Source organism: Tachyglossus aculeatus, chromosome 21 (genome assembly GCF_015852505.1).
Source record: "Tachyglossus aculeatus isolate mTacAcu1 chromosome 21, mTacAcu1.pri, whole genome shotgun sequence".
NCBI lineage: Eukaryota > Metazoa > Chordata > Mammalia > Monotremata > Tachyglossidae > Tachyglossus > Tachyglossus aculeatus.
Genome location: NC_052086.1, coordinates 74,604,205 through 74,676,293, shown reverse-complemented (window position 1 = coordinate 74,676,293; position 72,089 = coordinate 74,604,205). Strand labels below are relative to the sequence as shown.

General features: G+C 44.2%; 1 protein-coding gene across 1 annotated transcript; it reads right to left on the bottom strand.

Moving 5' to 3' along the window:
• Window positions 1-34,432: 34,432 nt before the first annotated feature.
• On the bottom strand, window positions 34,433-59,459 carry C21H16orf72 (chromosome 21 C16orf72 homolog). Its single transcript, XM_038762507.1, has 4 exons — window positions 59,135-59,459; window positions 58,342-58,422; window positions 49,913-50,188; window positions 34,433-37,598 (listed from the first exon to the last, which is right to left on the bottom strand). The coding sequence occupies exons 1-4, from the start codon at window positions 59,355-59,357 to the stop codon at window positions 37,354-37,356; spliced, it is 825 nt and encodes a 274-aa protein (XP_038618435.1). The 5' UTR covers window positions 59,358-59,459; the 3' UTR covers window positions 34,433-37,353.
• Between the last annotated feature and the right edge of the window lie 12,630 nt (window positions 59,460-72,089).

Below are 72,089 nucleotides of genomic sequence, written 5' to 3'. Positions count from 1 at the left end.
TCTGCTGTGTGACCTTGGACAAGTCACTTCACATCTCTGTAACTCCATTGCTTCATCTGTACAAGGGGGATTAAGACTGTGAGCCCCGAGTGGGACAGGGACTGTGTCCAACCCACTTATCTTGTATTTACCCTGGTGCTTAGTAAGATGCGTGGCACATAGTAAATGGGTAATAATACCTTGGTTTATACAGCACTTTCATTTTCAAAATCACTTTCGCATTTATTATCGCATTCTTGTCCTCAAAACATCCCTGCAAAGTAGAGTTCTGTGTTATGATCACCATTTTACAATGAGGAAACAGGCACAGAGAGGTTAAGTGGCTTAACCCAGGTCCCACAGCAAGCTAGTGGCAAAGCTGGGGAGGACCCTGTCCTCTGACTCCTGGAGTCTTGTTCTTTCCAATACTACTAATAATAATAACAATAATAATCATTGTGAAGTGCTTACTTTGTGCCAAGCACTGTACTAAACATGGGGTAGATAGAAGATAATCAGGCCAGACACAGTCCCTTTCCAACACAGAACATACAATCTAAGTAGGAGGGAGAACAAGCACTGAATCACTATTCCACAGATGAGGACACAGAACAGATAAGTTAAAGAACCTGCCCAAAGCCACACAGCAGGCAAGTGGCAGAGCAGGGATTTGAACCCAGGTCCTCTCACTCATTATTGGGCTGGGAACGTGTCAGCTAATTCTGTTGTATCATACTCTCCCAAGCACTTAGTATAGTGCTCTGCACATAGTAAGCACTCAATAAATACCATTGATTGATTGATTGAGTCCATTAAGATATAGGGGTTCTTGGAAAGCTTGGGTTCTTGAGGTTCCAAAGGCTTGGTGCTAAGATAAAGGGAAGCAGCATGGTCTAATAGATAGAGAATGAGACTAGGAATCAGGAGGACCTGGGTTCTAATCCCCAGCTTTGCCACTAGCTTGCTGTGGGACCTGGCCTAAACCACTTAACCTCTCTGTGCCTGTTTCCTAATTGTAAAATGGTGATCATAACACAGAACTCTACCTTGCTGTGTGACCTCAGACAAGTCACTTAAGTTCTCTGGGCCTCAATTCCCTCAACTGTAAAATGGAGATTGAGATTTGGAGCCCCATGTGGGACATGGACTGTGTCCAACCTGATTTACTTGTATCTACACCAGTGCTTAGAACAGTGCCTGGCACATAGTAGCACTTAACAAATACCATTTAAAGAAAACAAAGATGACCCAAACCAAGCTCAGGCCAGCAGAGCCTCCCCCCAAAGTCAAACCAGCTACCTCTCTGGAAACCGAGTTTCCACAGGATTGAGCCCACTTGGTACTCCACAGCCAGCCTTGAGGCTAACATTCACCCTTGCAGTTGAACATACATCTGTTATTCGCCCCATTCTCGCTCAGCTCCACAGCACTTATATCCATATCCATTATTTTTTTATGTCTGCTGATGTCTATCTCCCCCTCTAGACCGTAAGCTTGTTGTGGTCAGGGAACATGTCAATCAACTCTGTTATAGTGTACTCTCCCGCATGCCCTGCCCATAGTAAGCACTCAATAAATATAATTGATTGATTGATTGATTCCATGGCCATGGTGCTTCTTGGAAGGGTTGGGTTCTTGAGGATCTGAGGGCTTGGTGCTGAGAAGACCCAAACCCAGTTCAGCCCAGCAGAGTTGCTCAGAACCCCCAGGAAGAGCATCACTGTACAAATGCTGACTCTCTCAGAACAGACAGAGGCAACCAGAGTTCTTCAACTAGCAGCAATTAGGCATCCAATTGTCTTCAGACGCCATCCTCTCAAGTTAAACCAGCTACTTGTTCTGAAAGCTCTACCCCAGCAGAAGCCTCTAGAATGTAAACTCATTATGGGACAGGAACATGTCTGCTAATTCTGTTGTATCATACTCTCCCAAGGGCTTAGTACAGTGCTTTGCACATAGTAAGTGCTCAATAAGTATGATTGCTTGATTGATTCACAGGATTGAGTCCACTTCACACTCCACAGTTCACCCTTGCACTTAGATTTGTTCCTTTTATTCACCCCTCCCTCTGTCCCACAACACTTCTGTTCGTATACATCATTTATTTATTTCTATTAACTGTCTGTCTCCCTCTCTAAACTGTAAACTCATTGTGGGCAGGGAACATATCTACCAACTCTACTCTATTGCACTCTCCCAGGAGCTCAATAAATATGATTGATTGATTGACAGATTGACCCAATCTGACACCTCAAAACAGCAACTCAATTGGTTGGGGTGGGGTGGGGTGGGAGGGATATGACGTGAACCTATTCTGGGCAGGAATTATCTCTATTGCTGTACTGTACTTTCCAAGCACTTAGTACAGTGCTCTGCACACATTAATCGCTCAATAAATATGATTGAATGAATGAGTGAATTTCAGCTGAGCTTCAGGAGTGAAGTAGTTCTGTAACAAACATTCTCTTGGTTGCCTCGGCAGTTTCACTTTGAACTTTGAAAACTAAATTTCATCAAAGCCGTCAATGCTTTTGGCCTTTTAATACTATTAGTCTGCAAGCTTTTTAAAGTGTCTTTTGGTGTGGTCATTCCCCACAGACATACAGAAACAAACCAGAAAGATCTGCACTGTTAGCTGAACAAGCGAGGCTATGGGGAGAGGGGCCCAAGAGAAAGCCATAACCCCAGGAATCATTTCCAAATATTTAGTCCGGAAGCACACAAAGAGGTTAATTCCAAAGTGCAGGAAAAGAAAATGGGTGGGGGGAGAGGGAAAGAGTAGCAGCCAAATCCAAATTACACGGCCAATGACCCAAACACTCAAATCTCTAGCTTCCGGAAAATGAGTTTCCACTAAAGGACAACCAAAGGGATTTAGACCTACAAGGTTCTGTAAAAAGTATCAGACCTGTGTCTACCCGCACCAGGGACTAGAGATAAAAACATTTTCTAAAGCTCTCAGAGGTGCATGATGTCATCATGACCACAGCACTTATGTACACATCTTTAAACTATAAATTAGATGTTATAAATTATTTTTCAGAAGCAGTGTGCCTAGTGGATAGAGCATGGCCTGGGAGTCAGAAGGACCTGGAACTCCTTCAGGACAAAGAACACGTTTTGTGCTTCTGGTGTACCTTCCAAGTGTTCAGTACAGTATACTGTACTCCCTATTCTCTCTCTGACTTTGGCAGAATGCTTTGGAGAAAGTGGGAGATGGTTAATGTCCTGGACACTCATCCTTATGGTTCGGAATGTTAGATGGCACATACCTCCATCCATCTCCTTCACTAAGGAGCTTAATTCTCATTTTCCAGTTAATTAGGTAAGGGTCACCTGTAATCATAGCGAAGCCACATGACTAATGGAGAGAACATGAGCCTGAGAGTCAGAAGGACCTGAATTCTAAACCTGGCTCCGCTGCTTGTCTGCTGTGTGACCTTGGGCAAGTCACTTCACTTCTTTGGGTCTCATTTATCTCACCTGTGAAGTGGGAATTAACACTATGAGCCCCATGTGGGACTTGGACTGGGTCCAACCTGATTAGCTTGTATTTGGAATGTACTCTCCCAAGCACTTTGTACAGTCCTCTGTACATAGTAAGCACTCAGTAAGTACTATTGATTGACTGACTGACTAGTTTGCCTAGTTTGCCTCCCTGGGTTTGCTAGAGCATTGGACCAGGTTTTGGGAGCTGAACACAAGTCATCTAGACTGCAAGCTCATTGTGGGCAGGAATGTGTCTGTTTCTTGTTATATTGTACTCTCCCAAGTGCTTAGTACAGCGTTTTGCACACAGTAAGTGCTCAGTACATACGATTGAATGAATGAATGAGGGACACATTAGGAAGACAATAAGGCCTTTTTTATGGTATTTGTTAAGCACTTGCTATATGTCAAGCGCCGTTCTAAGCACTGGGGTACATACATATTAATCAAGTTGGATCCAGTTCCTGTCCCTCGTGGCGCTCGCAGTATAAGTATGAGGGAGAACAGGTATTTAATCCCTATCTTACAGTTGAGGAAACAGACAAAGAGAAGTCAAGTGACTTGCCCAAGGTCCCACAGCAAGCAATTGACAGAGCGGGATTAGATCTCAGGTGCTCTGCTTCTCAGGCCTGTGTTCTTTCCCCTAGGCCACCATGCAATAGACTTCTGGAGAACTTACCCTTGGGCCTAGACATTTAGATTCTCTAGCACTGGGCTAGTCACCCATGATCCATTAAATTCCTTGAGTTCTCAACATCCAAGGGGGCATTTCTTCCTCAAAAAGGGCCTAGGTGGGCAGAGGAGAGGCCCACTGCGAGAAGGCAGGCCATAGTGAAGCCACTGGCCAAGAGAAGCATTGGTCTGTCCTAGGACATGTTTTAAAAAAAATAAAATAGGACATAAAAATTGGACGTCATAAAAGGACATGTCATAAAATAGGACATGTTTAAACAATGTTTAAACAACATTTTTTGACAATGTTTAAACAATCCACATCAGTCAGTCAATCGTATTTATCGAGCGCCTATCAGGTGTAGAATACTGTACTAAGCGATTGGGAGAATGCAACACAATAGAATATAACAGACACATTCCCTGCCCACAACGAGCTTACAGTCTAGAGGGTGGTCTGGGCACCTTATTACAGAGCCAGTGCCTGTCTTCTGGGAGCTGATTCTCTAGAAGAGAGAGCAAGGTCATCACACAATGCCTCAGTCAAAGGGAGGTATGTGTAAGGAGGGGAGGAGTGTGATTCGACTATACCTGCATCATTGCTTAGTGGAAAGAGCATGGGCTTGGGAGTACGAGGTCATGGGTCCTGCCTCTGCCACTTATCAACTGTGTGGCTTTGGGCAAGCAACTTAACTTCTCTGTGCCTCAGTTACCTCATCTGTAAAAGGGGGATTAAGACTGTGCTTAATTACCCCCAGTGCTTAGAACAGTGCAAATAATAAGCACTTAACAAATCCCATCATTATTATTAATGGCAAGGGCAAGGCCCAAGTTTGGATTATTCTTCCCAGTTGGCTTCTTAGGAACATTCGTAATAACAACAATAATAATAATAATAATGGTATTTGTTAAGCAGTTACTATGTGCCAGGCACTGTATTAAGCGCTGAGGGAAAGGAACATGATATGTGAGTCATCGCTACTGTCTGCAATAAGATTTGACATTTTTCAAGTCAGTTTTTCATTTTGCCTTTGGACTATTGGTGATGTGCTCACTGGACCAACTTTTAATTAAGGGAATCACCGGGAGTTTTTAATTGAGCCCTGCCTAAGTAAATACTTGTACAACACATCTACAGGGAGAAATTGAAATATTGAAATTCCAAAACGGATGGGTTTCTGACAATCTGTCCTACCTTATGTCACTGATCTCATACTATAGCACAGACTGCACGCTTCCCTCCTCTAGCATCAGTTTGCTCATTGTGCCCCAATCTCAACCAGCTCACCACCAACCCTTTCACACAACCACAGCACTTAGAACAGTGCCTGGCATATAGTAAGTGCTTAACAAATACAAATATAGTTATTACAGTGGTGTGTCTAAATAACACCTAGTGACCTGATCCAATCCAGGCACAAGAGGAAGAACATTTCCACCTTGCCCGTCAGCTGCTTGGGCTATGTATGGTCTGACCCAGGAAGTGATTCAGCTTTCCCCTTAGCCATGATGGGTGGGGCCTATCTGATGCACAGTTGGGGAGTGAATAATGCATGTCAGACTTTGGCTTGGAATGGTGTATGAATGAAAAAGCACTTGTTATTTGTTAAGCACTTAACAAATACCATTAAAAAACAAAAAAACCTCTGCCTCCAGCCTGGAACTCCCTCTCTCTCCATATACACCAGACCACCACTCTCTCCACCTTCAAAGACTTACTTGGCTCACATCTCCTCCAAGAGGCCTTCCCCAATTAAGCCCTCTTTTCCACCACTCCCTCTCCCTTCTGGTCATTTATACGCTGGATCCGTACCCTTTGCGCATTTGCTAGTCACTTCACCCTCAGCCCCATTGCCCTTATACACGTATCTATAAATTATTTATTCCTATTAATGTCCATCTCCCCCTCGAGACTGTAAGTTCATTGATGGCAGGGAACGTCTACCAACTCTAGTAGTCTCCCAAGCACTTAGTACAGTGCTTTGCAAATGGTAAAATAATAAATACCACTGATTGAACTCCAGGTGACACCTCCAGAGTTTCACACTTCATGACCAACTCTAGAGTTCCTTGAAGTTGTTCTTCAGCAAATTTAATCCTTCCACCCGACTCTAAGCCAGTTTTTGTATGCCAGGGGGAGTCAAAAATGCCTCATCTCCATTTGGCATCGATCCAGATAAAAAGCCCTTCTGGAAACAACGAAGAATCAGAGACTTGGGAGGGAGTTCAAGGGTCATTTCCTCCATTGTCCTGTCTCCAGATAGAACAGCTCATACTGTAGTCCTAGCATGCATTTACAGATCCATAAGGAGAAGCAATGAGGCCTAGTGGATAGAACATGGGCCTGGGAGTCAGAAGGAGCTGGGTTCTAATCTCCACTCTGCCACTTGTCTGCTGTGTGACCTTGGGCAAATCACAGCACTGTTCTATGCCTCAGTTTCCTAGACTGTAAAATAAGGAGTAAGACTGTGAGCCCCATGTGGGACATGGATTGCGTCCAACCTGATTTGTTGGTATCCACCCCAGCGCTTAGTACAGTGCCTGGCATATAGTAAGTGCTTAACAAATACAAGTATAATTATTACGTGGTGTGTCTAAATAACACCTAGTGACCTGATCCAATCCAGACACAAGAGGAAGAACATTTCCACCTTGCCCGTCAGCTGCTTGTGCTATGTATGGTCTGACCCAGGAAGTGATTCAGCTCTCCCCTTAGCCATGATGGGTGGGGCCTATCTGATGCACAGTTGGGGAGTGAATAATGTATATCAGACTTTGGCTTGGAATGGTGTATGAATGAAAAAGCTCAGACACTTCATTCTCAGGAACAGTGAGTTCAAAAATTTTGCAATCCATTATCCTCTAGACTATCAGCTCATTCTGGGCAGGCAATGTGTCTACTAATCCTGTTGTATTGTACTGTCCCAAGTGCTTAATATAGTGCTCTGCACCTAGTAAATGCCATTGATTGATTGATTGATAAGGAAAAGAATACCTTTTTTAATGGTATTTCTTAAGCGCTTTCTATGTGCTAGGCACTTTGCTAAATGCTGGGATAGATACAAAGTAATCAGGTTGGACACAGTCCATGTCCCTCGTGGGGTTCACAGTTTTCATCCCCATTTTACAGTTGAGGTAACTGAGGCACAGAGAAGTGAAGTGACTTACCGAAGGTCACAGGGCAGACAAGTGGAGGCGCCGGGATGAGAAGCTGGGTCCTTCTGATTCCCAGGCCCGTGCTTTATCCACTAAACCACAGTGCTTCTCAGAAGCTTCAGACTTGACTCCTATAGAACTTGGCAGTAACTGCAGTTCCTACCGAAAATTTTGTTCCTCAAAACTTGCTTCCCTTTTATAACCGCAGCACATTCTAGTGTCTAATGACCTAAGAAAAAGCTAAAATAAATGAAAAAATCACTTTGTCTGGCACTATGGGAATGGGGAAGAGACTTCAGACATGCCTACGCAAGGTGAATTTCACAAAAAGGTGAAAATAAGTAAGAAAGTGAATAGGTCCCACCGACTTCTTCTTGGCACAAGCACTGCATTTTCCAGGGAACGTAAGGAGGCTTGGTAACAATTTTTGGGGGTGGGCAAACCTGCAGTTTCCCTGGCTGAGGTTCAACTGAGCTCACATGGACAAGGTAGCACGTCCTTGGAATTGAGTCCTCCTGATTGTCCCGGGAGTGTTCATGATTGACAGCTGCTACTCAGAAGTGGCAGCCCTGTGTCTCCTGCTCCCTCCAGCCCTCCCACATCCTGTCCATCTGCTTGGAGTCTGCCACGGGTGGCAGTGGCATAAAACAACAACCTGCTATAGAGTGGATCGGTGCCCTGAAATGAGGGTTCCAGGAGCAGGCTTGGCATTGGACCTAGAGTTTCCAACTTCTTTCTTGTTTCTCTGATCCATTGGTCAGGCTCAGGTCCTGCTGAGCTTAGTTTGGCCCTAGGTTTTACCCCAGGAAAAGACATGGTAGAAACAACCATTTCTCCTGAAAAATCTCTCCCCTAAAAGTCCGCTAGCTTCATGCACACCTGACATGTGTCCCCAGGTCCTCACCCAGGGACAGAGACATAGGGAGAGCAAAGTCCATCGGCAGGGCAAATAAACTAAACTTAGGCCTCACCCAACCTGAGGGTTTCAGGAGAAGAGCCAGGAAGGAGACTAAGGATTTCGGTTCAACTTCCATCACCATCATTCGATGTCAAAAGCGGGATCCAATTGCCACTTACTGAGCACCCCTCTCAATCAATCAATCAATCAATAGTATTCATTATTAATCATAATACTAATAATAATTATCATGTCTGTTAAGCACTTACTGTGTGCCAGGCACTATACTAAGCTTTGGGTTGGATACAAGCAAATCGGGTTAGACACAGTCCCTGTCCCACAGGAGGCTCACAGTCTCAATCCCCATTTTACAGATGAGGTAACTGAAGTACCGAGGAAGTAAAGTGACTCACCCAAGATCACACAGCAGACAAGTGGTAGAGCCAGGATTATTACCCACTACCTTCTGACTCCCGGGCCTGGGCTTTATCCTCCATGCCATCTGGTGCTTACTGTGTGCAGAACACTGAACTAAGTGTACATTACTAAGGGTAAAATAGATAGACGCGATCCCTCTTCTCAATTCATTCATTCATTTAATCGTATTTATTGAGTGCTTTCTGTGTGGAGAGCACTGTACTAAGCACTTGGGAAGTACAAATCAGCAACAAGTAGAGACTGTCCCTACCCAACAATGGGCTCACAGTCTAGAAGGGGGAGACAGACAGCAAAACAAGTAACGAAACATTTCTCATCTCCCCACCGCAACCCCATGAGCACATCCCGGCTGCTCTCCTCCGGAAGGCTGTGCTGTACCGGTGGAATTTACCTTGAAGATTTTAATAAAGAGGGATCTTAAAAGAACCATCTATTAATATCCCTCAAAGCAGGTTTTTTTCAGTATGCTGGATAGAAAAATATCAAAAAGTTTAAAAGCCGAAAGTCCGATATTATCGCTCTCTCTCCAAATGGAATTTCAGTGAAAACACAATAATTTATGTTCCTTGGACCCAACCATGCTATTATAAGCTCTGTAATCTCTGAGCCATAAATTATTAGTGTCTGAGCATCACCTTGGGAACACAGTCCATTATGTGCCATGTCCTCATTGATCTGACCTCAGCACGGATCACGGCATCACTTAGGTGAAAAAAGAATTGGATCACCAGCCAGTGGATTTTTGAGTCCTCCTCTAGCCCCTGGGTGTGTCCAGCTAAAATGATAATAATTGTCGCATTTGTTAAGTGCTTACTATGTTCCAGGCACTGCTTAACAAATAAGAACATTATTATTATTATTACTAAGCATTGGGATGGATAGAAGCAAATTGGGTTGGCCAGAGTTCCTGTCCCACATGGGGCTCATAGTCTTAATTTTCGTTTTACAGATAAAGTGACTGAGGCACAGAGAAGTTAAGTGACCTGCCCCAGAGTCAAGCAGCAGACAAGTGGTGGAGCCAGGATTAGAACCCTGGTCCTGTTGACTTCCAGGCCTATGCACTATCCACTAGACCTCGCTACTTATCGATCGGATCAAATTGTCTAGTCACTGACCTGATCACTCCCTCTGGACTCACCCAGCAGGTACTCTGCACTTCTCCTAACCCGGTCTGTTGTCCAGTCCCTGCCCCTGACCCTCCCCAGAGTTCTGTCATTCAACTCTCAATCAATCCATCAGTGGTATTTATTGAGTGTGGACACTGCGCAGAGCACCAAACTAAGGTCTTGGGGGAGTAATAATAGCATTTTTAAGTGCTTACTATATGCCAACCACTGTACTAAGCGCTGGAGTAGATACAAGATAATCGGGTTAGGCACAATGCCTGTCCCACTTGGGGCTCACAGTCTTAATCCCCATTTTACAGATGGGGTAAATGAGGCACAGGGGAATGAAGCGACTTGCCCAAAGTCACACGGCAGACAAGTGGCAGAGCCAGGATTAAAATCCAGGTCCTTCTGACTCCCAGGCTCTTTCCACTACACCACACTGTGTTCCAAAGTCCCTGCTCTCAACGAGTTTACAATCTAGCAGATAATAAGGTATGCAACTTGGAACTCCCCACCCTCTCCCAATAAAGTTTACTTCTAGCACTACGGGAAATGTGGATTAGGGGCTCTCTGCAATCTTTTTGTTAGCACTCTGAATCACAAGATTAATAAAAGATTAAAACCTTAAAATCCCCAGCCTGGGGCACTGAGATGGGAACAAAAACTAATGTACTCAGACCCAGAAAATGTAAGTACAGAAGGAAGAGCTGAGAGTCACCAGAATAGCAGGATTGATCTGGGCAGTGTAGTTGTACAGAGAAGCAGCTAAGACAGTTTTCCCTCCATCCTAGCTCAAGAGTGCCTCCTCCAGGAAGTTTTCCTTGACTTTTCCAATTACTGTCCAGCCTATCAAGACGATTTATATACATTTCCCCTTAATTTTGGTATTTGTTAAGTGCTTACTATGTGCCAGGCACCGTTCTAAATGCTAATAAGGTTGGACACAGTCCATGTCCCACGTGGGGCTCCCAGCCTTAATTCCCATTTTACAGATGAGGAAACAGAAGCACAGAGAAGTTCACTCATTCATTCATTCAATCGTATTTATTGAGCACTTACTGTGTGCAGAGCACTGTACTAAGCGCTTGGGAAGTACAAGTCGGCAACATATAGAGACGGTCCCTACCCAACAACAGGCGACTTGCCTGAGGTCACAGAGCAGATGAGTGGCAGAGCTGGGTTAGGACCCAGGTCCTTCTGACTTCCAGGACAGTGCTCTAGCCACTAGGGCCACACTGCTTCTACTTATACTAAAAATTAGAGTATTGACCCATAATTTCCAGATTTGGCCCTTACATTCTTGCATGCCTGTCTATTAAATTGTAAGCATCCTGTTGGCAGACACCTTTGTTTATAGCTCTCCCTATCTTCAGATGTATCTATCTTTACACATGGCTGCTTCCTCTTATCTGTATTGCATGTTAGTGTCCATTTCCTGCTAGATTGTAAACTCCTTGGTTGCCGGGATTTTGCTTAGGAACTCTACTGTACTCTCCCAAGAATTTACAGCAGTATTCTGCACAGACTAAGCACTCAATAAATACTATCAATTGATTGCCAAGAGAATGGTCAGAGCTGCTGAGATGCTGGTAATTAATAAAAATATCACTGGCTGATAACAAAAAAATTAAGAAGCCATATGAGTCAGAGGACCTGGATCCTAATCCCGGCTCTGCCGTTTGTCTGCTGTGTGACCTTGGGCAAGTCACTTCTCTGTGACTCAGTTTCCTCATCTGTAGAATGGGGATTAAGGCTGTGAGCCCCATTTGGAATAGGGACTGCGTCCAACCCGATCAACTTGTATCTACTCCAGCTCTTAGAATAACGCCTGGTGCATAGTGAGCCCTTAACAAATACCACAATTGTTGTTGTTATTATTAATATTATTATATCCAAATGGGCCCAACTGCAAAAAAGTGAGGCAAAGATAGCACTTTTCTCCCACTAACATGTTCTCTCTCCCCTGCATGCTTTCGTCAACTTTACAACTTTCTCCATCCTTAAAGTCTTTACATCTTGCACGTCTCCAAGCAAATAGGGCCCTCTTATGGCGAACAGCAATACTACCTTCTCAAAATCTCCCAGAAATCAGTGATATCTTCCGAGCACTTAGTGTACACGAAGCACTGTGCTATCCTTTGGGGAGAGGACCCAATCCCTACCCTCAATTTTCCCTGTAAGGTTCCCTTCCACTTAGAATGTGAGCCCCATGAGGGACAGAGACTGGGTTTAATTCCCACCTCTGTATTTTCTCTCAGTGGTTAGGGCAGTGCTAGGCACACAGTAAGAGTTTAACAAATACTATTACTACTACTATTACTGAATTCGCTAAATAATACCGCCCACTCTTGAGTAGAGGGGCAGGATGCCATTTCTTTGGGGTTTGTGTAGATAAAGTTCACTATTCTGAACAGTTTAAAAACGCCCCAGCAGAAAATATACAACTGGGAAGAAGTCTGGATGTGATCTGACATCAGCTGTCTCCTCCCCCACCAATCAATCAATTAATCATTTCTTTTTATGGTATTTGTTAAGTGCTTACTAAGCACTTAGTACAGTGCTCTGCACACAGTAAGTGCTCAATAAATACGATTGAATGAATGTGCCAGGCACTGTTCTAAGCACTGGGGTAGATGCAGGCTAATCAGGTTGGACACAGTCCCTGTCCCACATGGAGTTCCCAGTCTTCATCTTCATTTTATAGATGATGAAGCTGAGGTCCAGAAAAGTTAAGTGGTATGCCCAGGGTCATACAGCAGGTTGTGGAAGAGCCGGAATTAGAACCCAGGTCCTTCTGTATATATATATATGTGCATATCTGTATATATATCTGTATATATAATAATAATAATAATAATAATAATGGCATTTGTTTAGCACTTACTATGTGCAAAGCACTGTTCTAAGCGCTGGGGGGATACAAGGTGATCAGACTGTCCCACACAGGACTCACAGTCTTAATCCCCATTTTACAGATGAGGGAACTGAGGCCCAGAGAAGTTAAGTGACTTGCCCAAAAATGTATCTATATAGATATCTATTATTTATTTATTTACGTATGTATATTAATGTTTGTCTCCCCCTCTAGACTGTGAGCTCACTGTGGGCAGGGCTTGTGTCTGTTTGTTGTTATATTGTACTCTCCCAAGTGCTTAGTACAGTGCTTTGCACACTGTAAGTGCTCAGTAAATACAACTGAGTGAATGAATGAATGATTGATTGAATGAATGAACCCAGGTCCTTCTGACTCCCAGGGCCGTGCTCTATCCAGCAGGCCAAGTTGCTTTTCTCAGTAGCACTTACTGTGTGCAGAGCACTTCACTAAGCATTTGGGGGAGTACAGTATAACAATATAACAGAGTTGGCAAATACATTCCATACCCACAAAGAGCATACAGTCTAGTGGGGGAGATGGTCATTAATAAATAAATCAATAAATCAATCAATTTTGGATATGTACATAAATGATGTGGGGCTTAGAGTGGGGGGGGGAATAAAGGAACTAAATCACAGCCTCTGCCTTTTCTCTGGAATTCTCTGGAACTCTGAGGGATGCATCTGTTCCCCAGGTCTTATGGTGCATTTTGGAAAGGAGAAAGACTCTGAAATGGATGTCCTTTCTTGTGGGGATGTTGTTAAAGGGCATTCAGTCAGGACCTTGTTGGTGACTCCGACCCCTACCCCAGTGTCCTCTCAACTCCAGGGAGAGGAGAATCTCACCCTCCACTGCCAACAGCAGGTCTGATGGTGAGATTCGGCACCTGGTATCCATTCCCCTGACATACAACCTGGCCTAGAGGAAAAAGTGTGGGCCTGGAAGCAGGAAGAAGCTGCTCGAGAAGCAATGTGGCCTAGTAGAAAGAGCACGGGCCTAGGAGTCACAGAACCTATGTTCTAATCCCATCTGCTGTGTGACTTGGAGCGAGTCACTTTGCTTCTCTGCACCTCAGATCCCACATCTGCAAAATGGGGATTAATATTGTAAGTCCCATTTGGGACTGTATCCAACCTGATTAACTTGATTCACCTAGTACAGTGCCTGTCACATAGTGAGCACTTAAAAAACACATAAACAAGAGAGGGCTGGTTTCCAATCCCAGCTCCATTTGTTGCCTGTTCTGTGACCTTGGGAAGACAATTCACTTCCCTGGGCCTCAGTCTCCTCATCTGCAAAAGGGAGACTAAATATCCATTGTCCCTCCTAACTTGGACTTTGAGCCCCATGTGGGACAGGGATTGTGTTCAGTTAGAATCCATCTACCCCAGGGCTTAGTATAGTGCTTGGCACATGGTAAGCACTTAACCAATGCCACTGTCATTCTTATTATTATTATTATTATCATCATTAGACTATTATTATGCTGCCCTCCCTCTAGTCATTGCAGGACTTGACTTTGGGAGGAGTCTATGCCTTGTGCCTTGTGCCTTGTGCAGAGTCGAGGTTCCCCCTTAGTGACAAGGCTCAAGTAACAAGGAAGCTACTTCACCCTGCCCCTGCTCCTTCAGAGACTACCAGAGACAACAGCTGTCCCAGCCTCGGGGGATAGGGAAGAGGCCCGGCTGTCCAGCTAACCCCTTCATCCCCCAGGCCACCCTGAGCTTAAGAGGGTCTTTGGCTGCAGCTGTGGGGGTCTCTGTTGTTCCTCTCCCACCTCCAGTTCTGAAGTAACAGCAGGCAGCTTTCCCCGAGGCCCAGCTGACACCTACAGGTTGACTGGGCCTTCACGGAAGGCTCTTCCTCAGTCTCCTGAGCCTCCTGAATCCCTTCTGCTGGCTTTGGAGAGGGGGAAGGACAAGGTGGGGACTGCAGCCAGAGGGGCAGAGACAGGACTAGCTTGGGGCAAAGTAGCGTGGCCTACTGGAGAGAGCAAGGTCCTAGGAGTCAGAAGGATCTGTGTCCGAATCCTGGCTCCAACATTTGCCTGTTTGGTCAAGTGGTTTCACTTCTCTGTGCTTCAGAACCCTCATCTGTAAAATGGGGAGTAAGCCCATGAGCCCCATGTGGGACAGAGACTATGTCCAACCCAATTAGCTTGTATCTACTCCAGTAGTGCTTGACACATAATAAGTGCTTAACAAATACCATAATTAGAGAAGCAGTGTGGCATAGTGGAAAGAACCTGGGCTTGGGAGTCAGAGGCAGTGGGTTCTAATCTGGGCCCTGCCATTGATCAGCTGTGTGACTTTGGGCAAGTCATTTCACTTCTCTGGGCCTCAGTTACCTCATCTGTAAAAGGGGGATTAAGACTGTGAGCCCCACGTGGGACAACCTGTTTACCTTGAATCTATCGCAGTGCTTAGAACAGTGCTTGGCACATATTAAGCATTTAACAAATGCCATTATTTTTATTATTATTATTTCAGGGGTCCCGATCCCCAGACCTCACCCTACACTAAAACTAGGCAGCAGGGGTCCGTTCAGCTGCCCAGAGAGGGAATCTGCCCCGAGGAATCCTAGGTTGAGGATTGCCCCAGTCACAGTTAACGCCCGGCCCAGCCCTGGCAGGGTTGGGTGGGAAGGAGTGCCAGGTTGCAGAGCCTTGAATGGGGCACAGCCTGGCAGGAGCCCGCCGTGCCAAGCAGTAGATGGAATTCCACTGCCCTCTGCTGCCCAAGAAGAGGAGAAATAGGACCCATCTCCAAGGCCCTTCCTGCTGCAGAGATATCCCCACTCCTGCTGCAGAGAGCTCCCCCCTCCTACCCTTCCTCCCCTACCCCAGCTCAGAGCTGGTTTCTGGCAGGAGTATTATTCTCCGCCATCCTCATCTACAGGACGGTTACTATCGGGGAAGACAGAGGGCCTGGAAGACCCCTGGTCTGAAGCTTCCTCTCCCCCTCAAGGGTCTTAGGGGTTAGAACAGTGCTCTGCACATAGTAAGGCCTCAAAAAAATGCTACCAATTGATTGATTGACTAATTGATAGAGACACAGCCCCTAAACATACACACCCACTGGTAGCCTCCTGCTGGACTGGCATGGCCCCTTGCTCTCTCTTTTTTTTAAGGTATTTGTTAAGTGCTTACTACGTGCCAAGCACTGTCCTAAACACTGAGGTAAGTAAAGCTAATCGGTTTGGACACAGTCCACTTCCCACACGGGGCTAATGTTTTTTTCCCCCATTTTAGAGATGAGATAACTGAGACCCAGAGAAGTGAAGTGACATTCATTCATTCATTCAATCATATTTATTGAGTGCTTACTGTGTGCAGGGCACAGTATTAAGTGCTTGGGAAATACAAGTTGGCAACATATAGACACGGTCCTTACCCAACAATGGGTTCACAGTCTAGAAGGGGGAAACAGACAACAAAACAAAACATATAGACAGGTGTCAAAACCATCAGAATAAATAGAATTATAGCTATATGCACATCATTAACAAAATAGAGTAGTAAATATGTACAAGTAAAATAAAAAGAGTAATAAATCTATACAAATATATGCAAGTGCTGTGGTGAGGAGAAGGAGGTAGGGCTGGGGGGATGGGGAGGAGGAGAGGAAAAAGGGGGCTCAGTATGGGAAGGCCTCCTGGAGGAGGTGAGCTCTCAGTAGGGCTTTGAAGGGAGGAAGAGAGCTAGTTTGGCGGATGTGTGGAGGGAGGGCATTCCAGGCCAGGGGAAGGACGTGGGCTGGGGGTCGCCAGCGGGACAGGCAATAACGAGGCACAGTGAGGAGGCTAGCGGCAGAGGAGTGGAGGGTGCGGGCTGGGCTCGAGGAGAGAAGGGAAGTGAGGTAGGAGGGGGAGATGGAGACTCTTGAAGCTGAGAGTGAGGAGTTTTTGCTTGATTCGTAGGTTGACAGGCAACCACTGGAGATTTTTGAGGAAGTGAATGACATGCCCAGAGTGTTTCTGTACAAAAATAATCCAGGCAGCAGAGTGAAGTATAGACTGAAGTGGGGAGAGAAAGGAGGATGGGAGATCAGAGAGGAGGCTGATGCAGTAATCCAGTCAGGATAGGATGAGAGATTGAACCAGCAAGGTAGCGGTTTGGATGGAGAGGAAAGGGCGGATCTTGGCGATGTTGTGGAGGTGAGACCGGCAGGTTTTGGTGATGGATTGGCTGTGTGGGGTGAATGAGAGAGTGGAGTCAAGGATGACCCCAAGTTTGCGGGCTTGTGAGATGGGAAGGATGGTAGTGCCATCTACAGTGACAGGCTTGTTGTGGGCAGGGAATGTCTATTGTTACATTGTACTCTCCTAAGCGCTTAGTACAATACTCTACACACAGTAAGCGCTCAATAAATATAATTGAATGAATGAGTGAACATGGATTGTGTCCAACCTGATTAGCTTGCATATTTGTATCGACCCCAGAATTTAGTACAGTGCCTGGCACTTAGCTCACACAGCCTCTTGGCAGCCGAGGCGAAATTAAGTACCGAAAGTACCTGTGAAAATAGACTGTGAGCCCACTGTTGGGTAGGGACTGTCTCTATATGTTGCCAACTAGTACTTCCCAAGTGCTTAGGACAGTGCTCTGCACACAGTAAGTGCTCAATAAATACGATTGATTGATTGAAACACATAAATCCTTCCCCAAAGGACATGGCCATCTGGGAAGGAACTTGAAAAAGGATCCCCAGGAGAGAGAGCTCCAGCCAAAGCAGATCACATCTTCTACTTATGGTATTTGTCAAGCACTATGTGTCAAGCACTGTTCTAAGCACTGGGGTAGACAGCATAATCAGGTTTTTGGAGACAATTCCTGTCCCACATGGGGCTTGCGGTCTTAATCCCCATTTGAAAGATAAGGTAACTGAAGCAGAGAAGTGAAATGACTTGCCCAAGCTCACAGAGCAGAGAAGTAGCAGAGCCGGGATTAGAACACATGACCTTCTGACTTCCAGCCCCACATACCACCCATTAGACCATGCTGCTCTACGTGCCTAGGAATGTAGTGTAATTCATCAATCAATGGTCTTTATTGAGTGTTCACTATATGCAGAGCACTGTACTAAGCCCTAAGGAGATTACAATACAACAGAGTTAGGAAAACTCACAGTATTCCTCAAGCACCCACTTGCTGCAATGTCCTGAACTAGGCACATAGGAAGTACAAAATAAAGTCGAGCAACTGATAAACAAAAATATTTTCAGCGAGTGGACAGTCTATGCAATGGGCACTTTAATGTTGATGATGAATAGAATAAAGGCGTGTGTGTGTGTGTGTGTATATATATACACACCCAGGGTTGGGGGACTGGAGAAGAGTGCAGAGTGGAGGGAGTGGCCTCCATTGAAGAGCAGGAATCGACTTAGACTGTGCCGTGTCCTAACAGTTCCCATACTCTGTGTTCCTTCTCACAGAACTCAGCTTGCCTTCCACCTCAGGGCTCACTTCTATTTCCCAGGAATTTGAATTAGGAGATTAAAACTAATTGCACCAAAACCCAGCCCCAAAGTCATAGAATCGGTTGCAAAGCTGCCAAAAGAGCAGGAGACAGAAAACCAGACAGCCAGAAATGACCCACTTGTAAACTCCTCTAGAGGCCATGTGCTCTCCCTGCCTCCAGGCTGAACTACTGTCCTGCTGACCCAGCTCAGAAAAATAGAGTGGCAGCAATGGGTCTCTGTCCCAAGAGATCTTGAGGACCCAGGATTTCCAACCAGGTTCCCTTGCCCCACTATCTCACCAATCTCAGCCTCAGGACAAGCTCAGCCTGCTGGCCAACTTGAATTTCCCCCAGCAGAATTAAGGTGGATTCCTCTATGGAGTTGAAGAGTGAACTGGTCAGCCGAGAGGACAAAGGAATTGGAGCTGGGAAGGGTCATCTGGTCCATCTCCCTGCTGACAGGCATGTGAAAGACTAACCCCTCCAGGACAGACTTTTGTTCCTTAAAAAAGGTCTCCAGATAAGGAGAAGAGAAGAGAAGGAGACTCCACAAACTCTATTGGTGGCCATTGAAGTGTTTTATCATCCTGACAAGGAAGCAGCGTGGCCTAGTGGATAGAGCACTGGCCTGGGAAACTGAAGGACCTGGATTCTAATTCTGCCTTTGCCACTTCTCTGTTGAGTGACCATGGGAAAGTCACTTCACTTTTCTGTGCCTCAGTTACCTCATTTGTAAAATGGAGGTTAAGACTGTAAGCCCTACGTGAAACATGCACTGTGTCTAAACTGACTAACTTGTATCTACCCCAGCACTTAATACAGTGCCTGTAACATAGTAAGTGCTTAATACTATATATGTATGTATATGTGTGTGTGTGTAGTTGAGCACTTACTGTATATATATATATATAGTTGAGCACTTTCTCTCTACGTATACATATACATATATATAGTTGTGCACTCACTCTCAATATGGAGTTGAGCACTTACTCTATATGTAGTGAGCACTTACTCTATAGAGTTAATCATTTACTCTCTATAGAGTTGAGTATTTATTCTCGGTAGAGTTGAGCACTACCGCTATAGTTGAGCACTTTCTATATATATATATATATAGTTATAGATATATATAGCTGAGAATTTTCTCTCTTTATAAAGTTGAGCACTTTCTATGTATTTATATAATTATAGACATATATAGTTGAATATTTTCTCTCTGTAGGGAGATATCTATTTATAGATATCTATAGAGAGATAGATATATCTATATAGAGAGAAAATGCTCAAATATATATAATCTATAACTATATATATATATATATAAAGTGCTCAACCCACATGTATATGAGAAATAAAGAGAGAGAGAAAGAAAGTGCTCAACAAATACTACAATTATTAGTATTGTCCAACCAAATTCGCCTTGGCTTCAAAGGGAAAGAGAGTGAGCAGGCTCATTGTAGCCCGATGTGTACAACCCTAGGCTCTCCCACCTGGGAAGGAATGATGTGGCACAGCCTCTCTATGAGCATTCAAGGTCATACTAGGCCTGAGGATGCAGGAGGCTAGGGTTAAGATGATGTCTTTGTCTGCTCTCCCTGCTGAGGGCTCAGACTTCTTGGGGACAGACCAGCAAGGTCACTGAGGAGACAAATCCTTGGCTGAAACAACTTAGAGAAAATGAACCAGTGGTGGCCCACTAGGGCATTAAGTGGTATTCACTGAGCACTTACTGCATGCAGAGCACTGTACCTGAGCAAATCCACTACAATAGAGTAAGTATACCCAATCTCTGCCTTCAAGGAGAAGCAGTGTGGCCTAATGGATAGAGCACCGGGCTGCGAATCAAAAGGACCTGGGTTCAAATCCCCACTCCACTTATCTGAAGTGTTACTGTGATGAGCCCACAACAAGCTGCCTTGCTAGTGACTGTTTGTGATCCCATAAACAGCAAGGGAGAGATTTTGAGAAGGCATGGATGGCTTTACTTGAGGTCAGATGATTGCAGACCTGTGGGGGCAGAGCATGGAGGGAGGCACAGCTTCCTCTCTGTGCTCTACCTGGTAGCCAATCAATGACTGCCATTTAAAGCCCCAGCTGTGATACCTAAGGCAGGTAAAAGGCCGTGGCTTTTAATTGTTAAGGGGGGCACACCTGAGGGGTTACCTGGAGGCAGACAGAGGGATGCAGACAAGCAGCACTGAGGCATGCTGAGATGCAAAGAGATGCAAGCATTGGAGCAGGAGAGCAGCAAGCATTGGAGCAGCAGAAGGAGAGCAGCAGGTGAGCTTTAGAAGGCAGCAGCACTTGGAGGCAGAAAGAAAAAGCATTGGCAGAACAGGCTCCTTTGACCACAGACTGGTATTGGACCCTTGGTGGAGTGAGTGTGTGTGTGTGTGTGTGTGTGTGTGTGTGTGTGTATGTGTCACTCCCTTGCACGTTTGTAAAACTAACTAAAAAACTTTTCACAACCTTGGTGATCAGAGGTGTGGTTTGAACTCCGCAATGTATCACTGAGGCTCGCCTGATCAAGGAAGGTCCTGGTTGGTACGAACCAGGGGCTCATGACAGTTACCCTGGGCAAGTCACTTCACTTCTCTGGGCCTCAATTACCACATCTGTAAAATGGGGATTAAGACTGGAAGCCCCATGTGGGACATGGACTGTGTCCAACCTGATTATCTATCTCAGTGTTTAGTACAGGCCCTGGCACTTAACCAATACTATTTAAAAAAATGCTCACAATCTAGGGTAGAAGTCCAGGGTCCAGTCGTCATCATTGTTCTATGTAGTCTCCATAAAGGCAGAGAACCTCTGAGCCCTATGTAGAAGCATTCATTCATTCAATTGTATTTATTGAGTGCTTACTGTGTGCAGAGCACTGTACTAAGCGCTTGGGAAGTACAAGTTGGCAACATATAGAGACATCCCCTACCCAACAACAGGCTCACAGTTTAGAAGGGGGAAACAGAAAACAAAACAAAACATGTGGACAGGTGTCAAGTCATCAGAACAAAAAGAATTAAAGCTAGATGCACATCATTAACAAAATAAATAGAATAGTAAATATGTACAAGTAAAATAAATAGAGTAATCTGTACAAACATATATACAGGTGCTGTGGGAAGGGGAGGGAGGGTGGGGGGATGGAGAGGAGGAGAGGAAAAAGGGGGCTCAGTCTGGGAAGGCCTCTTGGAGGAGGTGAGCTCTCAGTAGGGCTTTGAAGGGAGGAAGAGAGCTAGCTTGGCAGATGTGTGGAGGGAGGGCATTCCAGGCCAGCGGGAGGACATGGGCCGGAGGTTGAGGGCGGGACAGGCGAGAACAAGGTACAGTGAGGAGATTAGTGGCAGAGGAGCGGAGGGTGAGGGCTGGGCTGTAGAAGGAGAGAAGGGAGCCTTGAAGCCGAGAGTGAGGAGTTTTTGCTTGATGCATAGGTTGACAGGCAGCCACTGGAGATTTTTGAGGAGGGGAATAACATGCCCAGAGCGTTTTTGCTCAAAGATGATCCGGGCAGCAGCGTGAAGTATAGACCTCTGGAAGGTGACTCTCATAGACCGCAGCAACACATCTGGGTTCAGCTGCTTTGCCCTTGTCTGGATGACAGAAAATGGTCCGATCTGGAGCGGTTCCTGCTCCAGGGGCCAGTAATGCTCACATTTTTTCTTGCCATTCTCAAACTCCCTGCAGGCCATGATGATCACCTTCACGTGGTACTGCCAGATCATCCTCCAGAAGTCCAGCAAAGTGTGAGCTAGTGGTCCTTGAGTGGCTAGGTAGCCCTTCTGGCCGTCCACTCCCTGGATGAAGTTGGCGTTGATGTAGTCTGTCTGCCCATCCTCCTCCAACAGGGTCAGGGGCAGCCGGGTCTGGTCATAAGGCAGGATGTCTTTGTATCGGGTTTTTTTTCAGTTTGTCTTTGCTAGCACCCATCTCCAGCATGGCGTAATGGTAGAGCATAGGCCTGGAAGTCAGGTCATGAGTTCTAATCCTGACTCCAACACTTGTCTGGTGTGACCTTGAGCAAGTCACTTCACTTCTCAGTTACCTCATCTACAAAATGGGGGCTGAGACTGTGTCCAACCCAATTTCCTTGTATGTGCCCTGGTGCTTAGTATAGTGCCTGGCACATAGTAAGTGCTTAACAAATACCACTATTACAAGTATTATTATTTTTATTATGTAAGACATGGACTGTGCCCAACCTGATTAGCTCAAATCTTACCCCAGTGCTTAGTACAGTGCCTGGCACATAGTAAGCATTTAACAAATGCCCTTAAAAAAATGTTGGGGAGGACTGGCTATGGACAGAAAAAAAAGCAAAACAAAAACAATAAAGTTAACATAAAAGTAAGATTTAAAAGTTGTAGTGTATTGTGGCTAAAAAAGCAGTTTGGGGCTTCTGGGAAAGGTCCGGAAGTTTTTTTTAGAGTGGGGAGAGGTCTACTGTTACTCCTAATGTTTTGGGTGTCTGGCCTCAAAGAATGGCTGGAAATGTCACAATCACAACCTCAGACCCCAAACGGACTGAGAAGGCAAAGAAACAAAGTAGTCCCCAAGAGGCAAGTTTTCCAGTGGTTGCTGTTAATGAGGCAGCTCAGGGGAGCTGTGTGATTGGAAGCTTCCTCCTATATTAGGATGCCACTGCGAATATTGGACAGCTCAATCAATCAATTGTATTTGAGTTCTTACTTTGTGCAGGCCGCCGTACTAAGCACTTGAGAGAGTACAGTAGAACAGAGTTGGTAGACACATTTCCTGCCCACAAGCAGTATGCAGTCTGGAGGGTATGTTCCCTTTCCAACCTGGAAGAAACAGATAAATGCTTAACACCCTATTGCAGGTTACAAAAAAGAAACATGGCTTCATGGATAGAGTAGGGGTATGGGAATCAGAAGGACGTTGGTTCTAATCCTGGCTCTGCCACATGTCTGCTGTGTGACGTTGGGCAAATCATGCAACTTTTCTGTGCCTCAGTTATCTCATCTACAAAATGAGGATTAAGAATGTGAGCCCCATGTGGGACAGGGCCTATTTTTGATTAAATTGTATCTACCCCAGAAGTAAGTACAGTGTTTGGCACATAAAAAGCACTTGACAACCATCTCCTATGGGTTCTCCTAAACACTGACCTCATCTCTCTCAAGGACCCAAGGACAAAGGGGAGAGAGAGCCCCAAGCAGAGAAAGGAGAGGGAGAGAGAGGAAAGGAGAGCGAAAAAGGAGAGGAGAAATGAGAGGGGAGAGGAGAGAGAAAAGAGAAGAGAGGAGGCAAAGCAGGAAGGCATTTGAATGAGAACTTCACCATCACTGCCTCTCCTGGAGCCAGGGATGGGTTCCTTTAGTGCCTAAGCTCTCCAGGGTGGCAGAGTGTAGTGCCACCTCTAAGACCAGAGGGAGGGATGGGGAGCCCGAGGACTGTGGATCTGAATTAGCTAAGCCCTTGGACTCCCTCTGACTCCCGCTGGGGAGGAGGCTCCTTCATCTGCTCAGAACCAGGAAACCCCCAGGAATCACCCTAGATGCTCTGCTCTCATAGAGTCACAACTTCAACCTTCCCAGGACATCACTCCGACAGCCAGGCCCACAGAATCACAAGCATGACATAGGGAGAGCCTTAGGCAGTTTCAGGGCCACCAGCGGGCTTGGTGATGCTCCCAGGTCCTGCTGACCAGCTGTCTGCCAAGGCATGGCTACCAAATGTCAAAAGCCAGGAGATAAAAAGCTCATTCTCTAGATTATAAACTCATTGTGGGCAGAGACTGTGTCAATTTATTGTGGATTTGTACTTTCCCAAATGTTCAGTATAGAGCTCTGCACACAGTGAGGGTTCAGTAAATATGACTGACTGACTCTCAGTGTCCCTGGAAGGATTCCCAGTCTGCCCAAGGTCTGGCAATTACTTTGCATCTACCCCAGTGCTCAGTGCAGTGCCTGGCACATAGTAAGCACTTGACTAATAGCATCATTATTATTAGGGGCCCAGGTAAGTGGAAATACAAGTTTTGTTGACATTATTGTTTTAATGGTATTTTTAAACACTTACTCTATGCCAGGCACTGTACTAAGAATTGGGGTAGATACAAGTTGGTCAGATTGGACACAATAAGTTCACTGTGGGAAGGGAATATGTCTGTTTATTGTTATAGTGTACTCTCCCAAGTGCTTAGTGCAGTGCTCTGCACATTTAAGTGCTTAATAAATACGATTGAATGAATGAATGAAGTCCCACATAGGGCTCACGGTCTTAATCCCCATTTTAACAGATGAGGTAACTGAGGTACAGAAGTGAAGTGATTTTTCCCAAGGTCACACAGCAGACAAGTGGTGCAGTCAGGATTAGAACCCAGGTCTTTCTGACTCCCAGGCCCGTGCTCTGTCCACTAGGCCAGGTGGTTTCTTTAAGCTGGTGGCCTCTTAGCTGTGAAGTTTCCCCAGGCCCAAACCATCTTCCCCATCCCCGCTGCCAACTGGGGCAGGGTAGGCAGAGAAGGAAGAGTGTGGGTGAGACATGGCCACTCTGTTCTTCAGCTGGGAGTCACCCTCTCGTTAATCATTTCAAGCTACCCCCAGGAGAAGCGCAAGGCACAACATGGGCACAGCGGAGGCACTGAAAGCCAGATGGGCCAACCCAACTGTGAAGTGCCCACGGTCCCTTAATGAAATCATTGGGTAATCCAACTTGGTTCATTCGAAATCTGATCTTTCCAGGCCTCCTGCTTGAACCGACAGGGATTTCCTTGTATCGTTGCTGCTTCACTAGAAGTTCTCACACCCCACTCCCCTCCCAGGAGGGCAGAAGCACTATCACTGTATGACCAAGCTGAAACGGGTCCAGTAACACTGTTTTCCCCCTCACCAGACCATGGAAGCATGGTTCCACTTCTGGTATGTGGGAAGCTAGGTGGGGGAAACTGGACATGGGAAATAATAATAATTGTGGCATTTAAAAATTATGGTAGTGGTTAAGCACTTACTATGTGCCAAGCACTGTTCTAAGCGTTAGGATAGATACCAGTTAATCAGGTTGGACACAGTCCCAGTCCCAAATGGGGCTCACATTCTTAACCCCATTTTACAGATGAGGTAAATGAGGCACAGAGAAGTTAAGTGACTTGCCTAAGGTCACAGAGCAGACAAGCAGAGGAGGCGGATTAGAACCCAGGTCCTTCTGACTCCCAGGCCCGTGCTCTATCCACATTGCTTCATAGCAGTGTCTTGTAAGTGCTTGTAAAAGTGCTTACTACATGTCAAATACTGTTCTAAGTGCTGGAGTAAATACAAGTTAATCAGGTCTTACACGTGACTCACAGAATAAGTAGGAGGGAGAACATTGTGGATGGAGGAACTGAGGCTCAGTGAAGTGACTTGCCCAAGGTCATACAGCAGGTAAAGGGGGAAGCTGGCATTAAAACCCAGGTCCTCTGACTCCCAACCCCGTGCTCTTTCCACTAAGTCATGCTGCTTCAAACTACCAATAGCAGACATAAAGACTTCCAGGGCTGAATCAGTTTCAGCCAAGAACAGACCAGCTGAACACTGGACAAATGGCCACTGTCCCTATAAACTAGGCAAGAGCACACATTCTCTCCATTCTTTACATGGTGACATTACCAAAATAGTTTCCCAATCCACTTAAACAGCAAACCTCCCCCCACCCAGTCATTTTCAGAGAACTGCCATGATAAACTTCCCGGACCTGGGTTCTTTTTGGCCGCAGACACTGTTTGCTTTCTGACTCAACTTTCGACTGGGCAAACAAACAAACTGGTCTGGCCACTCTGGTCTTCATGCATCACTGCAGGGCACGGTAACGGGGTGCCAAACATGAAAGTTCAACACACATCACAGTATCCTCCTCCTTTCCCGGGGTTCCTTTTGATTTCAGTGAAGCTGCTCTCCGAACAGCTGAGGTGTTGTTTTTGGACAAATCCAATGAATGCGTCATAAGCCACAGTGACCACAGTAACTAGTTACCGTATCTCTGTGTGTATATGTGCACAGGGCCATCAGCCTTTGCAATATGACTGGGCAAACCATATGCTAAAAAGATGATTCAGAGTGTTGTGAGCTGGCAGAGCGAAGCCCGTTGTTGGATAGGGACCATCTCTATAATGTTGCCAACTTGTACTTCCCAAGTGCTTAGTACAGTGCTCTGCACACAGTAAGCACTCAATAAATATGATTGAATGAATGAATGAAATCCACCAGCCTACCTGATCACCAGTTGCTTCCTGGGAGTGTGCATGATTTCTGCCGAGGGTTAGACTTTACCTTGTCTAGATTCTAGACGTGAGCAGTTTTCCCCTGGAAAATACTTTCAAATGCTCATTGTATGCAGGGAATGTGTCTAATGATTCTGGGGCTCACATTCCTCATCCCCATTTTACAGATGAGGTAACTGAGGCACCCCTCAGTAACTTCTGAACTTAGTAACTTCTCAGTAACTGAGAAGTTAAGTGACTTCTCCCAAGCACTCAGTACAGTGCTCTAGACTAGCTTACAGTCCTCTAGACTGTAAAATGGTCATGGCAGGGAATGTGTCTGTTATGCTGTTGTGTTATACTCTCCCAAGCACTTATTAATAATAATTTTGGTATTTATTAAGCACTTACTATGTGCAAAGCACTGTTTTAAGCGCTGGGGAGGATACAGGGTGATCAGGTTGTCCCATGTGGGGCTCACAATCTTAATCCCCATTTGATAGATGAGGGAACTGAGGCCCAGAGAAGTGAAGTGACTTGCCCAACGTCACACAGCTGACAAGCGGTGGAGCTGGGATTTGAATTTATGACCTCTGATTCCCAAGCCCGGCCTCTTTCCACTGAGCCACGCTGCTTCTCTATCCGCCAGACAATGACTCCCCCTGCCTTCAAAGCCTTATTGAAGGCACATCTCCTCCGAGAGGCCTTCCCAGATTAAGCCCCACTTTTCCTCATCTCCCTCTCCCTTCTGCGTTGCCGTGACTTGCTCTTTTTGCTCTCTCCCTGACCACCAGCCCCACAGCACTTATGTACATATCTGTCATTTTATTTACGTGGATTGATGGCTGCAAGCTTGTTGTGGGCAGGGAATGTCACTGTTTATTGTTGTATTGTACTTTCCCTAGCTCTTAGCGCAGTGCTCGGCGCACAGTAAGCACTCAATAAATACGATTGAATGAATGAATGCATATACAATGCCCTGCGCACAGTAAGCACTCAATAAATACCATTGATTGATTGCTTTGCCAACAATGTGTTCAAATGCCATTATTGTTGGGTTGTTCCTTCCCAAGCGCTTAGTACAGTGCTCTGCACACAATAAGCACTCAATAAATAAATTGAATGAATGACTGAATGAGTGAATGGATTGACATCTTGCCCAGCACTGAGTCAGCCTATTTCTTGGGTTTCATATACTGTGCACTGTTTCAAAGCCAAAGCCCCTAGTATAGTGGCAGATAACTGCAGTGGTATACTACAGGCAACTATTTATTCATTCATTCAATTGTATTTGAGCACATACTGTGTGAAGCAGCATGATGTAGTAGGTAGAGCCTTGGCCTGGGAATCAGAAAGTCATGGGTTCTAATCCTGACAGCCACTTGTCTGCTGTGTGACCTTGGGCAAGTCACTTCACTTCTGTGGGCCTCAGTTACCTCATCTCTAAAATGGGGGTTGAGCCTGTAAGCCCCACATGGGACGGGGAATGTGTCCAACCCGATTTGCTTGTATCCACCCCAGTGTCTAGTACAGTGCCTGGCACTTAACAAATACCACAAATTATAAGAGAAGTAGCGTGGCTTAGTGGAAAGAGCATGGGCTTGGGAGTCAGAGGTCGTGGGTTCTAATCCCAGCTCCACCACTTGTCCCTGTGACTTTGGGCAAGCCACTTAACTTCTCTGTGACTCAGTTACCGCATCTGTAAAATGGGGATTAAGACTGTGAGCCCCACGTGGGACAACCTGATAACTTCGTATCTACCCCACCGCTTAGAACACTGCTTGGCACACAGTAAGTGCTTAACCAATACCATCATTGTTATTATCATTATTGTTACTAAGCACTTGGGAGAGTACAAAATAACAATAAACAGACACATTCTCTGCCAGAACAAGCTTACAGTCTAGAGCTAACTATCCCACCTCCAACCCTTCTTCCTATGTGGAATTCTGTTCCTGCTTCAAATCCACTGACCCTCAGCTCTCTCCATCTTCTAATGCTAACCTTTTCACTGTACCTCAATCCCATCTATCTCGGCACCAACCTCTTACCCACATCCTACCTCTGGCCTGGAATGCCCTCCCTCCTCATATCGGATGTAGATAACTGCTCTCCGCCACTCCAAAACCTTATTGAAGACACATCTCCTCCAAGAAGCCTTCCCTAAGCCCTCCTCTCCTGTCCCACTCCCTTCTGCACCACTCTAAGTTGCTGCTCAATTCATCCGCCTTCCCAACCCCATAGCATATATGTAGCTGTAATACATTTATTTATTTTATTTATATTATTGTGTCTCCCCTTCTAGACTACGAGCTCCCTGTGGACAGGAATGTGTCTGCTGTTATATTGTACTCTCCCAAGCGCTTAGTACACAGTAAGTATTCAAGGCCCTTCTGAAATCCCATTTGTACTTGGATCTGTGACCTTTGGGCATTTGCTCTTCACCCCCACCACACTTATATACATATCTTTAAATTATATATTGTGAATTACTTATTCATATTAATGCCTATGTGCCCCACTAGACTACAAGTTCATTATGATCAGGGAATGTGTCTGTTTATTCTGTTGTACTGTACTATGGTTTGGAGGTCTTTTATGGTATTTGTTAAGCGCTTACTACGTGCCACTAAGCACTGTCACTGGACTCTGCACATAAAGTGCTCAATAAATACCATTGATTGATTGAGCCCACCCACTGCAGGCTTTCCCAAAAGTGTTTTTTTAAAAATATAGTATTTATAAAGCACTTACTATGTGTCAAACATTGTTTTAGGGGAGACACAAGTTAATTAAATTGGCTATAATCCCTGTCCCACATAGGGCTCACAGTGTTCCTAGGTTCATAATCTCCCAACTACCTCTTCCGCAATTTATGCATTCTGCCCCCTCCATATGGATTTATGTAGTCTTTCTCAGCACTTGTTCTTCCATCTTTCTTTCTCCTCCAATTGGTAATTTATTCTATGTCCGTCTCCCACTTTAGATTGTAGAGAAGCAGCATGGCCTGTGAATCCATCGAGTGCTTACTGTGTGCAGAGCACTTTACTAAGTACAGTGTAACAGTTGGTAGATATATTCTCTACCCACGAGTTTAGTCTAGAGAGCCTGGTGGTTAGAGCACGGGTCTGGGAGTCCGAAGGACCTGGGTTCTAATCCCAGCTCTGCCCCTTAACTGCTGTATGACCTCAGGTAAGCCACAACTTCTCTGTACCTCAATTTCTTCTGCTCTCGCTCCCTTAGACTGGGAGCCCCATGTGGGACAGGGACTGTGTCCAACCTGATTATCTTCCATCTACCCCAGTGCTTAGAGCAGTGCTTGCCACATAGTAAGCACTTAATACGAATTATCATTATCATCTCCCTGAGGGGAGAGGCAGTGCAGAGAGTGGATAGAGGATAACCCTGGCTCTGTCACTTGTCTGCTGTGAAACCTTGGGCAAGTCATTTCACCTCTCTGGGCCTCAGTTCCCTCATCTAAATTAAAATTGTGAGCCCCATGTGGGACAGGGACTGTGTTCAATCTGATTTTCTTGTATCCACCTCAGCACTTAGAACAGCACCTGGCACATACTAACTGCTCAATACCACAATTATTATTATTATAAAATGAGGATCAAGATTGTGAGCCTGATGTGGGACACAGACTGTGTCCAACCTGATTGACTTTTATCTACCCGAGCACTTAGTACGGTGCCTAGAACACAGTAAGTGCTTAAATACCATTTAAAAAAAGGGGGCAAGAACCATGGCTTTTACCTCTATTACTCGTGTGCTAGTTTTCTGCACAGAATAAGTGACCAATTAATAATATTTATCAGACATGCATTAGGGTGGGCACCTTTGATGAAATGCAGAAGAACAAGGCTCCAGAAAAGTTGAGTGCTACAGACCCTCCTGTTTGAGTGCTTTGAGAGAGATGGTTTCATGTTGGATCCTATCCCCTGGCAGAAATGCAGCCCTAAAGACCAACTCCACCTACCGCCTGTCCACCAAGAGTTACGAGGAAAGGTAAACCAAGTACCCAATTTCCGGCAGGCTCAGCTCGGTCTTCCCATGTCCTCACCCCTGGTGATAAACCCAGCCCTGATAAGGGGCAGCGCATTGCACACCTCTAACAGCAACCTCCAAAAAAATAAAAAATAAAAAGAGAGACAGACAGAAGCAAAGAGCAGTGTCAAAATGTCTAAATGGCTAAGGAAGTTATCAGCCAGGGCTTCTGGACCAAGCCACCTGGCATTGTGGAACGATAGTGTTCCTCTGACCTCTGACTGATGCTGGCCACAGTGAAGCAGCCCAGTTCTAGAGGGAGCTCAACAGGCGAGGCACTGAAGAGGTCTAAGAGGTCACACCTGGGCAATAAATGCAATTTGAATCATACCCCAATCTGGAAGAAATTGAGCAAGTCCACTTCACCACTTGGCCTGCTTATCACAACTGACCAATCAAAAAAAGTCCAGGTTAACTAACAGCCACTTTGACACTAATGCAAATATCACTGTGCTCGTTTAAGTGGCCTGGGAATCAGAAGGACCTGGGTTTCTAATCCTGGCTCTATACCTGTCTGCTTTGTGACCTTGGGCAAGTCACTTCACTTTTCTGTGCCTCAGTTACCTCATCTGTTCACCAGTACAGGGCAATATAGGGTAGTTTAAGCTATTGGTCCAAAGAAATTTTTAAAACGACATCCAGGAATGATCTATCTAACCCTGATCTAAATTAGCCTCTTGGCCTACTGGTCTATTTCCTTTAGCAGCTTCTCTCTTGGGCACTATCCACAGGTCCTCCCTAGTAGTTCAAGAGGATTCAGCTTTTAAGTGGCAGGGCAACCCATGGTGCTGACGTCTACCTATATTTTATATGCCTTCACTCTCAGAATATAAACTCTGTGTTGTTCACAGGGCTATGGATAAGAAGTTAAGAGTTGGCAATAAAGACTGAAAATGGCACTGAATTTTATTTTAAAAAGCCTTGTGGTAATTGAATTTCTATCAAGCCCCTTAATTTAGAATTGCCCAACCCACGTTTCCATCATTTACTCAGACAGGGAAGCCATCATACAATAGGAGGCAACCAAAGTGAGCAACATGGCCTAGTGGAAAGATCAGACATGGGAGTCAGAAGGCCCTGGGTTCTAGTCCCAGCTCTAATGTTTGCTTACTGACCTTGGGCAAATCACTTCACTGTGCCTCGGTTATCTGTAAAATGAGGATTAAGACAGTGAGCCCTATACGGGTTGTGGATGTCCAAACTGATTATCTTGTATCTACCCTGGAGATTACAGTGCCTGGCACAAAGAAAGCACTGAAATACTATTTTAAAAAAAACCCACTGGTAGTCTGGTCTTTGAGGCCAGATTCAGTTTTTGCTGGTGTCCCAGTTCCCATGGAACTCCACTGCAATCCCCTCAAATCTCCCATTCCAGTAATCAATATTTATTGTTCTTACTGTATGCAGAACACTATACTAAATTGGGAGTGTACAACAGAGTTAGTAGACATAATCCCTATCCCTAAGGAATTTCAAGTCTGGAGAAGGAGCTTACGGTCCTAAGAAAATCCATAATCCACCTAGCATCTAATTTACCTACATGACTATAGTCACACAGGCTTCTCATTTGATGGGAGTAAATTTCCTAAATTCCCATTGTACCTAGCCCATTTTCAAGGAATAAGTAGAGCTAGGATTAACTCCTATTTTTAAAAAGTATGTTTGCAGTTAGCAAACCTGATCATGTAATTTATCTAAGATTACATTTATAAGCCACCCAGTGAATGACACAGCTACTTTCCTTCCTTAAGCTGATACCATGTGATGTAAACCCACAAACTTCCGGCATCAAAAGTTTCATGTTATGCTACATGCTCAGGGTTGTAGAGACTTCCAATGGTGCTAGCCATCCTTAGTAGCTGCGCACTTACTGCTTCTAGGAACAATAATGGGATTTGTAAAGTGCTTACTATATGCCAAGCAATGTACTAAGTGCTGGAATAGATACAAGATAATCAGTTCCCACATGGGCTCAGTCTAAATAGGAGGAAGAACAGGTATTGAATCCCCATTTTGCAGATGAGGGAACTGAGGCACAGAGAAATAATTAATTATGACAATTATAGTATTTGATAGGCACTTACTAAGTGCCAAGCACCGATCTGGGGTAGATACAAGGTAATCAGGTTGTCCCACGTGGGGCTCACAGTCTTACTCCCCATTTTATAGATGAGGTAACCGAGGCACAGCAAAGTTAAGTAGCTTGCCCAAAGTCACAGAGCAGACAAGTGATCACACAAAGTCATGCAGAAGTAAGTGGTAGAGCCAGGATTAGACCCAGGAAATAGACTAGTTTATAGATTGATTGAATCTCAGCTAAAGAGCCTAAAACAGAGGGCCATTCTTCCAACAGGACAGTGATTAACAGAAAAAGGTACTAACTCATACTACAACCCAAAAAGTTGTCAGATTCTAGGATGTAAGGTTTAAGAACCTACCCAATGAGGATATAAATCACAAAAGGCACCCACATTTTAGTCTACTTACTTTCAGGCCAGGCAACTTGTAGGTGCTCAGTGTTTACTGGTGATTGCCTAACTAATGGAAAATGCCCTAGGAATGTTCATTAGTTGCCGATTAACTAACAGGCACTGCTTTGCCCTTTTGAAGGCATATCAGGCCCCTGACATTTGGCATAAAATAAAATGGCTCTTGATTGTACCTCAATATTTATGCACACTTACACTTAACTGAAGACAGTGAGACAAGCCTTAGTCAACTTCTGAGACCAGTATTTACAGCTCAACGCCGATGACATGGCAGTTAAACTACAAAAAGTAAATGCTTGGTACTGTGTTTTGATATTGGCATCAAACAAGTTAAAAATTGCTGTAGTAAAATGCAAACTTTAGAGTTCTGCCACTGGCTCTGAATTACACCTTTCTTTAGCTCCTATGATCGATGGTTCAAATAGGGACACAATAGCAGCATTCAGGTCCCTGGGATTTTAGGAAACCCATAAGACAAGATCATATCTTGGAAAAATTCTTAGAAGAAAGGACAATTTGACTGTTGAGGAACAGCATAGCCTAGTGGAAAGGACCACAGGCCTAAGAGTCAGGACCTGGGTTCTAATCCCAGCCCCACCACTTGCCTGCTACGTGACCTTGGACACATCTTCTCTGGGCCTCAGTCTCCTCATCTGTATAATGGTGACTCAATATCTGTTCTCCTTCCTGCTTGGATTGTGGGTCAGACTTGGGTCCAACCTGATTAACTTGCATTTACCCAAGCACACAGACCAGTGCTTGACACACTGCATGTGCTCAGAACAACACTTGACACATTGTAAGCACCTAATACTACTGATGCCTTGGACCTTTTTTAAAAACTTAGGAGATTGATGCCTAACCCTGACATGCATTGGTGGTTTTGAACTTTACAGTTTGAAAACCCTGTGCTTCCATACATGCCAGCCTAGTGTAGTGGGTAGAGCATGAACCTGAGAGTCATAAGGTCATGGGTTCTAATCCCAGCTCTGCCACTTGTCTGCTGTGTGACTTTGAGCAAGTCACTTAATTTCTCCTGTGCCTCCACTACCTTACAATCCCCATTTTACAATGGGGATTGAGACTGTGAGCCCCACGTGGGACCAACCCAATTTGCCTGTATCCATCCCAGTGCTTAGTACAGTGCCTCACATAGTAAGTGCTTAATACCATAATTATTATTATGCCCAATCTATTACAGCTGTCCTACTCCCACCCAAGCTGTCTCCAGTGACAGAACAGCATCAGAAAGGCACAGGTGTAATTTAAAAATACTTATTCCTAATGTTTGAAAAAGAGCCTTTGGACAAGACTAATAGGTCCTGTGAGCTACCTATAACAAGCACATTAAATGAGACCCTTTCTGATCTATTGGAAAGGGGAAGAAAGACCAAGAAAGTTCTACAATTAGAAATCCCTCTGTTCCATATATATATATATATATATATATATATATATATATATATATATATAGGGATTATATTCCTCAAATCAACAGTTTGGGGGGTGGGGGGGGGAAACAAGATTTGGATTTCCTTTCAAAGATCAACTTCAAAGGGCTAAATCCAGGAAGTAGAAAACTACCTGAGGCAGCCAAAAACAAAACTACAGACAAGGCCTGTTAGTTTTTTAAATTATTATTTATTAGGTTTATGATTTAAGGTGTATATTACTCCAGTTGGGTAAACCACATTTAAAGAATTTAACTGCAGGGCTTTAGTTTCAGCCAAATGAGTTTTCCATTAATTTTGCTCTATAAAACCTTAAATGTTATGATTTTAAATTGAATATTTCAGCCAAGCTCAGGTCACTGCAGGTATGATGTACTGAACCCACTCATGCCAAGTTACCTTCCCATGGAAAAGGAACCATCAGCTTATGGGGGTTAGAGAAGGATCAGGAGACCAAGCTACACGGAAATGAAAGGTTCTGGTTCCCCCAACTAATCTGCAAGTTTATATTCACTGTACAACTTTTCTGAAAGACAGAAAATGTCTTAAGAGCTAGCATTCATTTTGCAAACAACCCCCCCCCACCCCCAAGACAAAAACCAAAAAAATTCCACACAAAAAGGCAATCTTCCCTACTTTATCTAAACTGGCACAAGAAAGGAAGGCTTCAGAAATGCGGGTGCTGGGCAATTTTTTCTTTCAAGAAATGATTCCCTTTCTGTTCGCTGGAGAACACGTGCATCTCAAAGGTTTCTTTATTCTATGGTGAAAGAATGAGACAGGAGTGGAAGGAGAAAGAGGGAGAGGAAGAAGCTAAATTTACATGGACAAGTGGCATTTGAGATTAAATGAAATTGTAAAAGAAGTAGCCAATATTAAAGTTTTAAAAAGTTTAATGGAGCCTGACAGGCTTAAAAATTGTGTTCTGGCAGACATTAAGACCTGCTTTCTCTTACCAAAGAAAATGGCACAAGTTTTATCAAAATCTGACCATTTCATGTAAAGGGAACTAAGACTAAGCTTCAGAGCACCAACTTAAATTTTTTTTTTTGTTTTTTTGGGTTTTTTTCTTCCAACTTGGAAAGAGGAGCTAGAACAAAGGCATTATCAGGATGGATTTAATCTGTGTTCCTCTACTTCAAGCTCCCCTTGGACATTGGAACGCCAACAAATCTGTGCAATGCATCAGAGCAACACACTCCCATTTCAGCATTCAATTTACAAGCGATAGAAAAAAAACAAAGATGATCCTAGTGGCGTTTCTTTACATATTCTGACTAGAAAGGGAGGCTGTTAAGTGTTTCACAATTCAAAGGCATTGTCCATTTCAGGTTAAATATGACAGCGTGCTAATGTTCCACCTGCTTTTGTATTCCTTGTTAAAAGAAACTGCTAATAAATAAATAGATAATTTTGTTCACATCAAGAATTTCATCGTTTCCTCTAAACTTTAGAGCTTTAAAATGTCAAGCCTAGATAGTAAAAACAAAGGCAAAAAATCATGAATCCAGGATTTAAGTCCTATACTTCCTACTTAGAGCATTCTGTTTGTAATCCACCAGATCAATGAACATGAAAAGTTAATTTAATCAAGGTTTAAAGACTTCCCATAGAGAGATTTTTTCAATTTTTCAAGGATCGATAAATTGTAATCATAAGTACTGTGTGTTATAGTTAAGTTATTGGGTAGTCTAAAGTTGACTTTTAGTCTTTACAACTAAAAAAGGGAAATAAGTAAGTGATTAGAGGCTACTAGATTGCAAGAACGTTCTTAGTTTTTGACCTACTTTCTGTAGGGTTGCCAGTTGGTAAGCTACAGTGGGCTGGCAGGCTTACTCAAAATTCTTCATCAAAAGAATCACTACCATTAGAAGATGAAGAGAAAAAACATGCTTTAAAACATTGCAGCTATAAAGTTCTTACATTTATCAGGAAGAAAAGGCTACTCAGAAGAAACCTTCTGTTAACATCTACTTCACATTTGTAGAACCTGCATGCGATTCCGTCTCTCCCCAGGATACTCCAATTGGTCCAAGCAAATTTTGGTGCTGTGTCTTGTTCATTAGCAGGCAGAATACACACCTTCTCTCTCCTCTACTTAAGTGTTCACCCACCTGCACCATGGGTAGTCACTAGAAATATCACACTGGATATACAATTGTGTACAATACCTACCCTCCACTAACACAGAACCAAAAAAAGAAAAATCTAATCTCAAATTACAGGAACTCGCTCTAAATTTAGGTCACTTGGAGTGCAGTCCGTTGGCACTGTTTCTTTTGTCGTTTTTTTTTGTTTTTTGTTTTTTTAAACATTTACCACAAGGCTAATACCGCATGTAACTAGTACATACTATGGTTTGAAAACTGAAAATTTAACAGCCTAGGAGGTTAAATTGGGGAAAAGTTTTAATATTGCTACTTTTAGAGCACTAAAACACACAAAGTGAATCCAATAAAGATCCTTGTATTGATTCAATATTAAGTATTAATTGCATGACCATCATAGCACCTCTTTACATTATCACACAATCACCAGAATTATCAACTGCTTTTAAAACTAAAAAGGGTACAGTCCAATATTTATAACTTGCACACTGTTACTATATTGAAACTAGGTGCATGGTACAGTGCTGCGAAAATGGAAGCCTGCAGTTTTGACAAAGATGCCAAGTCATGTTTTCGACAATTTCAGTCAAACTGGCAATACTGTTGAAGCAAAATACTCAACACAGCAGGAAATTAAGGACAAAAAAGCATTCTATAACCAAATAAACATCTGATATTTCCTTTCCCTTTAAGAATACAAGTAAGGTCACTTTTAGCCTTGGAACGGATACATGTTCGCCTATGATGATCTTGCTAACTACTACACGATATCTGATGTCCTCTGCTAGGATTATAGTTTAAGAAAGCCATAGTTACAAGAGGCATCTACTGGAATACCTAAAACTTCCTTTATGGCAATCATTATTGAATTCACTTGTCTTAACCAGTGAACATGGGAAGATGGCCTCATGTTTCCTTTTCAATAGTTATGTTGAGGATCAAGTGGCTTTCAAGCAGCATGGTGGGTTTGACATTTTTGCAGTTTAGATCATTCGGTTGCGTTTATGAGTTGGTGAGTCTGTGATGACATCGCCACACTGGGCTGAGGTACGCTTTCTAGTTCCACCATTGTCCAAGTGGAGTGCCATTTCTTCTGATATGAAAGTGTTCAAATCGACATCATGGAGTCCATTTCTCCTTCGGCTAGCATTCGATCCACTGCTTACATGAGTAGGAGAGCCTGGGGTACTTGAACGAACGCTTATACTAGCCATTGCACCACTAAGGCCTGGAGAAAGGAAAGAAAAGAAAAGGAGCATTAAAACATTTTCAAGAATTTAGTCCTCAAAGCAAAACTTTCCATTTTGGCATTTGTACTGTGGTACGATGGTACAAGTTCACCCATGTTTCATTTTGTTTACGGTGACTGTCATGGGGAGAAGATAATAGTTTTACCCCTGCTAAAAGGAAAAAACACACAATTTCATACATTCACAATATCTCTTAAATCCACCCCTTCCTCTCCAACCAAACCGCTCCCACACTGATCATTTACATCTCCCCTTGACTGCTGCAGCAGTCTCCTTGCTGACCTCCCTGCTTTTCCATTCCAAGTCCATAGCTTCACTCTGCTCCCTGGATCATTTTTCTAATATAGCGTTCAGTCCACATCACCCCACTCCTCAAAACTCCTTAAGACGCTCAACCAGCTATCCCCCTCCTACCTGACCTCACTGATCTACTATTACCTAACTCACACATTTCATTGCTCTAATGCCAACCTACTTACTGTACCTACAATCCCCTTATCTCGCCTTGGACCCCTTTCCATTTGTCTTCACTCTGGCCAAGAACCTGCTCCCCCATTTATAACTAACAGACCACCATTCTCTCCATCTTCAAACCCCTACTAAAATCATATCTCCTCCAAGAAGCCTTGTCTGACAACCTTTTATTTCCCCACCCTATTCATCCTTCCTTCTACATCACTTATGTTCTTGGGTGTGCATCCTTAAGCACTTTGATACTCACCCCACCTCAAACTCCAGAGCACTTTCTTATATTGGGGCATTCCCCCATCTGTAATTTATTTTCACATCTGTCTCCCCTTCTAGACTGTAAGCTTTTTGAGGGTAGAGACCTTGTCTACCAATTCCACTGGAAGAGCGCTTAGACTACAAGCTCACTGTGGTCAAGGAACGTATGTTTATAATTGCATTGTACTTTCCCAGGCTCTTAGTACAGTGCTCTGCACAGTAAGTGCTCTATAAATACAAATAAGTGAATACAGTGCTCCACACACGAAACACTCAAAATCACTGATTTTTTTTTCCCCAGGTATGGTTTCTCTCCCCACTCCCTCACACACTGCCAATGTTTTTTTCCTTTTCATCCAACAGCTCCCATTCCAAAAGACGACAAGACCAGTTATTCAAAGCTGAGTTCCCAGTCAAACCTCTACCCCACAGACTTTCACTGCCACTGTCCTAATGTGACACTTCACATCCTGCTCCTTAACTCTGAATCCTTCAGGCAGCATCTTTTACTTTTAAGTGGCTCTCCTGCACATCCACTCTAAAAATACAGTGTTCAAGGAAGCAGTTAGAAGCTGGGGCCCAGTACAAAATCCCCTCATCCTCTCTGCACCATCTCCAAATGGTTTTTTGGGTTTTTGGTTTTTTTTTTCCTCCCCACCCCAGCTTTCATAGACTGAGAATTGACAAGTCTGAGACATCCTCTAGATAAGTCAGTTACTTCCCATGCTAGCTTGGGACTCTCCAACTCAAGTCCAACTCAACCTGGAACTAAAAACTGCAAATTACTGGGGTCTCACCATGTCACGTAATGCCAACGTGCACTGACTGCTTGGAGATTCAGTAATACGTCCAAAAATCATTCTGATATTTTTAAGGCCCCAGACTTTACATGCATCTGAAGGGAACCCTACTGAAATATTTGAGCCTAGCCTACTGGCTAAAGCCTAAAAAAAAGATCATCCTGGAAACTGGAGTGAATCTGGGCTAAACGTACCTTCACTGGCTTGCTCACGACTCTGTGCAGATCTGTATTAAAACACCGAACCCTGGTGAACACTCCTGAAATTAGTGATGACTATTACAAATGGACTAACAAGCTTAGACGAGTACTGACCTACATAGCTTAAATCCTTGTTCACACCCACACAATCCATAACTGACTAGACCACCACAATTCAGGCTAAAATAGAAATCAATGTTTCTAATGATAACACCAAGCAAAGCCCGTGCCAAAAACGAGTCTAGTAAGCTTGACTAGCTTCTACATCTATTACCTGGCTTTACACTATTGCAAAATTACATAATTGCCTTGGATATGGAATTGATACACACAGAATTATGTCCATGCAATTTCTAGGTTTCCTGTGGAAGTCTCCAAAAGGCATTTATCAGTATTCAGACTTCAGCTATACAGAAGTACTAAATGAAAGGACAACTGGCTCTACACCATGAATACCACCAACCCTCAAGTTATTCAGAGGTGGACCATCAGGTTTGTGGATTTTCTAGGCCTTTTGTTTCTCTTCTCAAGTAGTTTATTCATCCACCATTTCACTACTCACTAGCGGGGAGAAAGCAGAGGAAGGAGAAAATGCAAAATGGACTCAATTAGTAGCAGTGTAATAATAATAATAACAATAATAATAATAATAATAATTATGATACTTGTTAAGCACTTACTTTGTGCCAAGCGCTATTCTAAACAATTGGGTAGATATAAGTTAATCAGGTGGCCAGTCCCAGTCCCACATTTTACAGTTGGGGTTAAAACAAAGGCCCAGAAGTTAAGTGACTTACCCAAGGTGTCACAGCAGATAAGTGGTGGATTCAGGATTAGAGCCCAGACCCATGCACTATCCACTAAGCCACGTTACCTCTCTGTACTTACTGAAGAACTTTACTGTACTTACGTTTTGTAACTGTGGTCTTTAATATGCTATGCTACATTTGAAAAAAGTTAACCTCTACAGGGTTGTAAGACAAGATAGTGACCATTTTATTAGACACTTCAATATTTTATGAACTGGGGCAAACTTGATTATACCAGTTATCCAGTAGTGTAATTTAAAGCCAGAATGCTCCAAGTACCCTGAACTGCTCTCCTAAATTTACCTATTCAGAACTGCTGTACAGGGAGTACAGGTGGGAAGATGCAATCCTTAGCATGGCTAAATTTAGCCTAATCTTAAATGCCACAATGGCCAACTCAGGAACTGGAAGATATTCAGTTTTATCAAGCTTTCACATATGCATAACGTTGTTAAAGAAATATTTCACAAAGCTCCATGGACTGATAGTGAGAAAGCAAAAAGTGACAAATTAGAAGGCATGTTCAACTGCTTTGATAGGTGCCTATTACAAGAGGTGTTCTTAAATGACCAAAGCTGGGTTATTTAGTAGGGAGCAAATGTTAATGGTCTCCATTTAACCCCACCCCCAGAGGACATCTTCTGAAGTCAGAATTTGAAGTTAAAAATCAAATCTACTTTTCAGTTTAAATTTGTGAACTTCAAAGTCATATTTAATGAGTTACTTTTCTTTCAGAATTCAGGATTGTGAGCGTGTTTCCTTGAGTAATGTTTTCTCCACGAGTCGACTCCCTTTCATAGACCCCCTGCAGACTCAGACTGTACAGTGGAGGGGAACACCACTAGCTCTGCCTTCACAGCCTTTTGGGCAAGAAGGGTAGTCATGGCAGGCCCCTTGCCCCTGCCTTTTTGGGAGGGAGGGGGAGCCAAGGTGATGTTTCAATTCCTTGTCCTCTACTGGCAGGAGGAGTCAGAGAGGCTCAGCGCCTGCCCTAGAGAATCTATTTAGTCCCTTCTCCTATAGTGAGCTGCCACCCTAGCCCACCACTCAGTCACTGGCCGCTGCCACCAACAGCAAGCTGCAGCAGTGTGGAGGGAAACCAGAAGCAACAAACCAGCCAGGGAAGGAGACAATTCACATGCCCTGGGGCAGGGAGCAAGAGCAGCAGTAGTAACAGCTGCAGCCATAGTAACAGAATTAAGCCCTTACTGTATGCAGTGTACTGTACTGAGTGCTGGGAAAGAATAGACAGGTGGGAATTAGACTTGCTCCCTGTCCCTCAGGGGGCTCAAAGTTCCTATGCTATACTTGGCACAGTCCTTGCAGCAACGGGTAAGCTGTGTAGAGGACAGGGAAACAACAGTAGAGCAGCTGAATGTCAGGCCTGAGCCAGGCACTCATACTTACTGCCTAAGTGGCAGGAAGCCGTGTGACCTAGTAGAGAGAGCAAGTGCCTGGGAGACAGAATGACTGGGTTCTAAATCTGGCCACTTGTCTGTTGGTGCCCTTGGCCAAGTTATGTCATTTCTCTGTACCGCAGTTACCTCATCTGTAAAATGGGGATTAAGACGGTGAACCCCTCGGGGGAGATGGATTGTGTTCAACCCAATTAGCTTGGTATCTACCCCAGTGCTTAGCAGAGTGCCTGGCACACAGGGAGTGCTTAACAAATACCGTAAAAAAGATAAATGAAAGATGAAACTACAGCTTAACCTTCCACTCCCTTTTCTCCTTCACCATTTTCGTGGGCAACCTTGGTACACTGGCCTACCAAATTCTACATGCCACCCTGGAGAACAGTATTCAAAAAAAATCAATCATGTTTACTGAGCACTGTGTACAGATCACTGTACTAATAAAGTGCTTGGGAGAGTACCATAGAACAGAGTTGAGAGACATGTTCCCTGCCTATAATGAGCTTACAATCCAGGAGGAGCTTAGTCTAGAGGGGGAGTTTAGAGTCTAGAGATTGCTGGGCAATAAATACATCTTCTTGAGATCGCCCTTTCCTAAGCTTCAATAATTTAAGATAGCCATACAATCTACTTCCTTTTGATGTATCTATTCTTTCTGGAGTGTTTACCTAGGGGTGGAACTAGAAGTTTGTCAGCCTAGTCAGATAAAAAGGGTCATCGTGTTGATGACTGCCTATGGTACCAGATCAATTCTCTAAGGTAACTGATGACTAATATGAATTGGCTCAACATCTTGTCAAAATAAATTAAGTTTCTGCAAATAAATATCACAACTGTCAGGTTCTCCCAAGTGCCCACACTATTTAGTGTTTAAAAAAAAAAAATCAAAGGACAAGATAGATTCACATTGGATTAACACTGTCTCTCTAATCACACATTCCATAACCACTTCAGCAATCTGCTCAAATAAAAGCTCACTGAGGGCAGAGATAAGCATGGCTTAATGGAAAGAGCATGGGCTTGGGAGTCAGAGGATGTGGGTCTAATCCCTGCTCTGCCACTTATCTGCTGGGTGACCTTGGGAAAGTCACAACTTCTCTGTGCCTCAGTTATCTCATCTGTAAAATGGGAATTAAGACTGAGCCCCATGTGGGACAACCTGTTTATCTTGTATCTATCCCAGGGCTTAGAACAGTGCTCGGAACATAGTAAGCACTTAAATACCATCATCAGCATCATCAATAATGACTAACACCATTGTACTCTCCCCAAGTGTTTAGTACAGCTTTCTGCACAGTAGGCACTCAAAAATTAGAGATGACTTTTACAGCTAGGGAAACAAGCAGAAAGTTTACACTAAAGTCCCACGGTTATCAATTAAAGCAGGGAATTCTCTGTCAATCTCAGCCCAGCAAACCAGCCCTGAGAGGTTCACCTGTCTATCAGCTATGTGTTGCTACTAGGTGACCATACCATTATATACTATACTATATGCTCATATGCTAGATGAGCATATGACCCGGTTTTTCTGGGAAAGTTCCACATATTTGAAAACTTCTTTGGAGTACTGTAAAGAAGGAATCACAACAACTGGGACTGCCAAGATTTAAGCAGACAGGTTTAAGTCAGTCAAATCTGACTACTTACCTGGTTTTGAAATTCAGCTGCTTTAGCTCCCTTGTTAAATGCCTGGATTCCTATAATCAAGCTGGGATACACTATTCAGTCACAATCCCAGTCATTTAGGACCAGTGAGATGGAATGCTGAGACTGATTTCTTTCACCCCAATTTTCACAGTTGCCAAGTGAGAAAGGTAGGGCACACAAGATCAGGGATGATCATCAATTAATACACATGGCCACCCTAGAACAGGGACAATTAACGGCCAGGGGTACACTTAAGGAACTGAGAGACTTGTGGAAAGTTATACAAAGTCTTCCTTGCCATCTGAGCGAGACCATTAGCAGGCCTGCATCCACCCGGCTTCTTGCCTACCTGGCTAAAAGTCGGAGCATTAGGCTGTTGGCTACACTTGGGGTGTAAATGGCTACACTTCTAAAAGCTTAATGACCAGATCAAACCCATTCATGGCCTAGCACAGTAGAGTCAGGAAAAATGGGTTCTAGTCCTAACTCTGCCCCTTGTGTGCTATGTAACCGGGGCCAAGACCCTTAACTTCTCTGTGCTTCACATTCCCTTATCTGTAAACTAGGGATAAGATGCCTGTTTTCCCTCAAGCTCTGAGCCCCATGTGGGACAGGGACTGGGCACAATCTGATTATCTTGTATATGCCCTACTTCTAAGCACACGGTAAGTATTCTACTATTATAGTTTGCCCAACTATTACTTGCATGACCAAATGGGTAAGACTATGGCAGGAATATTTTAAGAACAAAGCATTTTGGAGGTTTGAATTTCTCCAGATCATAGGATCGTGAGATGGTAAATGAGGTTAAAAAAAATACAAAAATTTCAAACCCCTTCTCCCTTTCAAAAACCATTTCTAAAAGGCTCCTAAAATGCATTCTATGCCCAGTGGTCCATTGGTCAATATATGTTACCCTGCATACGCCTCTAAAATAATTGTTCATAGATTTCAAGTGAAAAGCTGTTCATTCATTCAGTCATATTTATTGAGTTCTTACTGTGTGCAGAGCACTTTACTAAGCACTTGGGAGGGTACAAACAGACAAATTCCTTGCCCACAGCAAGCTTAAAAATTGCTGTTCTGAACCCTGGTTTGCAGGTATCTGGTGAGTGGTGAGACAGAGAAGAGGAAATGGTATGGCAAATTTGAAATAAGTCATCAAGTTCTAACTATGGGTGCTTGGAGTTTAATGTGCCTTACAGGCCCCCATCAAGCTGATCTGGCAGTTCCAGTTCCTTTCATATTCCCAGTAAAAAGTACTGGTCTAGTTGGGATGCTAAGTGCATACTCCTATACTTCTCCACCTTTCAGCATTGAAAATGCAAGGGGACACGCATTCCCAGCACCACATTTAGAAGCAAATTGTGTAGCCCTAAAACCAAAAATTGACTGGAATCCCTTCCCTAGATATAAGCATATGTATTTATGGGGGAGAGGAGATACTAAGGGCACACACCAGGCATGAACCATTAAAAGTAATTTTGGAGCACTCATTGGTCCAACTTTCCTAAGCCTCCCTCCCACCAGAGGGTTCTACCAGCATGCAAAAGTTAGACCATTCCCAAAGCTAATTTTAAGGGAACATTAAAACACTGCGAAGTTACAGATGGGTCCACATCACAACACTATAGCTGGAGAATGCTGGAAGGAACAAGTAGAAGGAAAAATGGATACTGAGAAAACAATAATTCTCCATGAAATGCAATTGAAAATAGCAGTTTTTGTTTTTTTTTAACTGCATTGTGAATGTGGTGAGCATAAATTAGGGCACAGAATAAGCTTGAGGCAGACTATCGGGTACTTCTAAATGTGCTCATGAATAAGTTCATACTTTTTTATATAGAGAGCAGGGAATGTGTCATTTATTGTTATATTGTACTGTTCCAAGCGTTTAGTACATTGCTTGGCACACGGTAAGCACTCATTAAATACAACTGAATGAATGTATAGGCCACTTATATACAGCAAGGCTCCAACTCCTGCAACCAAATTGAATTCTCTCTTCTGCACCTTCGTTTCACCCTTTTCTACCTTTTTCTCTACTGCCCATTCCAGTCTGCCAACAGTACCTACATGAAGCTGTGTGGTCTAATGGTTAGAGCACAGGCCTGAGAGTCAGAGAACCCAGGTTCTAATCCCAGCTCCGCCATGTGTCAGCTGTGTGACCTGGCCAAGTCTTCCTCACCTGTAAACTGAGGATTAAGACTGAGCCCCATGGGGGTCCGGGACTATGTCCAACCCCAGCAACCTGGCACAAAGTGCGTAACACCACAATTACTATTCATTATTATTGCTTCAAACAGTTTGGGCTGAGAACTGAAGAGTCACTGGCCCCTGCATAAAATATTCTCACTGATTGTCTTAACATCTCCAGTGGGAATGTGGTCTTGTCACTTGAGGGCTGTCTACAACATAGTGGCAGCATCATTTGAAATGGCAAAAGGAATTCTACGAATGCACTACTGGCCAGTAGCACCAGAACGCCTTGCAGTTCTGAGGTGATCCGCTGGTCCAAACCCAAACGGGTTGTCTGCTGGCCCTTTAAAATGGATTTGAGGATGTTAAAGCCACGGCATGGGAGCTGGGACACTGTAATCCCTATACCATGTGGCTGGTCCACTAAAAGACATTATTGCACAAGCTTGAAAATTCAACACAAGCTAACTCAGATCAAGAAGCCAGAAGGCTTCTATATGCCAAGCCTGGATCCAACCTTGACCCCTGCATTGCCCCCTTCTCCCCACAAAAATTAGGTCGATGGAATCCTTATGATATACATGTCATTTGTATGTGCCAAGGCCTGACTACAGTTAATTTCATAAACATGTATATGCCGTTTAATAGAACTCTTCTCTCCAGTTAGGTCTCTGATCTACATATAGGTCCAAATGGAAAGGAACCCAAAAACCCAATCAAGATAGAAGTGCAACTAGCATAGGATTAGAGAGCAAAACAAAGAAAGTTTTCCCAAGTTAATTAACTACAGCACTTTTTGGAAATGGGTGGTAGTGCTTTGAGACTTTTCCTACGGTCTTTTGGAAACTACTATTAGAGATCTTCCAATTAAAAAGCTCACAATAAGTTAGGAAGAAATAGATGAATTGTTAAGCGCTTACTATGGTCCAAGAACTGATCTAAGCATTGGGTTAGATACAAGGTCATCAAGTTGTCCCATATGTGGCTCACAGTCTTAATCCCCATTTTACAGATGAGGTTACTGAGCCACAGAGAAGTGAAGTGACTTGCCCAAGGTCACACAGCGGACAAGTGGCAGAGCAGGTTTGGAAACCACATCCTCTGGTTCCCAAGCTCGTACTCTTGCCACTAGGCCATGCTGCTTCTCTAACCAATCCAGGTCAGGTTTGGACTATGAAACCCAAGGCTGGTCCAGACCAAAACCAGACATAAAGTGGAAGCCACACCAAGTGACCCAGACTTTCCATTTAGACAGTGAGCCTCGCCTAGACGAGGGCCTGATCATTTTGAATCTAACCCCAGCACTTTAGTGCAGTGTTTGGAACATGGCAAGCACTTAAATACCAAGATCATATTTCTATTTCTGGGTTATTTGATTTAACAAACTGCCTGTTCTGGTCCCAGTGACAGCCCAAGGCATAATGGTAAAGGCCACATCTGGTTCAGCCGGAAGAGGTGCCCTCCGCCGGTAAATTTGGCCTGGGGCAGAGGGTCTCAGTCACCTCCAAATCTGATTGGATTTAGTTTTGTACCAAAAACTGTCTACTGTGCGACCTTAGGCAAGTCACAACTCTTCTATGCATCAGTTACCTCATCTGTAAAATGGGAATTGAGAGTGTGAGCCCTAAGTGGGCCAGGGACCGTGTCAATCTGATTTGCTTGTATTGACCCTAGTGCTTAGTACAGCACCTGACTCACAGTAAGCACTTAAATACCCCAAAAAGAACAAAAAACCCAAAGAGAGCTCTATCCCATCACAAGACTCATAACATGCAAGTTTTCATGGGGCTCGTGGCTGATATCTTACCATTCTTCAGTTTTATACACAATTGTATTTTTTAAAACTGGAATCAACATTGGCTTGGGCCAACAAGGGATCTGGCTTACTACTTTGGGCACAAGCAACAGCAGTGAAGTGTGTCAAACAAAAACAGTCATGGTCACACTAGACATGTCCTAGGCCTCACTTCCAAGAGGACAAGAACCACATAGAGTGAGTGCTTAATTCCTGGGTGACCGAGAGGGGAAGCCAAACATTCACAGGGACTCTTTGGGCTGACCCATATGTGGCCTGCGATCCTTATCAGGTAAGTGCTGTCATCACTTCTATGTGCTAAGCGCTTCTTGTGTGCAGTGTTGTATTAAGCACTTAGGAGAGTACACTGTAACAGAGCTGTTAAACATGTTCCTTGCCCACAGTAACCTCACAATCTAGAGGGGGAAATAGACTAATGTAAATAAATGAATTACAGATATGTACATAAATGCTGTGAGGCTGAGGGGTGAGCATAGGGAACAAATCCTCATGCCATGCATAAGATGAAAACATCAACTCTTATAGTGTACTCCCCCAAGCACTTGGTACAGTGCTCTGCACATGGTGAAAGCTCAATACAATTGATTGTCCTGGGGTTGCTGGGACCTACACATGAATGGCTAATTTTGGGAGTAAAAAAACCAAAAACAAATAAGATCAGAGGACAAGTATCGAGCTAGCCCAAAACAGGATTTGTTCTTGTTTTTTCTTTGAAGGCAGCTTCATGTAAAGCTTTGTAACAGTAAAAAAAATCCTGGTTCTGAGCACTCTGAAAAAGCATGATATGGACTTTCCCTTTGGATAGAACTTTAAGGCAGGGCAGGCTCCAAGCAGCAAGCTACCGCACCATTCCCGTCACTGTGCTAAGAGCATGGACCATCTCAGGTTCTGCATCTGCGACTAGGGACCCAGGCTTCGAAGGGGCATAAAGAAGGGTGAATATTACGATATGGGTGGTAACGGTGCAGCAGCTAGCCCAATCCACTACGAACACCATCTGATCTAAGCACTTATCCTAGCCTACCTTGATTACTGCATCAGCCTCCTTCCTGACCTACCCACCTCCTGTCTCTCCCCATTCCAGTCCATACTTCACTCTGTGGCCCAGATCACTTTTCTAAAAAATGATTCAGCCCATGTTTCCCCACTCCTAAGGAGCCTCTGGTGGTTGCCCATCCACCTCCACACTGGCTCTAAAGCATTCCCCCTTGCTCCCATCTTACCTCAGTGACTTCCTACTACAACTCAGCGCACTCGCTTTGCTTCTCAATGTACCTCAATCTCAGTGCCGACCACTTGCTAATGTCCTTCCTCTGGCCTGGAACTCCCTCCCTCTTCACATCCAACAGATGATCACAATCTCTACCTCCAAAGCCTCATTAAACATGCATCCCTTCCAAGAGGCCTTCCCTGACTAAGCCCTCATTTTTCCTACTCCTTCCTCTCCCTTCTACATCCCCCTTTACTCTTGGATTTGTACCCTTTAAGCACTTGATCTTCACCACACCCTTAGCACCACAGCACTTATGTACATGTTTATTTTAATGTCTGTCTCCCCACTCTAGACTGTAAGTTCCTTGCAGGCAGTGAACACGTCTACTAACTCTCCTAAGCACTTACTACAGTACTCTGCCCAGGGTAAGTGTACTATAGATACGACTGATTGACATTACTCTCTGGGTTAAGCAGAGCACTGAGAAAATGGTGTTGAAACTCAGCAAGTTATATGCAATGGACATAGAAGTGCTCTAGTGAGCAAAATGGGAAGACATTTTACTCTACCACGGTGTTTTACTAGACCCCACAGAAAGAATCTCCACAATAGAGGGTGCTCCCTTCTCATTCCAGTAGAAACAATAAAGTAGTAAATTCCAAATTACTGCTTTACGGTGCAAGGTATACTATTCTATTGGGGAATAGGATACAAAGATGAGTGTTGGATTAGTGTCTTCCAGGGATTTACTTCCCTGTTTTAGAGAAGATTGGCAGCCAAACTAAAACAAATTGTTCTAAAGATTATTTGGCTTTCATTGGCAAGCTTCCCTTCAAGACACACTCCAAAGCATAAACTTAATGCCAGGCCAACCTTCTGAACAACAGGGCCCAGACACTTGGGGGACAAGGTAAAAAGGCAGGCCAGGTCCACCCCCTCCCCACCCACCTTGTTTCCACCCCTTTCTGATTATAGCATTAAAGTCACTCTAGAGCTAAGGCAGGATTCCAGGTGACTTCTCTAACACAATTCCTATCACCTATCAAAAGAAGTAAAAGGCCTAGGGTACTTTCCCTCTACTTGATCTTAGTAAATCCAGTTCTATTAATTTAAGGAGTCTCATCACTGCTAAAGACAGCTAGCAATCACCCATTTCTGATTTCAGGAGAAGCCCCAGATGGGTAGCATTTGCATGTGCAATAAGAGTGTAAACATAAAAAACAATCAAGCTAGAGCATTTAATGAAAAAATACAGTCTGATATATCATCTTCTAGGAGCCCAAAATAATTTATGTGGCATAAAGGGAGTATGGAGTAGTTTTAAATTATATTGGCTTGTGGCAGCAGATAGACACTTGATACTACTGTAAAAGAAAGACAGGCATGTCAGATCTTAACCTCTTCATGAGACTAAGACCCCTCTTAAAGACGCATCTTTAGCAAAGAAAATATCAAAAAGACTGTTACCATGCAGAGCTATGGCTTCACGGAAGGGCTGCAAATCAGTCTCTACAGATGAGCTAGTTTCTGTTGAAGTAGCTCGGTTAGGGGATACTACAGTCAGTCTGGGGGGAGCTCTAGAGTTTCGTGGAGGAGGAACTTTTCCACACAGGAAGCTGATCAAATCTTCCCTGCGAATAGTTCTTCTGCGCTTTTTAACCCAAGCTAACACATCCTTATTGCGACGCTGATAGCCAATTTGAATTCCTAGATCAAAGCTCCGCTGATGAGCATCCACACTCTCTGCAAGAAAAAAAAAGACATTTTGATCAGTTTTATTTTTTACATTGTTACAAGCTCTATTGTTGAGACTGCTCAGAATTTCGTTACTTACAAGTGAGTTCAAAATTCTTTAAAATGATTAAAGTGAATTTCATTTCAAGTTGGAAGTGATGATTAATTGAGTTCCAATCACCTAAATTGCCATACTTCTATGTCCTATTTCAGATAACCAATCTAACAGGTATGCTGGCTTGTCCAAATGCCGCGACTTATTTTGCTCCAAACCTCATCAGAAATCTAGCTGAAATAGGGTAATCCAGAGAGTAGAAAGAAAAAATTAATCTTCATTTGACTAAGTTGCTTCAACTTGGGACAACTTCCAAACAATACAGACAAAACTGGAAATAATTAAGTGGCTACATGGAAGACTAGCAAAATGTTCAAGATTATAGGGTGAACACACAGGAGGAACATAGGGTGCCAGTGGGTGTGCGGTGAGGATTGGAGTTTGACACACCTTGGGCAATGTGTATGACAACTCTGAAAAAGTTCAACACTAGAATCCATCTTAAAAGTTGAGGACAACCACATATTTGGAAGGATAAATTATAAACCAGGGCAAGGCTTGTTCAAGTGTGAGGGATTTTTATTAAAGGAAGAGGGTGAACCATGTTTCCAACTGAGGCAGAGGAGAGATGTGTATGACAAGAGGAATTTAGGTTACTGAATAACAGGACAAGAAATCTGTCTGGCATGGTTTACAGTGAAAGTGGCCTGAAAGCAGGAGTTAGATCACCTCAGTAGTCCCTTCCATTTGTATTTTTCTCTTGTTAATGTCTAGCCATTTTGAACAAAAAGGTTTAAAAAGACTCATAAGCAAACCCTTCCACAGTGTGCCAGCCAAGTACAAAATGAGACCATAGCAAGGAAAAACAGTACTCAAAATTCCTTCTGGTGTCTAAAACTCAAAGACACAAATAAAGTAGTGAAACAATGAGTTAGAACAGTATGCAAATAGGCATGAGTAATCCCACTAAATTTTACCACTTGGGTGAATGTGATTTACTTTTGCAACAGAAAGGGCTGTTTCTGTCAACAGGACTAGGGGAAACAGGAGGCTTGCCACCACAGTCTCATTTATTTGCCCTTCTCCCTTTCATATTCATCAATGGGACCAGAAGGCTTAAGGGGAGAACAAGCATTTAGGAATATACAGAAGGTACTGAATGGGGCGAAGAGATTAAGAATCAGCGCAATTCAGGAGGCCGTAGCTTGGCCTTCCAAGTCTCCCTCCAGCCAACTGCCCTTCAACCACTGTATCTGGATCACAAACCATGAGCTAACATATTTGCACTGATGACTTTTCGGTAACCAGAGTGGGTGCTTCCTTGCCTTACCACCAACTTCCCCATTCCCCATACAGGAGGCGAGTGATAATGCAAGTGACAGAGAGGTCAGCTGACAGTGCCACAATAGCAGGGCAATGCACATTAGTCCAAAAGAACTGTGGCCTCATGAACTCCTCCCTTCTATGCAGCTCCAATAGTACTATAAAAAGTGAGAGGAGAAACAAACCTAGTAAAATCTACTTTGCAAGAATAGCAAGGCTTTTGCCATACTTGCCATGAAGATCATTTATTTCAAGCTAAAACTTAGAAGAGTTTGGCCTTTCAGAAAGAGGGTTAGGACATATCAAAACACACCTTTTAGGGAGCCAAAAAGTTGGAATGGAGGCAGCCAGATGAACTCATGAAATGCATAAATTACATCAGGAAAGGGAGTTAGAAAAGGCAAATACACAGCAGGTGCGGACAGGGGAAAAAAGAGAGCAGAAAACAAAATATGCATCCACCTAAAAGCTGAGAGCAAAAATTGGACTGTTTCAAAAACAAAAGCCAAAGAAAATGGGAAAATAGACATTGCCAGTTCTAGACAAGTAAAGATCCTGGCAAAGGTACCTAGCAAATCTTATACAGTTTGGAAGTCTTCACAGATTTCCATGGACCGAGTGATGACGGAAATGCTACGGGAAGATAAAGTGGGGCTTGGTAGGACTTGGTAGTAGATTGGTTTCAGGTAAGAAAATTAAGTTAAAGTTTTGTAGCCTTCAAACATTAAACTGGGGCATTTAGACCATAGCTTTACAAATAAGCTACTGAAACATGATCATGTTTGGGATCCTCAGCTCTGTGTTAACTAATAGTATTTAACTGAGCACTTACTGTATACAGAGCACTGTACCACATAAAATACAAAAGCAGTCTTTCAATCCCCACAGAGGGACAAGAAAACTGTTTTAAGAATAAAAGATTGGCTTTTAACTAATGATTATTCTGGGAACGATGTAGGCTAGTTGCCCTTTTTTCCATTAAAAACATTAGGCTACTTCTAGGTAGAAAGCCCCTAGTTTGGAATCTAACAATTCCAATCAACACTACTTGTCCAAATAGCATAAAAAGTCTTCAAGATGACTTTCCGGCCAGATCCAGAAAGGAGGTTTGCTGCTTTTGTTGGGCAATACAGATACTGTAGAGCGTAGTGCCAATCTAACATTTCTAAAAAGTTCTTAGTAAAGAATCACTAAAGCTCTTCTTTAATCAAGTGCTCCAACAACAGTTGCTTTCATATGAAAATAAAGGCACCAAGTCTTCAGCATAAGAAAAATAAAAACTTAATATGGCCAACAAAATTATCAAAATTAATGCCCAAATACTTGATGGTCTGACTGAGGAAAAAACATTTCAAGTTAATAAAAAATAAGTCACTAGATAAGATCCTTCAGGGCAGGGATCATGTCTGCCCATTTTATTTTATTTTATTTTTTACTAAGAAGCAGCAGGGCCCATAAGGCTTAGTGGTCAGCTCTTAAGGGCCTGGGTTCTAATCCTGGCTCTGCCACTTTGCTATGTGACCCTGGACAAGTCCCTTCACTTCTCTATGACTCAGTTACCTCATCTGTAAAATGGATATTAAACCTGGTTGAAAGTGCCTTGAACCTTACAACACAGTATTCGGGGTAAGGTTCACTGTACCTTGGACCAAAAGTTTCTTCACCAAAAAATCAAAATCATCCAACAAGGTACCCAACTGAAAAAAACTCCACAAAAAACATTTAATAAGGATAAAGAAGGCCATTACTCTGATCTTATCAGTCATCTCAAAAGTTACCAATATTTTATAAATATGCATTTGGGGTCTGAATTAGACACGGAATGCAGACGCTAAAAAGAAAATAATAATAATAATAATGTTGGTCACTATTAAGCACTTACTATGTGCCAAGCACTGTTCTAAGTGCTGGGGGAGATACAGGGTCATCAGATTGTCCCATTTGGGGCTCACAGTCTTCATCTCCATTTTAGAGATGAGGGAACTGAGGCACAGAAAAGTTAAGTGACTTGCCCAAAGTCACACAGCTGACATGTGAGGGAGCCGGAATTAGAACCCATGACCTCTGACTCCCAAGCCCGGGCTCTTACCACTAAGCCATGCCACTATTTCAGTGGCCCGTTAATAAGGCCACTTGGTCTTGGGGTTAAAGAAATAAAAAAATAAAATAAAACAGAGGCCCACCAAATTAATACACGTAACCAACATATCTAGCACACTCATACTATTGGTATTTTAAGGTCCTGATAAGAAGGTTCTAGTACTTTACGCAAAAGCTTAAAATTATATATTTTTTTAAACTATGGGGTTTTATGTCAAGGCTTCATTTAGGTGGTTACAAAATAGTTGACCAAAGAGAACTGGTGCTACATCTGAGTTGAGAGAAGTGACAGGGAGGAAATCCAGCATTCTGTACACCTTGCCCACAAAAAGACACCTAAATAGAAAATCACAACTGGGTATGCTTGATCTGACCACCTGGATTTATTCCTAGTCTGTCTCCCACTCTGATCCACACATTTGTAATGGGCTGATAGATCCACTGGGACCAAAGACCTCCATTGTTTACTTGTTTTTAATATTTCAGAAACCAAACAAGCAAAGCGATACCAAAGTATTCTGGGTAAGGTTCATGGCGCCTTGAAGACAAACATTGACGTGCCAAGTTTGTCTCCCCCTTCTATAATTTCCAAAAAATTTGAAGCCCAAAATGGCAGAACTGATCCATTTAGTCAGCGTAAGGTGAACATTGTTCCTCCTCTGTCTCCCACTTTCTGACAATGGGGGTTCCTTAGACTCAATTCTGAAGCCCCTTCTGTTTTCCAACTACATCCAAACCCCTTGGAGAACTCATTCATTCACATGGCTTCAACTACCACTCTCTGCAGCTGATTCCCAAATCTGTATCTCCAGCCCCGACCTCTTTCCCTGCAATCCCTCATATTTCTCCCTGCCTTCAAGACATCTCTACCTGGATGCCCCTTCAACACCTAAACATGCCCTAAACTCAACTCCTTATCATCCCACCCTGTCCTCCCCACCTTTCCCATCACTGTAGACACTGCCACCATCCTCTACCTCACAAGCCCTTAACCTCAACACACCTCAAGACTACCCTCTCTAGACCGTAAGCTCCTTGTGGGCAGAGAATGTGTCTGCTATACTCTACACCCCCAAGCACTCAGTAAGCGCTCAGTACAATTAAGCTCTCCTTTCGATCAACTTTACTGGGCACTTATATGCAGAGCACTATACTAAATGCTTGTAAGGGTACAACACAACAGAGTTCCATCAACACATTCAACCTGTCACCAAACGCTGTCAGTTCTACCTATGCAACACTGCAAAAAATCCACCCTTTTTCTTTTCCAAACTGCTACCATGCTGATCCCAGTACTTACCCTATCCACCCTTGACTCCTGCATCTGCCTCCTCCCCAACCTCCCTGCCTCCTGAATCTCCCCACTCCAATCCATACTTCTCTGTGATGCATGGATCATTTTTCAACAAATGTTGAATCCACATCTCCCTCCTCAAGCACCTTCAATGGTAGCCCACTCACCTCTGCACCAAACAGAAACTCCTTATATTATAATTACTTATTTGTATTCATGCCTGTCTCCCACTCTAGATTGCAAGCTCCTTATGGGCAAGGAATGTGTCCACTAATTCTGTTGTGTTGTACTCTCCCAAGTAGTGCTCTGCACAGAGTAAGCCCTCAATAAATACCATTTAAAGAAACCCCTTGAAAGAAGTCAAGGGGAATACAACACACAACTCATTAACACCACTACCAAAGGATGATTAGCCAGGCCCTAATTATAAATACAAGATCCTGTTTAAGGATGTGAGATCCCTGTAAGGAAGTGGAAAATAACAAAGGGAAACCATGAGAGTACCGTAGAACACCTGTTTTTATCTATCCCGGGATTTAGCAGAGTTTGGCACAGTCTAAGTGCTTAATAAATGATGGAAAATGGTCCAGGGCCAAGGGCTGAAAGGGAAATTGGTTTTCTATCATCATTGACACTACTTTCCAAGTGCTTTCCAAATTGTACTTTCCAAGCGCTTAGTACAGTGCTCTGCACACAGTAAGCACTCATTAAATGTGATTGAATGAATAAATAAGTACTTAGTACTAAGTATTAAGAACTTGGGCGGGGGGGGGAGGGGGAGAGGAGCGCAGAGAGAATAAAGAAGCGGTCATCCTCCACTATAAAGGATAGGAGTTTCGATGTAGCAGGAGAGGTTTCAGTTAGCTTTCCAGTAATGGATGTTGTGAGAAATTCTAATGGGTTACCAAGGGAGACTGTGGAATCCCTTTTCCTCCATGTAAGGAATGGTTCGAGTCTTATCCTCTAGAGGTCCCTTCCAGCCCAGGAACATGAATTCAGCACTACAGTGCAGAAAGACATGCTCATGGGCCCCTTGCCAGAGACAGCTGACCCTATTAGTAGGGCTTTTTTCTTTAGTGGAATTATTCAGCTTTACAGGACTTGACCTATAGGGAAGACAGGACCCAAGGGAGATGAGAACAGGCGACTAAGTCAGACCGAAGACTAAAAGGAGCAACTCTATACTAAAAGACACGTCATCTGCTCTTCCGGGGAAGGGACAGAAAGAAGGCTTTAAAAAGTCATCCTTCCCCCCAGCTTTTCCTGTGGTCCCTACTGCTGTCTAGGATCTTAAGTGCTGTCAAACCAATTTCATAATCCACTCAAGAAAATTAATTTTGAGCTGGCAGTGATAGCGTCAGCGCCTATATGATTTTACTAACTTTAGACTATGTTAAACTAACCTTATTTGCTTTTCTTGACTGTCCCTCTTGAGAATTCTGTATCCGTTAAAATTATTTTTGCCTGCAGAAGCATCTTACATTTTCTGGTCACTCAGCAGTTGAAACAACCATTAAGGTTACCGTCAGGGAACGGTAGCAGTAGTCACCACTAAATCAAGCCACTCAAAACTCATATGCATTTAAAAAAAAATTTACATGTCCTTCAATATTGACTTTCTCTGCTTTAGTTTTGTCTGATGATGGCTTTATCTTTCACTAAATTCTGCATTAGAACACCAATCTGATAGATGTCAGAACAGGTCACTCAATGCTGCTTGCCAAAAGAGTTCAAGAGGCCAAGTATACCCCAAAATACACGAGTTTTCCGAGTGCACTTTTCCTCTGTTTCTAAGGCACTACACTTCATGTGAATGCTTGAAGGAAAAGTACCACAATCACAACTGTGTGATGCAAGAATAGACAGTAGGAAGTCACAGTACTTGCTCATCCTTAAATCTAGCTTCAAAGGAAATTGCAAGACACAAATTAATCTCATGATGCCTAGTACCACAAAAAAAAAGGCTAACAGAATAAAATTCAAAATCTGAGATCCAAGCGTACCGGTGATAAAGCTTGAAGTCACCACAATATTTACAAGGTAACCATAACAACAGATACATAAGAGTATGTCGTCTCTTTGTAAGAGCAACATCAAAAATCATCATTTCAGGCTTCTTGCTAGTATCTTGGAATGCAAAACCCTGAAATTCATGTGTATACTACCTGACCAGAATTTCAAAACTGATTATGTTTTAAAAAAAAAAATCCAATTCCTTCACTGCTCCTTTCGTAGCAGTACGCCATGTCAGCATAATCAGCCCTGCCCGGGTACCCTGCCGCTGAAGTTTCGGAAGACAAAGATGCACCGTCAAAGTGAGTGTTAACCGATTAGGTCAACAATCGGATGACCTTCCAAAAGCGTACTATCGGGTTTGAAGCGGACAAACTAGAAGAGGTGAGGTCGTTAGGGGCAGAAGCATTTGTTAAGACGACGGACACGTGATCCAAACACACACACACACACACACACACGGAAGTGTGAAAGAGCTCCAAAACAGGCTTAGGAGGAGAAGTACAAATTGGCCCCCCACCTGGGGAACCCTGACCGCCGATTACGAGGAAGCTGAAGAGAAAATGGCTGGGGTGTCCTCAACACTCCCAAGGGTTTTCTCTCCTGCGGGGTTCCCTCACCCCCGTCCAGCGGAGAGGCCAATGCCAGGCCCCGGAACGTTTCCGGGAGAAACAGTTTCGACATGTCCGGCCCTGGCACTTCGTCATGGTACCGATTATGCCCGGGGGTGGAGGGGGGATGAACAGGGCGGCCTCTGGGGAAGGAAGAGGCGGGGGGGGGGTGACGGGTGGGTTGGGTCAGTCACTCATTCCATCGTATCGACTGAGCGCTGACTGTGTGCTGAGCACCGGCCTAAGCGCTTGGGAAGTACAAGCTCAGAGCCCCATGGGGGCCAACCTGATTACCTTATATCCACCCCAGCACTCAGAACAGTTCTTGGCACACAGTAGGCGCTTAACAAACACCAACATTATTTATTACAAGTCGACCACATACAGAGACGGCCCCTACCCCACAACGGGCTAAAAGCAGAGAAGCAGCGTGGTTCAGGGGAAAGAGCCCGGGCTTGGGAGTCGGAGGTCACGGGTTCTAATGCCGAGTCCGCCACTTTTCAGCTGTGTGACTCTGGGCAAGTCATCTATCTCTGTGCCTCAGTTATCTCATCTGTAAAATGGGGATTAAAACTGTAAACCCCACGTGGGACAACCTAATTACCTCGCAACCTCCCGGGCGCTTAGAACAGTGCTTTGCACATAGTGAGCGCTTAATAAATGGCATCACTGTTGTTATTATTATTGCACATAATAGGCGATTAACAGATACCGTAACTGTTATTATTAGAAACCACAGTTGGGGGGGGGGGGGGGGGGCGCTTACCTTTGTAGAGGTTGGTGACGGCGGTGGCCGCGTTCTGGAAGGGAACCCAGAGGGAAAGTCCTTGCTGCTGACACACCCGGTCTGGAGGGGAGAGCAGACGGGGGGCCCGGGTGAGCGGGGGGGATCCTGAGGAGACGGCGGCGAACGGCCATGTTGGCTCTCGCCATTTTGTTGAGGGCTTCGGAGCGCTTCTCGGGGCCGGGCCGAGGCCGGGGGGCTGAAGGGGGGGGTGGTCCCGCCCGTCCCCCCGCGGCCGGCCCTAGGAGGGGACGGGGACCCCCCCCCCCTCACCGACCGGGGCGGCTCCCCCGCGGGCGCCAGGGAGCGGCCGGGGCACAATGGAGCCGGTCCTTATTCGCCATTTTGTGGGTGTCGTCGTCCTCCCCGGGTGCGACCCCGGCCGACCCCCCCACCCTCCCCCGGAGGCCGCGGGGTCTCCCCGGGTGACGGGGGGGGGGGGGGGAAACCAAAAACACAACCCACCCCCAACCAGGAGGCCGGGCTTCCCCGCCCCTCCCCGGCCCATTGGGAACCTCGGCGGCCCCTCCCTTGCCTCCTCAGCCCCCCCCACTCCGTCGCCATCTTGGGGGCCTTTCTCCCTCCCCCCCGCCCCGACCCGACCCCAGAACCGTCAACACCTCCCCCACTCGGGCCCCCCTCCTCTTTCCAACGCGGGTGGCAGCGAGGGACGGTGGTCCCCTCGCCCCCCCACCCCCGCCCCCGGCGGAAGTGCCACCTTCCGCCATTTTGTACGGCCAAGGGGGTGGGGGGGGTGTTCCTGGGCGCCCCTCACCTTTGTAGAGCTGGGCCACGGCGGTGGCCGAGTTCTGGAAGAGGTGCCACAGCTTCTGCTGCTTGTGCTCGGGCTGCGCGGCCGCCGCCTCCTCCTGCAGCTCCGGGGGCAGCTGCTCCTCCTGCTCCGCCTCGGCCAGGCACTGGCGCTCCCACTTGGTGAACCAGTGCTCGGGCCCGTGCTCCTGGATCTCGGCCTCGCCCTCCTCCTTCTTGTCCTCCATGGCCCGGCGACCGGCTTCCCCCGGGCTCCCCAACCGCCGCCGCCGCCGCCGCCGCCGGGCCGCTCCTACCGCCCGCCCATGGCGTCGCGACCCGGCCGGGCCCCCGCCTGCGCCACCGAGCCGCCCCTCAGCACTGAGCCCCGCGGCCGGCCCGGACGCCTCCCCCTTCCCCCCCGCCCACCGGCTGACAGCGACGAGCCCCGCCCCCCGCCGCCGCGCCGCACGCCCATTGGCCCGCCCTGCCGGACCCGGGTGCCTATTGGTCGAGCGCCTTGTCCATCCCGGAAAAGGGGGGGTGGGAGGGGAATGTCATAAAGGGTGAGGCGCTGGGCGGCGCTCGAGGGGAGGAGCCGACAGGGGTTGCATCCGCAGAAGGGGAAGAAAAAAAAAAAGGAGTTCATGCGCATGCGCAAACGGCCGGTGTGACCTCGCTCCGGGAGAGGGCGGTGCCCGCCCCTGCCTTCCTCCTCCCGGAAGGCCGCCGGGCTTCATCCCCTCATCCATCATAATGATAGCATTTTCTTCTTATTATTATTAATAATAATAATAATGGCATTTATTAAGCGCCTACTATGTGCAAAGCACTGTTCTAAGCGCTGGGGTAGATACAATAATAATAATAATAATTGGCATTTGTTAAGCACTTACTATGTGCAAAGCACTGTTCTAAGCGCTGGGGAGGGTACAGGGTGATCAGGTCGTCCCACGTGGGGCTCACAGTCTTCATCCCCCTTTTACAGATGAGGGAACTGAGGCCCAGAGAAGTGAAGTGACTTGCCCAAGATCACACAGCAGACATGTGGGGTGGTCGGGATTCGAACCCATGACCTCTGACTCCAAAGCCCCTGCTCTTTCCACTGAGCCACGCTGCTTCTACGCTCCTTCAAGTTGTCCCACGTGGGGCTCACAGACTTAATCCCCATTTTCCAGATGAGGGAACTGAGGCCCAGAGAAGTGAAGTGATTTGCCCAAGGTCACACAGCTGACAAGTGGCGGAGCCGGGATTTGAGCCCATGACCTCTGACTCCAAAGCCCGAGCTCTTTCCACTGAGCCACGCTGCACCGCTTACTATGTGCAGAGCACCGTTCTAAGCGCTGGGGAGGTTACAAGGTGATCAGGTTGTCCCATGGGGGGCTCACACTCAATCCCCATTTTACAGATGAGGGAACTGAGGCACAAAGAAGTGAAGTGACTTGCCCAAAGTCACACAGCTGGCAATTGGTGGAGCTGGGATTTGAACCCACGACCTCTGACTCCAAAGCCCGTGCTCTTTCCGCTGAGCCACGCTGCTTCTACGCTCCTTCATCCATCACCCAGGGGTCAGGCCTGCCTGCCTGCCTGACTCCCTGCAGAGGGGCACGGCCCCCCTGGCATTTCTCCCGGTAGGGAGATTACTTTACTCATATTGTTATGATTACTTTAATCATAACAATAACAATAGCGGGGTCAAAGTGTAGCACCTACAGCACAGGCCTGGGAGTCAGGAGGTCGTGGGTTCTAATCCTGCCTCTGCCACTTGTCTAATGCGTGACCTTGGGCGAGTCACTTCACTCCTCTAGGTCTCAGTTACCTCTTCTGGATAATGGGGATTCATTCATTCAGTCAGCGCTTAGAACAGTGCTTTGCACATAGTAAGCGCTTAACAAATACCATCATTATTATTACTCAATCGTATTTATTGAGCGCTTACTGTGTGCAGAGTGCTGTACTAAGTGCTTGACTGTGAACCCCATGGGGGACAGGGACTGTGTCCAACCTGATTATCTTGTATCTGCCCCAGGGCTTAGAGCAGCGCTTGACACATTCATTCATTCATTCAATCGTACTTATTGAGCGCTTACTGTGTGCAGAGCGCTGTACTAAGCGCTTGACTGTGAGCCCCATGGGGGACAGGGTCTGTGTCCAACCTGATTATCTTGTATCTGCCCCAGGGCTTAAAGCGGTGCTTGACACATTCATTCATTCATTCAATCGTATTTATTGAGCTCTAACTGTGTACAGAGCACTGTACTAAGCACTTGGGAAGTACAAATCGGCAACAGATAGAGACGGTCCCTACCCAACAACGGGCTCACAGTCTAGAAGGGGGGAGACAGACAACAAGATAAAACATGTAGACAGGTGTCAAAACCATCAGAATAAATAGAATTATAGCTATATGTACATCATTAATAAAATAGAGTAGTAAATATGTACAAGTAAAATAAATAGAGTAATAAATATGTACAAATATATACAAGTGCTTTGGGGAGGGGAAGGAGGTGATGGCGGCGATGGGAGGAGGAGAGGAAAAAGGGGGCTCCTGAATTATAAAGTGCTTCCTGTGTGCCAGACACTCTAAACCCTGGGGTGGATACAATCAAATGATAATGATGGTATTTGTTAAGCGCTTACTATGTGCCAAGCACTGTTCTAAGCACTGGAATAGATACAAGGTAATTGGGTTGTCCCACGCTGGTCTCACAGTCTTAATCCCCATTTTACAGACGAGGTAATTGAGGCACAGAGAAGTGAAGTGACTTGCCCAAAGTCCCACAGCTGACAAGTGGAGGAGCCGGGATTAGAACCCATGACCTCTGACTCCCAAGCCAGGGCTCTTTCCGCTAAGCCACACTGCTTTCAAAGCAAATCGGGCTGGGTGTCCCGTGTAGGGCTCAAAGCCTTAGTCCCCACTCTGCAGATGAAGCACAGAGAAGTTGTGGCCAGGGAATGTGTCTCCTTATTGTCATAGTGTACTCTCCCAAGTGCTTAGTATAGTATTCTGCACACAGTAAGTGCTCAATAAATACAATTGAATGAATGAAAGTGACTTGCCCAAGGTCACCCAGCAGGCTAGTGGCACAGTCGGCCAGGTCCTTCTGACTCCCAAACCTGGGGTTTGGCCACTAGACCATGCTGCTTTTCCATTGGAAACAATGCAATCTCTTCACTCACTGGTCCCCCCAGTTTTCATACCTGTCACCTGCCCTGACCCATTGGTCATCTCGCTTTACCTTGGCATAGTGGATAGAGCATGGGCCTAGGAGAAAGTCACGGGTTCTAATCCTGACTCTGCCACTTGTCTGCTGTGTGATCTTGGGCTAGTCACTTCATTTCTCTGTGCCTCAGTTCCCTCCTCTGTAAACTGGGGATGAAGAGCCCTATGCAGGACAGGGACTGAGTCCAACTCGATTTGCTTGTATCCCTCCCAGTGCTTAGTAATAATAATGGCATTTATTAAGCACTTACTACGTGCAAAGAACTGTTCTAAGCGCTGAGGAGGTTACAAGGTGATCAGGTTGTCCCACGGGGGCGCTCACAGTCTTAATCCCCATTTTACAGATGAGGGAACTGAGGCACAGAGAAGTTAAGTGACTTGCCCAAAGTCACACAGCTTACAAGTGGTGGAGCCGGGATTTGAACCCATGACCTCTGACTCCAAAGCCCAGGCTCTTTCCACTGAGCCACGCTGCTTCTCAGCTCTCAGGCACTGCTTAGTACAGTGCCTGGCACATAGAAAGCACTTAACATAATTATTATTATTTACCTTTCCCCTGTTTCTCTAGGATCCTACACCTTTTTTTTTAATATTATAATCATTCATTTTCCTTGTTTGCAGCAGCAAAGGTAGATGATGGCTGGAAGCTAATCTCAAGGAAAGCCGGGGGAAGTTCGCCGAGGCAGAATCCCAATAATCATCAGAGGAGCAGGGGAATAATGGCAGGAGAGTCCAGGAGGGGCACGGGAGGCCAAAAAGCAAACAAGCCTATATTCCTCCAGACCGGATGATTTCCTGGCCTGGGCTCCACCCCACCTTCTCTAACAATCGCTTGAAGGAATTGATCCCCCTGACTCACCTGCTCCACCTGGAAGAGGCAATAAAGAGAATAACCACCTGGTTCTGATTCGTCTAAAGGATCCGCACCCAAGTGTGCAAGTAATAGAAGCGGAAACTCCTGAGTCTATGCTCACCTATCCCCTACCCGAGTTGAGAGGGTCGAACAGATTGTAAGCCCGCTGTGGGCAGGGAATGTGTCTGTTTATTGTTGTACTGTTCTCTCCCAAGCGCTTTGTACAGTGCTCTGCCCACAGTAAGTGCTCGATAAATACGATTGAATGAATGAACAGCTTTGCAAAACTAAGTGGGCAGGGAATATGTCTGTTTACTGTTGAGTTGTACTCTCCAAAGCTCTCAGTACAGTGCTCTGCACACAGTAAGCGCTAAATAAATAACAAATGAATGAACAGCTTTACGCAGCTAAGTGGGCATGGACTGTGTCTGCTGATTGTTATATTTTACCCTCCCAAATGCTTAGTACTGTGATCTGCGCACAGTGAGCGCTCAGTAAATACAATTAAATGAATGAACGAGTAAAATGAGTATAGTGAAGGCCACGCTTGCCACCCCTTCAGGGCATAAAAAGGGTCCCTTCCCCTGCTGAGGGAAAATGAAGCACAAACTAGTAATGAGAGGGCTTCGGGTATAATAATGAAGGTATTTGTTAAGCGCTTATTATGTGCCAAGCACTGTTCTAAACACTGATCTGGACAGAGTACACAATAAAAGCACCATTGGGGAATTGACAGAAATCGCAGCCCTGTTTCAAATGCAGGTATTGTCAATCACTATAGCAAAGGATTAATCATATTTATTGAGCACTTACCGTGTGCAGAGCACTTTATTGAGCGCTTGGAAGAGTACACTATAACAGAGTTAATAAAAATAGTAATAATGATGATGGTATTTGTTAAGCATTAACTCTATGCCAAGCACTGTTCTAAGTGCTGGGGTAGATACAAGGTAATCAAGTTGTCCCACGTTGGGCTCACAGTCTTAATCCTCATTTTACAGATGAGGTAATTGAGGCCCAGAGAAGTCAGGTAAGTGACTTGCCCAAAGTCACACAGATGATCAGTGGCGGAGCCGGGATTAGAACCCACAACCTCTGACTCCCAAGCACGTGCTCTTTCCACTAAGCCACACTGCTTCTCTTTCGTAGACATGTTCCCTGCCCACAGTGAGTGTACAGTCTAGAGAGGGTGACAGACATTCACATAATTAAGAATAATATATAATTATTGTAAATTAATATAAAAGATGTGAAGGTAATTTATGTGATGACAACTGTCAAATTTCTTGTATCTGTCATGGGGCTGAGAAGTTTCTGAATTTATGCTCAATTCATGCTTCAGTTCTAAGCCGCAAGCCCAACTATTTTCCTGTCATGGTATCCCCAAATGGCTCTGCCTAGTTAGCATTCCCTGGTTTGGCTCTTCACTTCTCAAGATGCCTTGTGCACATACTTTAGATCTATTCCTACACAAGTTTTCAAAATGGTGTTCATTTGTTCCAAACTTTTCTTTTTCGGTAGCTCTGCTTATATTCTCATACATACACACACACACACAACCACACAAGCACACACGCACGCACACATACATATTGATGACTATCTCATTTGAAAATGTGTGTGGGGGGAAAAATAAACATCGTACCACAGGAAAAAAAAATTACATCAACGGAAAAATATCAAAGTACCCAACCTAGTCTAACTAGTTTAACATCTAGTTAGGGCAAAGGATAACATAAAAAATGTTTCTTCACACTGAAATGCGTTTCAACACTGAGATATCCTTAACTAATACTAGTAACAGTGCTTGGCACATAGTAAGCGCTTAACAAAAAACATTATTATTATTAAGCACTTACTTTGTGCTGAGCACTAGGATAGTGCTGAGCACTAGGATAATGCTAAGCACTAGGATAGATACAATACCTAAATAAAGGTACTGTGGCCCAGGGGGTGGCTAGCTCCGTGAGAGGACACTCAATGGCTGGCTCTAGGGTACTGTCCTAAACTGTCCACTTGCATTCACTGTTTTTTTTACCTGGGAAGCAACTTGGCCTCTTGGAAAGAGCACAGTCCTGGGAGTCAGAGGACTTGGGTTCTAATCCTTGCTCTGCCACATGTCTGCTGAGTGACCTTAGGCAAGTCACTTAACTTTTCTGGCCCTCAGTTACCTCATCTGTAAAATGGGAATTAAATCCCACTCCCTCCTACTTAGCCTGTGAGCCCCATGAAGGACCTGATTATCTTGCCTCTTCCCCAGTGCTTAGAACAGTGCTTGGCACATAGTCAGTGCTTAACAAGTACTATTATTATTATTATGTCAGTGTACTCCCATTGAATCCCAAGCAGATGGTGCTTAGCACACAGTAAGAACTTCATAAATGCAATCACTACCACTGCACCCAGTCTGCCAGCCTGAGCTACATCCCACTTTGGCCCACTCTCCATTTCGCAAACTAGCCATCTGAGAAGACGCATGGCATAGTAGATGGAGCAGGGGCCTGGGAATCAGATGGTCATGGGTTCATTCATTCATTCAATCGTATTTACTGAGCGCTTACTGTGTGCAGAGCTCTGTACTAAGCGCTTGGGAAGTACAAGTTGGCAACATATAGAGATGGTCCCTACCCAACAGTGGGCTTACAGTCTAGAAGGGGGAGACAGAGAACAAAACAAAACATATTAACAAAATAAAATAAGTAGAAAAAATATGTACAAGTAAAATAAATAAATAGAGTAATAAATACGTACAAACATATGTACATATATACAGGTGCTGTGGGGAAGGGAAGGAGGTAAGGATGGAGGTAAGGATGGAGAGAGACAGGAGGGGGAGAGGAAGGAGGGGGCTCAGTCTGGGAAGGCCTCCTGGAGGAGATGAGCTCTCAGGTTCTAATCCCGGCTCCACCACATGTCTCCTGTGTGGTCTTGGACAAGTCACTTCACTTTTCTGGGCCTCAGTTACCTCATCTGTAAAAGGGGGATTAAGCCCATGAGCCCTATGCAGGACAGGGACTGAGTCCAACCTGATTTGCTTACATCCACCCCAGCGTTTAATCCAGTGTGTGACACATAGTAAGCGCTTAACAAATACCATAATTATTATTATTACTATTTGTCTCTTCTATCCTCTTAAACCAGTTCCACTTTCCATTTATAGATGAGTATATCCACAAACCAGAGAAGCAGCATGGCGTAGTGGATAGAGTATAAACCTGGGAGTCAGAATGACCTGGCTTCTAGTCCTGGCTCTGCCACTTGCCTTCTGGGTGACCTTGGACAAGTCACTTCACTTCTCTGTGCCTCAGTTCCCTCATCTGTAAAATGGGGATTAAGACCATGAACCCCATGTGGGACAGGGACTGTATCCAACCTATTTACCTTGTATCTACCCCAGTGCTTAGAACAGAGTCTGGCACTGGCACATAGTAAGTCCTTAACGAATACCATAAAAAACCCTCCAAAAAACAATGATACCCTGCAGATCCCACTCCCAAAGGCAGCCTGCAAGAACCAAATGGGCTTTGGCCACTCATGTGAATTTAGGTCATTTGTGGAAAAGGCATTGGTATCTTCCAAGAACATGCAAACGTTTTCAGATTTCCCTTGGGCTGTCTTGAAAAACCAGGCTAACTTGATATGTGACAATAAGCCAAAGTCATCTAGCTTCCCTGGGCCTCCGCTTCCTCTTTTGTAAAAATAGCTGAGTGGTCATTTATCTCTGTGCTCTCCCAGATGACACTGCACCTTTCAATATCCCCAGACAATGATAATAATAATCATTCGGGTAGTTATTAAGCACTTACTGAGTGCCAGGCACTGTACTAAGTGCTGGGGTGGATACAAGCAAATCAGGTTAAACATAGTCCCTGTCCCATGTGGGGCTCACAGTTTAAATCCTCATTTTACAGGAAAGGTAACTGAGAAACAGAGAAATGAAGTGACTTGCCCAAGGTCACACAGCAGCAAGGCAGTGGTGGGGACCCCCTTCTTTGGACACACTTTGAAGCTAAGCTATCCTCCTGCTAGAGAGCCGTTTTCTTTCCTGTTTACAGAACACTTATATAATGCGGTCCCAAATTTTGTTGGGACCATCCATGTTCCTTTACTGTTGCAACACTTCATCCGAACATTAATCTTGGTAATAGTGAAAAATACCACCACTGCAGGTTATTGAGCAAGTTTTGTTTTTGTTTTGTTTTGTTTATTTCCTAAGTTTAAGCATTTACCAAGCACTGATCTAAGTGCTGGGGTAGATACAAAATGAACAGATTGGATGTCTCTATATGTTGCCAATTTGTACTTCCCAAGCGCTTAGTACAGTGCTCTGCACATAGTAAGCGCTCAATAAATACGATTGATGATGATGATGATGATGATGATGATACAGTCTACGTCCCACATGGGACTCACAGTCTTGATCCCCATTTTTCAGATGAGGTAACCGAGGCCCAGAGAAGTCAAGTGACTTGCCCAAAGTCACACAGCAGACAGCCGGCAGAGCCGGGATTAGAACCCGGTCCTCTAACTCGCAGGCCTGTGCTCTTTCCACTAGGACACACTGCTTTTCATTACAGTGTTATAGTCGCACAACTTTACCGCCCATCCCATAGCAAAGGAGGGATGATTTTCTTCTTAGACTCACCAAGCTGGAAGGTGATTAGAGCCCTGAGGTACCCAAGTCTCATTCTCAGATGGCAATGTAAGAAGATGCTAAGCATTCTCAGGATAGTTTGCCATACTTTGCTGCCCAGAAGTCTATGATATCAATAATGTATCATGCATTCCAGTTGATTCCCCTTTAAGAATATACCAGTTCCTTTTTTTCCATTACCCCTTACTTACCTCATCCTCCCCACATCCTATTTCATCAGCCATTCCACAGAGAATGAAGTAAAAAAAAAAAGTCTAGCTTTTAAAATCTTCCTAAGCACGTACTGCACTAAAATCTTCAGGCACTTACTGTGTGCAGAGCACTGGACTAAGCACTTGGGGCAGGACAACACAACAATATAACAATAATGAATGATTGTGGTATTTGTTAAGCACCTACCATGTGCCAGGCACTATATGTACTAAGCACTGGAGTGGATACAAGCAAATCGGGTTAGATATAGTCCCTGTCCCATGCAGGGCTCACAGTCTCAATCCCCATATTATAGATGAGATAACTGAGGGACAGAGAAGTTAAGTGACTTGCCCGTGGTCACACAGCAGACAAGTGGCAGAGCCGAGACTGGAATCCGTGACCTCCTGACTCCCAAGCCCATGCTCTATCCACTACCCCATGTTGCCTCTCATAGACAGATTCCCTGTCCAAAACGAGTATACAGTCTAGAGGGGGAGACAGGCATTAATATAAATGAATAAACTACAGACTTGTAAATAAGTGTTTCGAGGGCCTACTGGAAAGACCATAGGATTGAGAGTCAGGAGAACTGAATTTTACTCCCAGCTCTGTCACTTATCTGCTCTGCAACCTGGAGCCACTTGTTTGACTTCTCTGTAGCTCAGTTTCCTCCTCTGTAAAATGGGGATTAGACACCTACTCTCCTTCCCCTTTAGACTGTGTGGCCTAAGGTTAGACAAGGACCATGTCCAATCTGATTCTCCGGTGTTTTACCCCAAGACTTTGTACATAGTCAATATTTAGCAGGTACCACTATGATTTAATTTGATGAGGTCAGTAGGCAGGCCTAAGAGCTTTTTCCTGGAATACTTCACTTTGGCAAAGTTAGCAAATAAAACAATGATTCTGGGTCTCTAAATCACTCCAAAATGAGGAAATAACTTTACACATCTATAATTATCTCTGAAACATCAAAATCATTTATTACTCCTGGAAGTATTCTTCTGATGAAAATGACAGAAGTCCTTAAGTGGGACTCTTTGGTGATGTGACTTAACCTCCAAGTGACATTCCAGAAATTCATCAAACTGATTCCCACTGAGAAGCAGCAAAACCAGGACTTCCTAGATTATTTGAAACAGAATAAGTAGAAATGTATTCTTTGGAGACATTTTTCTTCTAAGTTACCAAAATAAAAATGTATGGGGTTTTTTTTTTGGTCACTTCAGTTCCTCTGAGTTGCTTTAATACAGTCAAACATTTCCTCATAGCCGTACTTCTGTGTCATACAGGATATGCATTTGCTCTTAATCACTAGTGCTGATCTATAGAGAAATTTGCAAAACCAGAGCTGCTTCTGGGTTTGTTTGATATTTTAAGTGCTATACTGTAGTTTTGGATTGAAATGTTCTTCTATGTGATTGACATGCAATATCAAAGCGCCCCACTGCTGTTTCTAAATCATATTCTAATTGTGTTGCTGAAATGGAGCCCATAATGCTTCTGAAATTTCAAACTGTAAGATGATCATTCTGCTGTCACAATTCTACAAACAAAGCTGATTCAATTCTATTTCTTCATGTTGGATATTAAAAGAAAAATAAGTCTATCATCAACGCATTTGTCCTTCTCTGAACAAATAGCTTCTAAATGCAATTTATGCATTACATACTGAAAAAAATGCTGATCAAGTCCAACCTAACCTAGAGATTCTTCATTTCAGTGTCCCAGCTTGCTTATTCTCACAAGAAATACCAATTTTCCATTTGCTTGTAGTAGACAGCTTTGAGTGCTCATATTTGGTTAATATGCACTAGTTTATAGAATATTATATGTCAGAGGTGATAAAGATTATCCTGGAAAATTAAATTTGCCAAATGATGGAAAAACTATATGGGATCTCTTTTTCCCTTCTGCTAATCTTCAGAGAGATTCAATTATTTCTGTCAATGAACCCTGTTATGTTGTATTTTTTACCTCCATGTCATGTTTCAACAGCATAATTTGTTTCCAGTATGTTCACCCCTAAGATATAGATTGGAATTTTTATCCATCCTTAAACATAAATAAATAATAATAATGGTGCTTATTATGTGCCCAGCACTGTACTGAGCACTGGGGTAGATACAAGATAATCAGGAACAATATGGGGGTCCTAGTCTATGTAGGAGGGAGAACAGCATATTTCATCTCCATTTTTTAGATGAGGGAACTGAGGTCCAGAGAAGTTAAGTAACAGGCTCCAAAGTCAGACAGCGGGTAAGTGGCAGACCCAGAATTAGAACATAGGTCCTCTGATTCCCACAAATGGGCTCTTTTCACTTTTTTGCTTAGTTTTGTTTTTTACGGTGTTTACTATGTGCCAGGCACTGTGCTAAGTGCTGAGGTAGATAAAAGCTAATCCACTAGGCCATGCTGCTTGTCTAAAGAACGCAAAGAGAAGATAAAGGGATTTATCCAGGGTCACATAGAAACAGAGTTTGGATTTGTGCCAGGACACCAGGTTTCCAGTCCTAAACACTCATACATGATTCATGCGTGATTTGACACTTTGCTCTTTAAATAAATGTGCTTCATATATAGACGTATCTTGAACAACCAAGGAGTGATTAAAATCCATGACGTCACATATTTCAAAATCCCTGTGCACTTTACTCACTTTAAGCAGCTGTCTATCCATTATGACTCATTAAGTACCAAAACTTCAGCTAGCCAATAGTCTTTCATGCTATTCTGAATTATTTCAGTTTTTTTTTTACAATATTTCATAGTTTGGGTCAAATCGCTAGGGCATCTACACTTTAGCTCGGATTATTTGTACAACCTATATTTGGTTTATAGAATTACCTCTTCTACATCAATGGGGCAGATTGCTATGAATTCACTCACTGCCCATATTTCCTCTTCGTAAAATGTTTATAACATCTAAAATCTATTTGATTCTCTCCAACTCTGCAGATCTCCCTCTATTGTATGGATTTGAATTTAACTGGATTTTTCTGCATCGATTCAAATTTATAGTGGTTTTTCGTGAGGCCACTATATGGGGGTGATTTGCAAACACCTCAGATTCTTGGGGTAGGTTTAAATGAATTCCATGCTTGTTCTTTGGTGATCCAGAGAATACCCTGAAGTACTGTTTCCTTTTCTTACCTTTTTTACCTCCCAAATTCCCATAGAGACCATTATTTCCAATCCCCGTTCCATTAGAGACCCCAGAAAATTTGATCATTTTTGTTTTTGAAGTCTAAAGGCTCTGGGAACATAACCCCTCATTTTCCATGTAAAACTGGATTCACTTTGCACTGCTTTGTTTCATAATACCATTTCTCAGAAGAAAATCTGGGTAAAATCTATTCTTGGAAGTGCAAGGGTAATGATTGATCCATATATATTTTTTTAAAAATTTTCATTGAGCACCTGCAGATTGTAAGGCACAACATAGAACTGAGGGTTCGAACATTTTATTAGGCTCAAAAATCTAAACCAATGGAGAGGAAACAAGTCTAGGAACAATAGAAATACTGTTCTCTCTAAGGAAAGGTAGATGACAATGGAAGAGGAGCTTATATTTCATTCCATTATAGATATGTGAACAAAAGCAATAAATTTCCTTCCAATAATTTCACTGGAGACCCAATTAGAGAGGTCAACCTTAGGACAGTGTAGAATTAATTGCACCTGTCGGTATGTTTTTTGCTCCTTTTGACATTTTCTCTTTCTAATGCTTATTACCTTGTCTTTATAAATTACTCTTAATATATAGTAGATGAATTTTCACAGATTACTCGACACACAAAGACAACCACTGAAGAACTGAAAAAGTTGATGGAAAATGGTCTAGCTTACAAAAAATGTTCCTTGATTGTCAGATAATCTATTAGTTTCGCCATTAGGTCAGATAAAAAGAATTGTGTCTCCTCACTATATAATCAGCATATCCTAGAAAGGCAATTAGCAGCACCATAGTGTTTAATGTGTCGGTGAAGATTTGGCAAGTGATGTATATTAACTGCATGCCTTTGTTCACTAAGTGAATTGAAAATCCACAA

What these genes read in the sequence shown, in the direction of transcription:
- C21H16orf72 (XM_038762507.1), bottom strand. Translation starts at nt 59,357, where the DNA reads ATGGAGGACAAGAAGGAGGAGGGCGAGGCCGAGATCCAGGAGCACGGG. An exon ending in CGTCACCAACCTCTACAAAG is followed by an intron (nt 50,189 to 58,341) that starts GTAAGCGCCCCC and finishes TTTTTCTTGCAG; the next exon opens with AGAGTGTGGATGCTCATCAG. An exon ending in TGAAGCCATAGCTCTGCATG is followed by an intron (nt 37,599 to 49,912) that starts GTAACAGTCTTT and finishes TCCTTTCTCCAG; the next exon opens with GCCTTAGTGGTGCAATGGCT.